The sequence below is a fragment of the Macaca thibetana genome, chromosome 9 (genome assembly GCF_024542745.1).
Source record: "Macaca thibetana thibetana isolate TM-01 chromosome 9, ASM2454274v1, whole genome shotgun sequence".
NCBI classification, from domain to species: Eukaryota; Metazoa; Chordata; class Mammalia; order Primates; family Cercopithecidae; genus Macaca; species Macaca thibetana.
In genome coordinates this window covers 112516401-112568979 of record NC_065586.1, presented here as the reverse complement: position 1 = coordinate 112568979, position 52579 = coordinate 112516401, and the positions used below count along the sequence as shown (strand labels likewise).

General features: G+C 38.6%; 1 protein-coding gene across 1 annotated transcript; it reads right to left on the bottom strand.

Moving 5' to 3' along the window:
• Nucleotides 1–670: 670 nt before the first annotated feature.
• Nucleotides 671–50649, bottom strand: PNLIPRP3 (pancreatic lipase related protein 3). The gene is made up of 12 exons (XM_050802973.1): nucleotides 50434–50649; nucleotides 41848–42002; nucleotides 35551–35670; nucleotides 34342–34473; nucleotides 22494–22602; nucleotides 17178–17297; nucleotides 16972–17094; nucleotides 12472–12590; nucleotides 9302–9434; nucleotides 6737–6848; nucleotides 1816–1983; nucleotides 671–1542 (listed from the first exon to the last, which is right to left on the bottom strand). Exons 1-12 carry the CDS (start codon nucleotides 50480–50482, stop codon nucleotides 1461–1463), a joined length of 1422 nt encoding a protein of 473 aa, XP_050658930.1. The 5' UTR covers nucleotides 50483–50649; the 3' UTR covers nucleotides 671–1460.
• Between the last annotated feature and the right edge of the window lie 1930 nt (nucleotides 50650–52579).

Genomic DNA, 52579 nt, shown 5'->3' with positions numbered 1-52579 from the left:
GGGTGAGGAGGCAGCTAGTACTCATGTTGCCTAATGCCACGGCCGGATCCATAACTCTTCCTCCACCTTGGGACCTGCGCAGGCTCGGGACAGCTGCTCTCAGAAAGACTTCTCTCCCCGAGGGCCTGTGCTGACTTCACCACCAGCTTGCTAATGAATGCTGGACTGTGACACAATTACTCAGAACGGCTCAGTCCCTTCTACTGAGCTTACTCATAGCCACTCTGCTCCTGGATTGGCCTAGGTGTGAATATGTGCAGCCCACGAGTGAGAGCAGTACACACCGCCGGATCATGCCAAATGTCCCTGAACCCATTTTCCTCCTTCTCCCCAGTAATCTTCCATCCCTTACTCGCAAAATGGGAGAGTATCCCACTTGCTTCTCTGCTTTCTGCCACAGCACAGATTTATTTATGTACATCCACGGGTCCTTCTGAAGGTTCAGCTGGCAATGAGCCGCCAAGGAGAATCGAGAAACCCTCTGCAGAGTTATCTGTCATCGTTTCTCTCCAACAATATTTATAGCACAGACCTATAGGCTAAACACTGAGCCTAGTGATAGAAAGCAGAGCAAATGAAAATACAAAATTTCTCCCTTTCGCTGGCTAAGGACAACTTACTTGGAAGAAATTGAAGCAACATAAAGAAAAAAAAAACCACAATGGACATATTTAAATATTGTAATATTGTTATTGCAAGAACAAAAGGTTATCCAAGTGCTTTACAAATGAAATGCTGCCTTGAGGCTAGATACAAATTCACCATAGAGCCTTCAAGACCCACGGAGAGGAGTAATTCTCCTGTGGCAGGGACTTTTGGAGGAAGGGGGCTATACCCCGGGTTGTTGAACTTCAGGTCCCATTGCTAACTGATGAACACACAAGAGATAAGCTCTAAAATCTCTCTTATGCACACCCTGAACACCAAGGAACACCTTGGAAATACTAGTGCAATCTCATTAGTTTTTATTATTACTAGATAGACACATCAACCCACAAGGTTATAATCTACTATATATCATGCACTATAGTCATAATTTGTCTCAGCAAGATTTAACAACATAACAAATAGTTTTATATAATTTTAGAACAATGATTATTTTATCTGAAAATGTACTTCAAAAACTCAGCAAACCAGAGGCTCACTTTTTTTCCAGTGAGTTTATACACTCACCGTACATTTGCATCACCTCTTCTTATTCAGGAAAATTCCAAAACAGCTCTATTTTGTCACTGACATCCAGATTCCTAGAGGCCACAGGAATTATCTTTTGTCCCAGGGTTCAGTGTGTTTTTAAGGTGCAATTAGATGAACATTCTACACAGAAAAAAACCAAACCTGTACTTGACTCTGAGTAGGACCCTTGCAAATGACTGGGAGTCATTTACAAGGGTTACATTTGGTCTGGATGCCAGGCGGAAGGAGACACTTTTCTTCACTGCTCCTACTAAAGAAATCCATCAAGACTGTATCTGAGGTTGGCATGGTTTCAGATTCTGGGGAATATTAGGTCCCATAATGTCTTGGCTACAGAAGGTAGATCTGAAAGTTTTTAAGGCAAAAAAAAAAAGGAATTTTAACCTGACGCCAGGGAAGAAAAAGACATTGGTAGATCCCCTGATTTAATGAGTCATTCTTATGTTTGAACACTTCTGCAAATAAAGCATTGGTTTCTTAAATTTTCCTTTTCTTTAATTGCAAAATTTCAAAGTCTATAAATTTTTATACTACCTGCACATTTCAAATTATCTATGGGCTTAAACACCATTTATAAAATGTAAAGTACTAAAATGAAAAGGAAAAAGCAATACTTACTTATATCCATATTTCCCAGATGTATTTATCACCATTTCTGCTCCCAACTTATTCTGAGAATCTTCAAACAAATGTTTTTTCCAGATGAACTGAACACTTGTAATGTTTCCAACGTTAACATCTGCATCGATTAATTTTGTGTAAGTCATGCCTGGCTCAAGTTTTCCACTATAAACAAAAATAAGACTCATAAGTTTGCACTGGCTGTTCACAGCACTGAATGAAAGAAAACACATCTGTGCATGCACTATGGAAGAGAAACTTGTATTTGCTAGCATTTGCTTGTAGGAGATTTATTCTTTCCATGTGTATTGATCAGCATCTCAGAATAGCATGGTTCTGAAGTTTGAAAGAAGGGTGAAGTAAATGGAAAGCTTGGCTAGGTGATTTTTAGAGAATACCTAGAGAGGCATTATTGTGATTTCTCCACAGTGAAAGATCTGGTCTTGGCTTTGTAGTATCAGAAACCAGATTATACTGACACCAGGAAATCAAGAAATTCTCAATAGTGGACTAAATTTACACGAGACTTATCTATAAACCAGAAGCCTGTTCACCAATTCACAGTGTGGAAATGCCTCCCTTTGATTAACCAGAAAGCTCCCGTGCCCTTTTTCTGGTACCTTGTTTAACCACATAAAAGGAATTGGGTAACCAAATTAGTGATCAAAAGACATTTTGTTGATCACAGCAATAGAGCAGAGAGAGGTGCCATATCTCGAGGCATAAGGTATGTTCCATCCAAGCCAAAGTGAAACCAATGACATGTTTCTTCCCTATCATGCAAAAATTCTCCACTGTGACCCAAATTGGTCGTGGCACCCAAACCAACATCTCTTACCTCCGGAAGAGCTTCCTGACTCCCATTTCCTATGGCTATTGCTAATATTCTCCTTCTGATGAAACAGTCCCTTTTTTGTTGTGTTGGCAACATAAATTAAACTATAGTTAGTAAATGATTAAGCTACAACCATAACTAAATTTGTCCCCATGTTGCTCCATACTGTATCACCTTTCCTTATTTCTTCATAACTTAAAACCATTCTTCTGTTAATGTATCATTTGTCTACCCAAACTGCAATATTAGCTCTGTGAAAGAAGGAACTGTGTCTGCATCCCCAGCAATTAGAACAGTTCCTGGCACAGTGTAGGCACCTACATATTTGCTGAATGAATTAACGAATGAATATTGCTGTTTCTAGGGTCTGTCTTATTATATTACTAGTGGAATTAATTGATTTAATTACCAGAGGAAACTGTTCTTCCAAATTCTTAAGGGTAATCTTTCTGTTATTCCAAGAACTATCTTCACTCAGTGCCCATACAATGCAGCCCTTTATGTCTTTAGAAGTCCAGTTAGCTAAGATATAACCTATGGTGAAGCTGGACTTTTTTTTTATTAACACTTAAGGTCAGGGGTACATGTGCAGGTACCTAGGTAAACATGTGTCATGGGGGTCTGTTGTACAGATTACTTCATCACCCACATATTAAGCCTAGTACCCATTAACTATTTTTCCTGATCCTCGCCCTCCTCCCACCCTTCACCCTCTGGTAGGTCCCAGTGTGTGTTGTTTCGTTGTACGTGTCTGTGTGTTCTCATCATTTAGCTCCCACTTATAAGTGAGAATATTCAGTATTTGGTTTCCTGTTCCTGCACTAGTTTGCTAAGGATAATGGCCTCCAGCTCCATCCATGTTCCTGCGAAGGACATGATCTCATTCTTTTTTATGGCTGCATAGTATTCCATGGTATATAGGTACCACATTTTCTTTATCTAGTCTGTCATTGATGGACATGTGGGTTGATTCCACGTCTTTGCTATTATGAATAGTGCTGCATTAACATAGGCATGCATGTGTCTTTACAATAGAACAATTTCTATTCCTTTGGGTATATAATCAGAAACGTGATTGCTGGGTCAAACGATATTTCTGTCTTTAGGTCCTTGAGGCCTTCCACAATGGTTGAACAAATTTACATTCCAACCAGCAGTGTGTAAGTGTTCCTTTTTCTCCAAAACCTCAGTATGTTATTTTTTGACTTTTAATAATAGCCATTCTGACTGATGTGAGATGGTATCTTATTATAATTTTGATTTGCATTTCTCTAATGATCAGTGATGTTGGGCTTTTTTTCATATGCTTGATGGTCATGTGTATGTCTTCTTTTGAAAAGTGTCTGTTGATGTCCTTTGCCCACTTGGTAATGTAGTTGTTTGTTTTTGCCTTGTAAATTTATTTAAGTTCCTTATAGATGTGGGATATTAGACATTTGTCAGATGGATAGGTTGCCAAAGTTTTCTCCCATTCTGTAGGTTGTCTGTTCACTCTGTTGATAGTTTCTTTTGCTGTGCAGAAGCTCTTTAGTTTAATTAGATTCCGTTTGTTAATTTTTGCTTTCATTGCAATTGCTTTCGCCATCTTCATCATGAAATCTTTGCCTGGGCCTATGTCCTCAGTGGTATTACCTAAGTTGTCTTCCAGAGTTTTTATAGTTCTGGGTTTTACATTTAAGTCTTTAATCTATCTTGAGTTAATTCTTGTAATATATGGTGTAAGCAAGAGGTCCAGTTTCAGTACCTTTGGCTTATGGCTAACCAGGTATCCCAGCACCATTTATTGAGTAGGAGATTCTTTCTCCATTGCTTGTTTTTGACAGATTTGTCAAAGATCAGATAACTATAGGTATGTGGCCTTATTTCTGGATTCTCTACTCTATTCAATTGGTCTATGTGTCTGTTTTTGTAGCAGTACCATGGCCCTGTAGTGTAGTTTGAAGTCAGGTAGCATGATGCCTCTAGCTTTGTTCTTTTTGCTTAGGATTGTCTTGGCTATTCGGGCTCTTTTTATTTATTTATTTTTTTTGGTTCCATATCAATTTTAAAATGGTTTTTTTTAGTTCTGTGAATAAACTCAATGGTGCATTGAATCTATAAATTGCTTTGGGCAGTAGATAGCCTATTAGAAATTTAGCAATTTGGCCAGGCGCAGTGGGCTCAGGCCTGTAATGCCAGTATTTTGGGAGGCTGAGGTGCTCAGATCACTTGAGGCTAGGAGTTTGAGATCAGCCTGGCAAACATAGTGAACCCTGTCTCTACTAAAAATACAAAAATTAGCCAGGCATGGTGGTGGGCACGAGTAATCCCAGTTACTCAGGAGGCTGAGGCAGGATAATCACTTGAACCCGGGAAGGGGAGGTTGCAATGAGGCAAGATCACACCACTACACTCCAACCTGGGTGACAGAGCAAGATTCTATCTCAAAAAAAAAAAGAAAAGACAAAGAAATTTAGCAATTTATATAACGGTCTTATTTATTTGTGAGTTGCACAAATAAAAATATATGCTCATATTTGTATAGTATTAAATGAATGGGATTAAAAATATACCTTATATGCTATCAATTTTTTTCCACTTGCTCGATTATCTAGATCTGTCTTTTCATGTTATTGATATTGTCATTTTAATGATATTGATTCTTCCTATCCATGAGCATGGAGAAGCTGGACTTATAAAACTTGTCTGAAGAATAGAACTAGACCAGCATACAAATTTAGCTAGCTGACTTCATTTCAAGATGAGAAATCTGCTGTGAACCTTCAATGCTTACTTTTTCTTAAAAGAGGATTGGGTAACTATGCAACAGCATTACAAACAGCTTCTTCGGCCGTTATCAAAAGAACAGAGATGTGGAAACGCTCTCACAAATCTTAAAAGAGGCAGAAACTGCATATTCATCGCCAGTTGCCCCAGGTTAGGTGCCTCTGTGAAGGGTACAAATCACACAGCTTTGATCCAGCATCCTGTGAGCCTCAAAACCACAGGCACATGATTGTGCTGAACTGCTCTCAGAGGGAGGCTTGATGGAGCCATGAAGAACAGGTAGAAACAAAATAGCAGACAGGAAAAAGTATCTGCAACAAAGGAACAGCATGGGTGAAGTCCTGAAGAAAGGTAAGGGTGAGATCTATTCAGTGCTGGGTAGTGCAAACAGTGTAGCCTCGCTGAACTGAAGGTGGAACAAAGCCAAATGGTGGGAGACATGGCTAGAAGAAGGGTGGGCTGGAGCCTGTGCACCAACCAGGATCCAGATCATCACTCACTGAGCTTATATTTACAGACAGTTGGACCAAGGCAAGATGACGTGCAGAAACTCTGCCAGTGATAAAACTGATGCATCTCTCAACTGACAAAATAACCAAAAAATCTCTGCCGTTCGTGCCTGTGCCCCGTGTTTGAGGATGATGGAAATCACAGAGATAAAACACCTAATCCATTCATCTGTTTGCAAAACAGGTTGCATCTAATTAGTATGTATAATGTTAATTCTGACATAAATTACAGAATAAAATAATGGACATGAACATAATACAAAAATGCTAAGGCTGAGTAAATAAAAGATTAAGCAAATTTCAAGATAAAAGGAGGCTTTAGCAAAAGATACAAAAGGAACATCTGAACTAGATTATTTTTAACCTCTGACTATTCTAACACATGTCCTGTATCTGTGGGTAATGCTTAGACAGCTTATTAGAAATTTAGCAATTTATATAAATGTCTCATGTGTTACTTACGCAAAGAAAACTATATGCTTATATTTGTATAATATTAAGTGAATGGGATTAAAAATATACCTTGAATACTGTCAGTTTTTTTCCACTTGCTCTATTATCTAGATCTGTATTTTCATGTTATCATTTCCTAACATTTTCTGTTTCTAGTTGGAACTGTAGAGAAAATACATATTATGATTTCTACTTTATATTTGGAAAACGTGAAGTAAAAAGAAGAATCAAAGATAACATGGTAGCCTGTGGAATTATAGGAAAAGAGAAGACTGAACAGCTTACTGAGCCAGTCTCACTGAGTGTTACTGAGCCCCCAGCACGGTGCAAAGCGTCAGTTTCTCACTGTGCCTACCTGGCAATGGCAACCTCCCCAGTTTTCCCAATTGTCCCGCCTACACGAAGAAAGACAGTCCCTTGAGTGACTTTGCTTCCTCTGAGTTTAACAGACAACCTGTGCCTCCAACCTAGATATAAGGAAACAAGAAAGAAAGGGAGAGAAAGGGTTAAAAACACATGGGAAGTATGACATCCTGGATCCTTTAATGGAAATACAATTTTCAGGGTTGTATTTGAACAGTGCTGCACATATTCATGCAAAAATACAACTTTAGTTTCAGTGAATTTGGTGAAAAACTACATTTAAAAATACACATTATGGGCCACATTTTAATTTTCCAGAAAAAAATAGTTTAATAATATTTTTAAAAGAACATTCTTTATTTTTCCAGGTATTGTTATCACTTTTAAAAAGGGAAGTCCTGTGTCTTCTTTTGTCTATTTCCTTTGTATTGTGTGGCATATATATAGCATGTATACTTTCTATAGCCAAATTTTTATTTGCCGTAGTGTGACAATTAATCCAGAAAAACCTAGGAAACCTATTGGGCAAGAAGACGTGTGCTTTTATAATCATTTAGAGGCAAAGCGAGTCATTCTTCTTCTCCTGCAGGGATATGTGCTAAGAATGCCCAGTACACATAGATACAGATCAATATAGTATCTGTCAGTAGGATCATTCCCTTGTAAATGGTCAAATGTAAATTTTTACATCTAGAGCTAAACAGATCTTTTTATTGAATTCTTAAATTACTGTATGCTTAACAACAAACTAAAACAATGCAATTCTTCATATGATTATTTGAAAAAGAATTGAAAAGGGAAAGAAACCTACCAGAGAGGAATTTCAATTCCTGAGTTAATCATTGTCAAAGAATTTTCTTTCTCTTCTCAGCCTATTCTACTGGAATCTGGGTCCCCCTGCTATCTTTCTACTGGAATCTGGGTCCCCCTGCTATCTCTCCACTGAAACCACCCTAGCCAAGCTCAGTAAGGGTTGAATTGTTTCTTCACCCAATGAGCCTCTGTGGGGCCCTGTCTCATTTGACCACAATACAAAGGAAATAGACAAAAGAAGACACAGGACTTCCATTCTTAGAAGTCATAAAAATATTTGTAGTGGGCCAGGAGCAGGGGATCACGCCTGTAATCCTAGCACTTTGGGAGGCCGAGACAGGCAGATCACGAGGTCGGGAGATCGAGACCATCCTGGCTAACATGGTGAAACCCCGTCTCTACTAAAAGTACAAAAAAATTAGCCACGCGTGGTGGCGTGCACCTGTAGTCCCAGCTACTCAGGAGGCTGAGGCAGGAGAATGGTCTGAACCAGAGAGGTGGAGCTTGCAGTGAACTGAGATCGCACCACTGCACTCCAGCCTGGGCAACAGAGGGAGACTCCGTCTCAAAAAAAAAAAAAAAACAATTTGCTGTGGCATATGTCTCCTCTCTTCCTCCTCATCTTTCTTTCTTTGGCTCTATTAACGATAACCTTCACTGGTCTTCCTTCTCTCTGCCCATTCTTCAGTCTCCTTTGCAGGGGCCTCTTTCTCTGCTCTCTTTCCTTCTCATCTGGCACATTCTTCTTGGGTAAGGACATCATCCACTTTCACCACACTGACTACAGGCTGAGTGACTCCCAAATCTCTGTAGAACACATGCATTTCCAGAGGCTGAGATCCCTATCTCTACCTGCCTCACGGGGCACACATACTCTCAAACTCTAAAGGCAGCTCCAAAGTAACATGTGAGAAACTAGCCCATCATCTTGCTCCACACTAGCCTTTCTTCCTGTGTCGTCAAGCTCAGAGAATGACACCTCATCCACAGCCAGAACTGTCCTTGACGCCTTACTTTTCTGCATTTTTAAATCCATTCACCTAGATCCATTTTGCTTCTACCTTCTAACTATCTTTGCAACCTCTCTACTTTTTTTTTTCTCCCTGAATTGTGGCAATAATTATCTAACAGGCACCCTGCTTCCATCTTGTGGCCTTCTAATCCATGCAGAAACTAAAGTGATTTTTCTAAAAATAAAAATAATCTGGTAATTCTTAATACCCTTCAATGGCTTTCCATTCACCCACAGACAAAGTCCAACCTCTCCACTTGGGACACAAGGCCCATCCCTCATTATCTGTACCAATTTGTCTCTCCCACTTCATCTCCTATCACTGTCCTCCCGGTCTCTACAATCCTGGCAGGGGCTTCTTTCAGTTTCTGCTCTCTCTGACTTCCAGGCATTTACAGATGTGGTCCCTTCTGCCTAGAATACTCCTACTTTCCTTCTCCCTCTTATTCATCCTACAGGAGTCAGCTTAGAAAGGCTCCCTGACCTTTATGCTCTGCACATATCTTGAATGTTTCCTAAGAGAAAGTTTATTACTCAGGATTGGAACTGAGATTTTACTTGCTGTCTTTCCCATTAGCCTAAACTCAGTTAAAGACCTCACTGTGTTGTTCTTCACTGAATTCCCAGTCTGGCCCAATGCCCAATTATTTAGTAGACACTCAATAAAAACTGTTGAATTTTTAAAGATAAGTACCTTAAAGCATTACAATAAAACTTAGCTATAATACTTACGGGCAAATGGGGAAAGAGACCCTGTGTTTAAAAAATAATATAATCCATTAGTCTTCATATTTTTGAGGTGAAATCTATCAGCAAAATGACCCATTGTTGGGCAACCTTCTTTGGGACAAAAGAAGCAATTTCCCTGATGACAGAAAATGAAAGGTGATTACTTACATAATTAGAAATGTTGCCCTTCAATAAAACGCATGATATATTATTAAATAATAATACATCTCAAGTATCTAAATAGATACGCATTTTAAAAGTGCCTAACAGGCCACCATGTCTGTTTTCAAAAATAAAACAAAAGCAACTGAGGGAAAAAGAGAAACTCCCTGTTAGAAAAATGGGTAGATGATATGAATAGACAATCCACAGAAGAGGAAACTCAAATAGTCAATAACTATATAAAAAAGATACTCAATCTTACTAGTTGTCAGGAATGTGTTAATTAAAACAAGGTATAATTTCATATTCAACAGATTTGCAAACATTAAAGCAATTGGCAACACTGAATATGTGTAATAGGGGAATTCTCCTTCGCTTTTGCTGGAAAGCTGTATTATTCTTCACTGCATTTCCAGTCTGGAATATAATTTTTAAAACGTCAAAAACATAATCAGATCAAATTTTTAAATTTTTAAAAGTTTGCTGTGCACACAAAAGAACAGTCCTTGAGCTGGGAGACTTCAAACTGAAAATGGTAAGAAGCCCCCGCTTACAGCAGTCACAGGATAGTTTATAAAGACGGAAGTATTTTGACCTTTTTATGTGATTGGCTATTCTACATTAACATTCTTCTCTAGGGCAAGTAGAGATATTTATGTTGATTTGTCTATAGCTGATTGGTTTAATTTCCCTGAATCATGCTGACAAGCTGGTAAAGCTCACGTTTTTTTGTTTCATTTATGATTAGAGCTGGTGTTTCTGGGAAATCAGCATGACTTGGTTTTGGCTATGTGGTTCTGGGTGGCCTTGGGTTATATCTAAATTGTGGCCTTCATTTGTATTTTTCTTTAGCAATCAACAGACATTTTAAACAGTGATTTGGTAATGTCTAATAAGGAAGGAAATATATGTATGCTTTGATAATTTCACTTCTGTTGTATGCCATGAAGGAATTCCACTCAAGCACATAAGGAGACATACAAAGATGGCAGAGTTGGTAGACATTGTTTTTAACAGCAAAAACTGGAAACAATCAAAACTCACATTAGTAGGGGAACGAATCAATAAATTACGACTGATTCCTATAAAATAAATACACCAGGTCTATGTACATCAATGTAGATTTCAAATTTTATATTTATGATATTTAATGAAAACAGCAAATCCAGAAATGTACTTCTAACATGATAGCATTTATTTGATATATATCAAATTCAACTCTGCCTTAGGGAAAGGAATGATGGGAATATAAGGTCCTTGGCTTCTTTAATTTTATTTGTATATTTTAAAAATCTAAAGGAAAAGGAATGGAATGTGAACATTTAAAAAACATGGGTAGCAGCTGGGCGCGGTGGCTCATGCCTGTAATCCCAGCACTTTGGGAGGCTGAGGCTAGTGGATCACGAGGTCAGGAGATTGAGACCACAGTGAAACCCCGTCTCTACTAAAAAATACCAAAAAAAAAAAAAAAAAAGAAAAAAAAAAAAACTTAGCCGGGCGTGGTGGTGCGTGCCTGTAGTCCCAGCTACTCAGGAGGCTGAGGCAGAAGAATGGTGTGAACCCAGGAGGCGGAGCTTGCAGTGAGCCGAGATCATGCCACTGTACTCCATCCTGGGTGAAAGAGCGAGACTCCGTCTCAAAAAACAAACAAACAAACAAAAAAAAACCATGGGTAGCAGTGATTGAATATTTGCTATTTTAGGCTTTGAACTTTTAATTTAATAAACCATGGACATTTAGGCTAGGATTACAGTAACATCCTATTTATTTATTTACTTACTTTTTGAGATAGGGTCTCAATTTGTCACCTAGGCTGGAATGCAGTTGTTATTCAGAGGCATGATCATAGCGCACTGTAGCCTTGAATGTCTGGGCTTAAGAGATCTCCTGCCTTAGCCTCCCAAGTAGCTGAGACTACAGGTGCATGCCACTGCTGGCTCTGACTTACTTTGATTGTATGACTGTTTGGGTACAGTACAATAAAATATGTTGAGGAAATTGATTCATTCTAACAGTTTGTAACCACATGTAGCATCCATGTGGCATGAGCTAGCTTCTAAGAGTTCTCCAATTTGGCAGATTAACTCTTATCTCCAAATATACAATGACTCCAAGGGCCTGCTTCCACTAGAAGTAAATGCTAGGATCCCTTGGGTGCTCAGAGCAGCAGCCACAGCAGGAAGAAGAGAGGGGAGAAGGAGGATACGTGGGAAATGCTAATGTTTGGCTGTCAAGCTTTCTGAGAATGGCAGGAAACTGAGAGCATGGCCTAAACTCATCCATCTGCCAAGTTCTGCAGCAAGAGGGAAATGCGTCATCATGTCACAACACAGCGCTTATTTGCAAAGTACTATTATTTACCATAAACTTCGGCTGAACACCCACATTTTCTACCATGATAAAACAGGGGATTAGGTCTCTAAAGCACAAGAATGAAGATCTTTTCCATTTCCCACTATAAAATAGATTTTCTTTCTTTTACTCAAGTAAAATCAGATTTGGTAGTGTGTCACATATTGATCTGTGTGAAACTCCTCTGAGCTATCTATGCCTTAGTTCTGCTCTGTATAAATAATTACATTTTAATAAAATAATATTCATATTCCAAGTAAATAGTAATATGTTTGGTTGTAGCTATTGATTAGTTCAGCCTTCTTAAGGCATCTTTGAAGATGACATTTAAAATATATATGCAGAAATATTTTTGCCCTAGACTTATGCCTGTTACACAGTAGCACCTAATTACTGCACAACAAATGGCCAAAAAAGCAAAATTGTATATAATCTTCAAAAGAGCTGAAACAACCATAATATAAACAGTTGGTTGAGTTATTTCAACCCTCCAGCAATCCCAGCTGCTGTTCAGTACTCAGCACAGAAACAATCCATTATTTCTCAAAATGGCAGGTGTATTTTTTTTGCTACCTACTCAAAACCCTAATGTTTAGCTGGATGATTGTGTTTCAAAAAATTACTTTATAATTAAATTCCAAGTAAGATGATTTACTTACTGTTTTAAAAGATGTGTAGGATCTACAAGGATAAGCAATAAATGCATCAGGATTAAGAATGCTTTCAGCATAAAATTGATGACTTCGGGCATGGTTACAGTCAAAGAAGGAAGCCATTTCTGTGAAAACAATTCCCAATTAACTGATAGCAATTAACTGATAACTGGTAGCATAAACCATTTCTTAGAGTAACTGTAAGTGGCAGTCTCTTGAGTTGCGAGGGCCAGACCTTTTGTCTAGGCTTGGATATTGTACAACATTTATCAAAGTTACATATAATTTTATTTGTACCAAAGAATTATGTGACTCAAAAGGGACATTCAAGAAGTGGAAATAAACACAAGCAAATGTGGATGACTTTGTGCTTTGACACTAATATACTGAGTCACTTCCTAGTGACAGTGGCAGGAGGCAGGCAATTTCCTAGGCAGATAGGAGGGTGTACCAGTGAAACCCACCCTTCAAGCTAAAAACAATGTGAAGCCTGAAAACCAAGCTGCCAGTTCTGGGTAAAGTCCCTGACCAGAGTGAGAACTTCTATTCCTGTTTGCCTGGTCTTTCTTGAACAACGTTTTTGGTTCTTCCTGAACAAGGATTTTTAACCAGTTAAATGTTGCTTTTTCCAAGGCTACCTACAGCCCACACCTCCCTCATTCTGAGTCTATAAAAAACCCAGACTAAGCCACACTTTGGGGACTACCTGCCTTTGGGTGGAAACTACCTGCCTTCAGGTAGGGGCTACCCACTTTGGGTTCCCCTCTCAGCCAAGAGCTGTTTTGTCACTGGATAAAACTGTTCTCTGCCTTGCTCACTCTTTATTTGTCTGTGTAACCTCATTCTTCCTGGATGTGGGACAAGAACCTGAGACCTACCAAATGGCAGGTGCCAAAGGAGCTGCTGAAACACTGTAGCCCTCCCACCCCATGCATCAGGAAGCAGTGGTGGGGCTGGGACAGCCCAAGAGCTGTGGGCTGGAGTATGGCAATGGGATCAAACAATCTGGGACACATCCCTGTTTGCTGAACTATGCAGAGGGTGGGAACAAATGAGCTGTAACACAAATGAGCCGTAATGTTTCCTGGGGGCTCAGACCTGAAGGCTCCCTAAGCCTCGGTAACATGCTGTATGTAACATCCCCTTTGGGGCTCCGTGGTTCCTGGCATCTCTGAGTTTTTTGGGCACCACCACATTTCCCTCATTCAGAAGTTGGCGTCCAAGGTGGAAGCTGCTTGCAGTATGCCTGGTCCAGTCACAGCCTCACGTGGAACCAGTGCCGTTACTGGCCTAAAGTCACCCACCCTACCACAGCAGCGGGCATGCCTGGCTCACCCTTGGCAGGTGTGAGATCCAGGTCAGCAGAGTGAGCTGAGCACAGGCTGCCAGGCCAAGTGGGTGAGACAAGTCCAGTGGTGAGCCCTGCAGGTGAAAGTGAAACTCAAGCAGAGGCACTGCAGGCTGTGGAGGTCTCTGGCTGGTGAAGCAGTATGGAAAAAATCCTGTATCACTAGGATCTCTGACACAGTATCCCTGTGCATACAGTATCTCCACTGTAGACCAATTAAGAGTCTGCCTCTCTGTTCTGCAAGAATAACTGAACTCCCTCCTATTCAACCACAAAATATTCAGCACTGTTAACCAGTGCTGAGTTAAAGATGTAACAGGTAGGGGGTTTTATAAAGAATGCTAAAGATGAATTAGTTTTGCCATTATCAAGCATGATATTATTGCCATCAATAGCTAAGATCCAAATACATCTGCATATTCTAAAATTTTCATAACATTGTAGTCATTTCTTCTTTCTTTTCTTTCTTCTTCTTCTTTTTTATTTTAGAGATGAGGCCTCACTATCTTGTTGGGCCCAGGCTGGTCTTGAACTCCTGGCCTCAAGTCTCAAGCGATCCTCCTGGCTCAGCCTCTTAAAGTGCTGGGATTACAGGTGTAAGCCACTGTGCCCAGCCATTTATGCTTTCTTTTATTTTACGTAACAATATTTTTACTGAATGGCATGGACTATTCTTTCAATGACCTACACAGCTTAGCCAATCTTTGAGAAACTAGATTTTGATTTTAGCATATGCAGTATAATTATTATGTAATAATTGCTTCCAACAAATGACTCCTTCCTAGGTCCTCACCCATTTGCAGTATTATGTAACCATTCCTTCTCTCAATATGGAGGCCATGTTTTCATACCCCTGCCCCATTACAGGCTGATCTTGTGACTTGCTTTGCCCACTAGCTAAGAACCAAGATCAGTTCTGTGGAGAAACTCACACTGGTTAAGTTCTAAGGCTTTAAAAGACCTTCCAGCAGCCACTCTTACTGTCTTGGAACCCAGTTGCAATATTATGAAATCCAGGCTACCTGGCTGGGGAGAGAGGTCCTGAAGGATGACAGACCACCTAACAGAGGAGAACAAGTCCCAGGGTTCCCGACATGGAGGGTGATCTCAGACCTCCTCATCCAGCTTAGCTCAGCTCAGCCCCCAACTGGATGCAGTCACCTGAGTTACTCCAGCCAACACCACACAAAGCAGAGTCTCAGCAGAACTCTGCCTGAATTCTGACCCTCAGAAAGCTGGCAATAACATAATTTTTCTTGTAATTGTTCACTGTGGTTTGTTACACAATAGAGAACTGAGACAGCATAGTTTCAGAAATAATGTAATATCGTCAGCACAAATTAATAATTGGCATCATCCATTTTTATTAAACAAAGACTTTTTTATATTAGGTCTCTGTATATCTATAGATTTATATTCACAATTAATTGTGGTTTAGACAAGACGGTTCATTAGAATATAGCAAACTATTAATTTTAAAAGTAATGGTTTCTTAGTAATAAATTTAAGTAAAATAGAACACCTTGAAGTCTTAAAACTCATCCAAAGGTTTAACGTGAATGATAAATGTTCTTTTAATCCAATAAAGTTATAGGAAATCTTAAAATGTCTCAAAATGATAGCTTATGATAAATGTATATTTTAGTTGAATTAATCTTTTATAGAATTTCATATGATCTATGTATAACAATTAATTATGTAATGAAGTCTTCAGATCTATATTTTGTCCTAATAGAAAGGATTCATAGTCATAATATAGAAAATAATGAGGAAAATCAATTTTATAATATGCCTTTTTTGTATGAATTTTGCTTATCTGAACTAGGTGAAATTGGCTTTATTTCTTATTTGTTGCCCCTGTAGATTAGACAGTTGTGTGGGTTTTTAAAATGTAGTCATTACAAATATATACTTCTGATCACATTTACTCTTTCAGAGCAAATATTATTTCTAGTGAAGTAGATACCTAAGTTACACTCAATACTATGATCTGTGTATCTTTCCTGCACAACAGCCAAATGAAAAAAGCAAGTAATTTCAAGCCCTTGATATCTTGACTACATGGAATTGGGCTGTGAGATATTTAGAATCATCCAGGTATCCATTATCATATCATCATACATATATATTATTATGTATTATTGCATATTATGGATAGTATATTTCATTATTTATATGATGAAATGTAGAGACAGGGAAGAATAAATTTCCCAAATAATAACCTTTTGGTGCCTTATAACTTAATGCCATATAGATATTACAATTATTATTATTGGAAACTACTATAAAAAGTTAAATACTACTTGTTTAATTTGTGATTACAGCATCCAGAGTGATTATTTTATAAGTAACTAAAACCACGTCTCTTCTCTGCTCAAAACCCACTCATGGCTCCTATCTCATTTGAGTGAAAGCTGAAGTCTTTTCTACCATCCACAAACTCCTGTGTTATTGCCCTCTGCCTGGTTCCCTCTCTAACCTTATGCCCTGCCTCTCTCCTTTTACCTAGTTTCAGCCACAACAGGCTCCTCACTGTCATGAACTTGCCAGGCTGATTCCTGTTTTCAGCCCTTACACTTGCTTCCCCCTGTTGGCCTGGAATGCCTCTTCCCCCGGTGTCTATAAGGCTTACTCCTTTAGGTCATCTCTTCAGTAAGGACTCCCTTACCATCCTATCAACAATTTTCTTCCTCTACTTTACCTTCTCTGTCATCAACACATCATATTCCTTTTCCATGCTTTATTTTGTCTCCGTAGCTCTTATACTATCTATTGGTTTCCTAACAAGTTAGAAAATTAACTCCATCAGGGAGAGACCTTTGTCTTTTGTATTCATTTCCATATTTGCTGTTCCTAGAATAATGCCTAGCACATAGTAAACACTCAATTTGCTGAGTGAATAACACACCTTCCTTGTTTATATTGAGTGACTGTAATATGCTAGACATTGATAAGGCACCAGGGATACAAAGTTAACTAAGACACAGTACCCGATCTTGCGGTTCTTACAACTGGTGGGAGAGCTTCTTATATGCAACTGTGTTTTGGGAGAAAATACATTTTATATGTATATTATACATAAAAGTATGTGGATCCTGTCTAAGGAGAGAGCTCAGTGAATATATATCAGCAGCATTCATAGTTTAGAAACTATTTACCTTTTTTGTAAGTATTGAAATTAAATTTCAGTAAAGGTGTAATTAAGTCTTCACATCCTGGCATGTGCTTCCCTCCATTTGGGTAAAAGTCAAGATGACCACAAGCATCAATGGTTCCAACACCTGAAATAAATAAAAACGGGGTAAATGCCTCTACAAATCTCCTCTACACTTCAATGAAGTTTCTGATTCTGTTAAAAACCTACCAAGCTCAAAGAGGATGCGAGCTGCATTTGTATGAATAACATCAACAAAGTTGGCATCTGAGGGGTCTAGCCTGACTTCCTTTGGAGTGTTGTGGAAAAATGGCCCAGCTGGGTCCAACCCTAGAGAAAGCACAACCAAGACATGTTGTGTGGAAGTGCACATTAATATTGTTGTCACTTTGGAAACATGTGCCCTTTCCTACATTATTTCTATCAATCAAAGATCACTCAGCAAAACGTACAGATACATAATCTAAATCTATAAATGTAGGGTCTCTATATATTGCAATGTCAAGTTTCTACAGATAAGTAATGCTATGTTGAGACAATGCCAAAACAGCTAATAAACTAAAAAAAAAAAATCACAGTGGCTATTCTAGAGTCTGTATATGGAGTACCATATATACAATAAGGTTATGAATTACAAACGTTCCTGAAAAGCAACATCTGTAGGCAAAAAATTAAATTAAATTAAAAAAAACACTCTTCAATATGTAAAGATGAATCTACAAAGCAACACAATTAAAACAGCAGAATCTTTGTCCTGAACTATGGCTCACTTTGTTCTACTTTTCATTAATAGTAATACAAATGAAAAACCGTAAGCCCAGGGAAGTGAAGTGACTGGACAAGATTATCATATGTTAGAGGCAAACTGGACTAAGAGGCCAGGTGTCCAGACTCTCATCCCATTGTGTCATGTTCAAATGTTTCATAAAATAAGGACAAGATAGCTGGATGTCTTTAAAACATTATGATCTTTCACATATATAATCATTTCTGTATTTGACAATTATTTGTCAAGAAACTGGTATGTGCCAGGAACTAAGTTCAGCATTCAGATATGAGGAATAAGACCTTGCTTTGTCCTCAAGGGATTTTCCATTTGGTGGGAAAGGCACCCCAATCAGTGTCCTCTGTGCAGAGGCAGTGGTGATCATAAGTGTTATCCAAGCACAGAGAAGCCGCATATAACCCAGTCTTGGGAAACTAGGACGTGCTTCTGCAAGAGATAAGAAACACGGCCTGGTATGGTGGCTCATACCTGTAATCCCAGCACCTTTGGAGGCCAAGGCGGGTGGATCACGAGGTCAGGAGTTCGACACCAGCCTGGCCAAGATGGTGAAACTCCATCTCTACTAAAAGTACAAAAATTAGCTAGGCACAGTGGTGGAACACACCTATAACCCTAGCTACTTGGGAGGCTGAGGCAGGAGAATCGCTTGAATCCGGGAGGTGGAGGTTGCAGTGAGCCGAGATTGTGCCACTGCACTCTAGCCTGGGTGACAGAGCAAGACTCCGTCTCAAAAAAAAAAAATAAAAAAGAAAAAGACAAAAGAAAAAGAAACGCTAGTAGAGATCTGAGGGACCAGAAGAATTGGCCAGGGCAAAGGTAAGGTGGCCAGCAACTCAGGGGAGGACAGAGAAGTACATGGCCTCCAGATGAAAGAGCAGCACATTTGGGAAACTGTAACTAGTTTGCTAAGGCTGGTGTGTACATTTCTAGGATTTGTTGGAAGATGAAGGCAGTATTGCTAGCAGGAGCCAGATGTCAGCTGAGCCATGTCAAGGAGCTTGGACATGACGTGGTCATCAACGGGAAGCTGTTGCAAGCTTGCAAGCAGGGGAGATCTATGATCAGAGTTACATTTTAGCAAAATCCCTTTGCTGTGATATAGTGGCTGGATCCCGGAGTGGGGAGGATGTAGAGCAGCACTGGCGTTGACCCCTCTGGGAATGTGGCATGAGCAAAGAAGGAATGTCTGTGTCACAGCTCTGGGGTATGTGCTCAGCACACTTAGCTTGTCATAGGATTTGTGTGTGTGTGTGTGTTTAATTTTTATCTTTCTGACTAATATAATCACTAAAAGAGCAATTATAGAAAAAGAGGAGGAGAGAAGAGGGGGTCTAGACTGGAACCTTGAAGAGCATCAACATATAGGCAAAGGCAAACGAAAAGAAACTCATGAAGTAGCCTGGAGAGAGGGAGTCAAAAAACAAAGACAACCAAGAAGAGTGGAATCACAGAAGCTAAGATGAGGGAGCACTTCAGCAAGGTGGGAGGGGCCCACTGGGACACATTCTGCAGAGGGGTCAAGTAAAACACAGAGTCAAAAGGTCTGGTAGAGTTCCACAAAAAGCCACTAGTGATCTGGTAACAGTGGTTTTGGGGAAAGAAGCTAGGTAGCAGTGGGTCAAGGAGAGAATGAACTAAGGAAATGCAATCACTCCACTTTCAACTTTTGTGGAGCTTGGGTCTAGAGGAATGCAACAGGCTAGGGCATCATTTAGAGGGAAATGGGAGGCCAGGAAGGAAGAGGTGAGTTTCAGTACAGCGCTTCTGTTGACAAGATGTGAGAAAAAGTAAACAAATGACTTAAGTCCACAAAGGCGGTGGAACTCAGAGCACAGGTGGAAAGATAATTAGACAAAGAGATCCATGAAGTAAAGCAACATGCATATGAATGAACCATTCGCGCTTAACAAAGAAAGAGGAAAAAGTATTTATCTCACAATTAATCTTCAACTCTTGGAAGAATTTTTATTTTACCAGTGTGACTTCACACAACTTTCTAATAAAGTCAGGATTCCTAGAGAGAAACATCCTAAGGTAGGTTGGAGGACAAGGCAATCAGATTTAAAAAAAAAAAAAAAAAAAAAAAAAGACAGTCTTTTCAAGACGTAGGGAAGAGGGAACATTGGATTTGTTGTTCTAGGATATCTCAGGAGAAAAATCTACAGAAGGGAAGAGAACTATTAGGTTCGACCTATTAATTAACCTTAGGGAGAGAGACATGACCTCTTACTATATGAGTGAGAACTAATCGTTTAAGATCTGAGTGTGTAGTATGTATGTGTATTTGGGTACGTGTGTGTGTCAGCATAATAAGGGTAATTTTTCCTCAAATAAGAAAAGCGTTGATACTGTTTATAAATAAAAATAAATAAAAGCAGAATCAGCTGAGTAACCCCCTAACAATAGTTATAATGAAAACTACTTATCACTTATACATAAATACCAAAGACATAGAAACTTACGTATGTCCTTAATGTGTTTATCATATTAATTTTGTTTTTAACTGGTTTATTATATAGCTAAAATCTGTTTTTGAGGTCTCAGTTCTTCTATTACTCAAGGAACATGATTACCCCAAAACTAGTTTCTCAGAGGAATACAGATTACAACATGCACATGATATTAATTCCTTGCACATTCAGAAAGCCTTTCAAAATCTCTTTTCTATTTACCCAGCAGGATAATTCATCTGATGGGAAAAACTAGAGTTAAACAGTATCTGATTTTTGAAAAAACTTACTAAAAACAAAGTCTCTTTGAATTGATCATAACCCAGTATGAATTGTAAATGCAGGTACGTGTTCTACTTCACTCGGGCCAGGTCATCTCACAGCCCGCATGAGGCTGTGAGGCCCCATGAGTTTCCATCTTCAAAAGAGGAACTCATTTTTTCTTTTTTTCTGGGCTTGAAAATTGACCACAAAGGGTCACATAATGACTTCAGCAAAAAAGTTCAATTTTTATTATTCTAAATAAGAATGGTGGTGGTGGTGGAGGTGAGTGAGGAGGAGTTAGGAGCAGAGAGCTAGGAGAAGAGAGATGACGTATAGCAGGAATAAGCCTGTTATAGCAACAGATTGCAGTGACAAAATACTTGAATCTCAATTTGGACTTCCTAGATATTTTTTTAAAACTCTGTTCTAAATTGAGATTTGAATTTAAAGTGTGCATGTATGTGTGTGCGTGTGTGTGTGTGAGAGAGAGAGCACATGTACACACACATGCACACAGAGCACAGTAGTTTAACAAAAAGAAAATATGCTACTGTGGCCAAGCCTGGAGTCAATGCAGTAAGGGAGGCTTTCCGTTAAAAATAACAGGCTCATCCATAGTTATAAGACCAGGTAATATAATATTTGTGTTTTCAAATACAAAAGAGGCACCCGTCCAAGGGTATGAGAAGCACAGAGAATTAATTCCTGCCTTAGGAGGAAACATTTGAGATGAATCTTGACAAGTGGACAGTGAACGCTCAGGAAGAGGGACAACAGCCTGTGCAAAGGCACAGAGCATGAAAAACTGTGATGAAACATGACAAGTTTATGTGACAAGCTAAGAGGCTTTAGGCAAGGAGACATCCTGAGAGGTTCGGAGCAGTGGAGTGGCATGGCCTGCATCTGGAAAGATAAGCCTGGTGGTACTTGTAGAAGACTAGGCTGGGACACCAGCAGGGACCAAGGCCAAAATGCAGGCAAGAGATGAGGGACTGAGCAAGGACAATGACCAGGGGATGGACAGGGAAAAGGCAGACGAAGGAGACGTGAGGCTTGCTTACTGGCTGTTGGTGGGGGATGCAGAGGGAGAGGCCAGCCCCGCCTGTCGGTAAAGGAGCTGATGCTTTGACCTTCATCCACCTCACACAGTTGGTTTGGAAAACAGAATGCGGGGAGGAGACATGATTAATTATTATACCCCCAAACCCAATGCATGCTATATACTTTACTCTGCAACTTATTTTTAGACTTAACAGTATATCCAGGGGTAATATTAGAAACGGTAACAACTGAGTAAGCTGCAGTTCAGGTGTGTCAGGAACGTCCAGGACAATCAGTGGGACTCAAACTCATTCTTTCTTAAAAATAACTTTTAAAAATTGATATATAATAGTTGTCCATACTTTGCGAGTACACGTGGTATTTTGAGACGTGTATATAATGTGTAATGAGCAAATCAGGGTAATTGGGATATCCATCGCCACCATCATTCATCTTTTCTCTGTGTTGGGAACATTACAGTCCTTCTCTTCTAGCTATTTTGAAACATGTAATAAATTATTGTTAACTATAATTTCTGTATCATATACTAGAATGTACTCCTTCTAGCTATGGATTTTTTGTAACCATTAACCAACTTCTCTTTAGCCTCCCCTCTCTTCTTCCCTTCCCCGCCTCTCATAACCACCCTTCTACTCTTTACCTCTACGTAAACCTCACACTTTGCATTACCAGTATGAAATCCCAACGGATGGAATGTGTTATAATTCATTCAACCATTCAGCTGCGGGCGAGGGATCACGTAGTTTCTCTTACTTTGTCACCAAAGACAATGCTGCGATGAACACCCTTGAAGTGAATCTGCACATTTTTGCTTTGAAAACACTTTCCTGTTTTATTTCATCGGAATCACATTTTGTAGTATCTTACATTTTCTTCTGCAGTATTACTTGGTGTTCAGATACTTGATACTGTGTGTAAATAATATTTAAACATACTCAAGGCCCAACTGCAGGGCATGCTTACCAGTTATTCTTCCAAGGCCTGGTATCCTTGACCCAGCTTCCCCAGCCAGGTGTGCTCCCAAGCTGTGGCCAATCAAGTGCACTTTAGAAGGGGAATATCCAAATTTTTTCTGAAAGTATTGTTTAACAGAATAAGTATTTTTAAAACAGCGGTGGAATAGCTTAAATATGCTTTAAAAATAGAAAAAAAAAAAGGATGAACATGGTTCTCCCTTTTGCACGTAAGATGGGGACTGGTAAAGTCACAAAGTGACACCTCTGCCTACATCCTTATCCAACTACAGGAGAACAGATGGGCTTGGAAGAATGCCTTCTGTAGGAGCTCTTCTGCCTGTGCTAAGGGGCTGGCCTGTGGTCCTTGGAAACAGGAGAACAGCCCCAGCAACTATATCTGTGGCTTCTAGCTCCATGCTGATCCTTCCTGAGGCCCAATCCTTTCAGCATGCTTACAACATGCATCAAAGGCAGCTCATTCCTACACTGTTATCCACCTTGCCTGTGTCTGTATCCTTCAGGTTAAGGCAACACTAGAAAATGTATGGGATAACTTTGGTTTTAAAACAGGAGCTTTTAAGAATATTCACAAACTCAAATAACGCAATATCAAGAAAGCAAATGATCCAATTGAAAATGGGCAAAAGATTCGAATAGTTCTCAAAAGAAGACATACAAATGGCCAACAGATTTATGAAAAAATGTTGAACATCCCTAATCATTAGGGAAATGCAAAACAGCATCACAATGAGATATCACCTCACATCTGTTAGAATGGCTATTATAAATAAAAGATAACAAGAGCTGTCAAAGATATGGAGAAAAGGGAAAACTTGTACACTGGTAGAGGGAATATAAATAGGTAGAGCCATTATGGAAAATAATATGGAGGTTCTTCGAAAAACTAAAAATAGAATTACTATATGATCTATCAATCTAACTTCTGGGAATACATGCAAAGATATCAAAATCATTATGCTGAAGAAGAGATATTTGCACTTCCATTTCATTGCAGCATTATACATAATAGCCAAAATATGGAATCAACCTGTGTCCATCAATGAATTAATGGATAAAGAAAATATGTTATACCTACATGATGAAAAAGGTAATTATGTCATTTGTGACAACATGGATGAACCGGGAAGACATGCTAAGTGAAAGAAGCCAGGCATAGAAGGACAAACACTGGACTGGACATGGTGGCTCACGCCTGAAAATCCCAGCACTTTGGGAGGCAGAGGAGGGTGGATCATGAGGTCAGGAGATTGAGACCATCCTGGCCAACACGGTGAAACCCCGTCTCTACTAAAAGAAAAATACAAAAAATTAGCCGGATGTGGTGGCAAGTGCCTGTAGTCCCAGCTACTTGGGAGGCTGGGGCAGGAGAATGTCATGAACCCTGGAGGCGGAGCTTGCAGTGAGCAGAGGTCGTGCCACTGCACTCCAGCCTGGGCGACAGAGCTAGACTCTGTCTCAAAAAAAAGAAAGACAAACACTGCATAACCTCACTTAATATGTGGAATTTTAAAAAGTCAAACTACGTAAGTAGAGGATAATAGTAGTTATCAGGGGCTGAGATTGGGGTGTTGGGAATAGGGAGATATTGATTAGTGGGTATAAAGCTTCAGTTACACAGGAGGAGTAAGTTTCTGAGATGTATTGCTTAGCATTAATAATAATGCATTATATATTTCAAAATTGCTAAGAGTAGATTTAAAACATTCTCATTATTAAAAAATGTTATGTCGGCCGGGTGCAGTGGCTCATGTCTGTAATCCCAGCACTTTGGGAGGTCAAGACAGGCGGATCATGAGGTCAGGAGTTCAAAAACAGCCTGACCAACATAGTGAAACCCCGTCTCTACTAAAAAAAATAGAAACATTAGCCAGGCGTGGTGGTATGTGCCTGTAATCCCAGCTACTCGGGAGGCTGAGGCAGGAGAATCGCTTGAACCCAGGAGGCGGAGGTTGCAGTGAGATGAGATAGCGCCCCTGCACTCCAGCCTGGGTGAAACAGTGAGACTCCATCTCAAAAAAAAAAAAAAAATGCTCTGTGAAGATGTGAAGTGACAGATATGTTTAGATTTATGTAATCATTCCACCATGTATACACGTATACATATATCAAACCATCACAATGTACCCCATAAGTATGTACAATTATTATTTGTCAATTAAAAACAAAATCTTAAATAAAAAAGAATATTCACAAAATAGATTATACATCTAGAGTTTAAACAAAAGTGTGATAGGGAACAAAGGAGCAAGCATTTAAAAATGTTTTTAAATATCAGACTAAATTTAATGTAGAATCTACCATCTTAACAAAATCTTAATTGTATGACCCAGTTTTGCTAATTACAGGCATGATGTTGTTCAGAAGATCTCTAGAATTTACTCATCTTGCATGATTGAAACTTTATACCCATTGAATAGCAACTCTATTTCTCTTTTCTTTTGCCCACCTCCTGGAAAGAAGCATTCCATTCTTTGCTGCTATGAGTTCGGCTATTTTAGATACCTTATGTAAGTGGAATCATACAATATTTGTCCTGCTGTGACGGGCTCATTTCACTTAGCATAAAGTCCTACAGGTTCATCTGTTTTGTTGCATATAACAGGATTTTCTTCTTTCCTAAAGTTGAATAATATTCCATTGTGTATATATACATTTTCTTCATCCATTCTTTTGTTCATGGACATGTATGTTGTTTCCATGTCTTGATTATTGTAAATAATGCTTCAATGGACATGGAAGTGGAGATACCTATTCTAGATCTTAATCTCAGTCTTTTGGATAAGTACCTAGAAGTGTGATTGCTGGATCATATGGTAGTTTTATTTTTAATTTTTTGAGGAATCTTCATAGTGTTTTACATAATGGCTGTACCATTTTACATTCCCACCAACAGTGTACAAGGGTTTCAATTTCTCCTAATTCTCAACACTTATAAGCTTTTTTTTTATAATAGCCATTCTAAAAGACGTAAGATGGTATCTCACCATGAATTTGATTTGCTTTTCCCTGATGATTAGTAATGTTCAATAGTTTTTCATAAACCGGTTGGTTATTTGTGTGTCTTCTTTTAAAAAATGACTATTTAGGTCGGGCACGGTGGCTCATGCCTGTAATCCCAGCACTTTGGGAGGCAGAGGTGGGCAGATCACAAGGTCAGGAGATTGAGACCATCCTAGCTAACACGGTGAAACCTCATCTCTACTAAAAATCCAAAAAAAAAAAAAAAATTAGCTGGGTGTGGTGGCAGTCGCCTGTAGTCCCAGCTACTCGGAAGGCTGAGGCAGGAGAACGGCATGAACCCAGGAGGCAGAGCTTGTAGTGAGCCAAGATCATGCCACTGCACTCCAGCCTGGGTGACTGTGCAAGACTCCGTCTCAAAAAAAAAAAAAAAAAAAAAAAAAAGACTATTTAAGTCCTTTGCCCATTTTAAAACCAGGTTATTTGTCTTTTTGTTATTAAGTTGTTGGAGTTCCTTATATATTTTGGATTTAAGCCCTTATCAGATATATGATAACATATATAGTTTGCAAATATTTTCTTCCATTCCATAGGTTGCCTTTTCACTGTGTTAATTGTTTCCTTTCCTGGGAAGAAGCTTTTTAGTTGGATGTAGTCCCCTGTGTTCATTCTTGCATTACTATAAGGAAATACCTAAGGCTGAGTAATTTATAGAAAGAGGTTTAATTGACTTATGGTTCCATAGGCTATATACATAGCACAGTGCTGGCATCTGCTTCTGGTGAGGCCTCAGGGAGCTTAGAATCATCAGGGAAGGCAAAGGAGGAGTTAGTGTATTGTAGAGTGAGAGCAGCAGTAAGAGGCAAGTGGGGAGGGACCATGCTCTTTACAATCAGATCTTGTGTGAACTGAGTGAGAACTCACTTATCAGCAAGGTGGTGGCACTAAACCATTCATGAGGGATTCATCCCCCTGAATTAATTAATACCTTCCACTAAACCCCATCTCCAAACTGGGGATGACATTTCAATATGAGATTTGGAGGTGACACACATCCAAACCATATCATTCCACCCCACCCCCCTACACCTCATGTCCTTTTCACATTGCAAAATACAATCATCCCTTCTTACTATTCCCCCAAAATGTTAATCATTCTAGCATCAACTCAAAGTTCAAAGTCAAAAGTCTCATCTGAGACTCAAGGCCAAGATATAATGGTGGTACAGGAATTGGGTAAACAGTTCAATTCCAAAAAAGAAAAATTGACCAAAAGAAAGAGGTAATAGGCCCCATGCAAATCTGAAACCCAGCAGGTCAGGCATTAAATCTTAAAGCTCCAACATAATCCTTGACTCCATGTCCCACATCCTGGTGTGAGGAGTGGGCTCCCAAGACCTTGGGCAGCCCTGCTCCTGTAGCTTCTCTGGGTGTGACCCACATACTGCTCTCTGGGGTTGGAGATGAGTGCCTGCCAGTTTTTATAATCATGGATCTTCCAGCGGATCTAACATTCTGGGGTCTGGAGGGCAGGAGCCCCTTCCCACAGATCCACTAGGCAGTTCCTCAGTGGAGACTCTGTGTAGGGGTTCAATCTCACATTTCTTCTTGGCATTTCCTTAGTAGAGTTTCTCTGTGGGAGCTCGGCCCCTGCAGCAGGCTTCTGCCTGGGCACACAGACTTATCTATACATCCTCTGAAATCTAGTTGGAAGCTGCCAAGCTTCCTTCACACTTGCATTCTGAGCATCTGCAGATTTAACACCATTTGAAAACTAACAAGGCTCATGGCTTGCACCCTCCAGAGCTGTGTTCTAAGCTGTACCTGGGACCCTTGGAGCTGAGGGTGGAGCCTGAGTAGCTGGGATGCAGGGAGCAGTGTTCTGAAGGCTGAGCAGGGCAGTGGCACCCTAGGCCTGGGTTCTGAAATCGTTCTTTCCTTTTAGGCATCTGGGCCTGCGATGGGAGGGGCTGCCTCAAAGATCTCTGAAATGCCTTTCAGGCCTTTTCCCCATTGTCTTGGATAGTAGCACCCGACTCCTTTTTAGTCATGCTAATCTCTCTAGCAAGTGGTTGCTCCACAGCCCACTTACATTCTTCTCCTGAAAAAGCTTTTTCTTTGTCTGCCACATGGCTAGGCCAGGCTGCAAATTTTCCAAACTTCAATGTTCTGCTTCCCTTTGAAATATAAGTTCCAACTTTAAGTCATTTATTTGCTCCCATATCTGATTGTAGATTGTTAGAAGCAGTCAGATCATATATTGAATGCTTTGCTGCTTAGAAACTTCTTCTGCTAGATACCTGAACTCATTACTCTTAAGTTCAACATACTGCAGATTCCCACGGTGTGGACACAATGCAGCTAAGCACTTCGGAAGGGTGTAACATGGGTGACCCTTACTCCAGTTCCCAATAACTTTGTCATTTCTGAGACCTCATCAGCCTGGATTTCACTATCCATATCTCTATCAACATTTTGGTCACAACCATTTAACAAGTCTCTAAGAAGTTTAAAATTTTCCCTCATCTTCCTGTATTATTCTGAGCCCCACAAACTCTCCCAACATCTGCTAATTTCCCAGCTCCAAAGTCACTTCCACATTCTGAAGTATCTTTACAGCAATGCCCTGCTCCTTTTTACTATACATTTTTTTGTGTGTGTGTTAGTTCATTCTTGTGTTGCTATGAAGAAATATCTAAGGTTGGGTAATTCATAAAGAAAAGAGGTTTAATTGGCTCATCGTTTTGTAGGCTATGCATAAGGCATAGTGCCAACATCTGCTTATGTCTGGAAGCTTATGATTATGGTGGAAGGCAAAGGTGGGGCTGGGCTATCACATGGCAAGAGCAGGAGCAAGAGAGTAAGCGGGGAGGTTCCACGCTCTTTTAAATAAACAGATAGTATGTGAACTAACTGAGCAAGAACTCACTCATCATCAAGAGGATGGCACTAAGCCATTCATGGGAGATCCACCGCTATGATTCAATACCTCCCACTATGCCCACCTCCAAATTTATGACCACATTTCAACATAAGATTTGGAGGGGACATGCATCCAAACCACATCTTCTTCCTTGTCTATTTTTGCTTTTGCTGCCTGTGATTTTGGTGAAATATCCAGGAAATCATTGTCAGGTCCAATGTCATAAAGCTTTTCTTCTATGTTTTCTTCTAGGAGTTTTATAGTTTTAGGTGTTATGATTGTCTTTAATCTATTTCAAATTGATTTTTTTGTGTGTGTGTATAGTGTAAGATAAAGGTCCAATTTAATTCCTTTTTATGTGGATATCCAGCTTTCCCAATGCCAGTTGTAGGAAGAGCCTATCCTTTCTTCATTGTATATTCTTGGCACTCCAGTGGAAGATCAGTTGACCATACATGCATGAGTTTCCTTCTGAGATTTCTATTCTGTCTTTATGCCAGTGCCACACTACTTTAATTACTGTAATTTCGTAATAAATTTTGAAAACAGGAACTGTGATGATTCCAGCTTAGTTCTTCTTTCTCAAGATTGTTTTGACTATTCAGGGTCCTTTGTGATTCCGTATACATTTCGCAATTGTTTTTACTATTTCCGTTAAAAAATGCCATTGGAATTTTGATAGGTATTACATTGAATCTGTAGATAGCTTTGGATAGTATGAACATTTTGATAATATTGACTCTTGATTCACGAACACAGGATGTCTTTCCATTGATTTGTGTCTTCTTTAATACAAGTCTGTTCATATTTTCTATTTCTTCATGATTCAACCTTGGTAGGCTGTATGTTTCTAGGAATTTATCTATTACTTCTAGGTTATCTTAAATCTTGTTGTGTAATTATTTATACTAGTCTCATGTTCCTTTTATTTCTGTGGCCTCAATAATCATGTCTCCTTTTTATTTCTTAGTTTTTCAAATGTTGGTCTTCTCAAGTTTTTTTTTAGTCTAGCTAAAGGTTTGTAAGTGTTGTTCATCTTTTCAACAAACGAACTTGCAGTTTTGTTCATTTCTTAACATTGTTTTTGTATTCACTATTTTGTTCATTTCTGCTGTAATTTTTATTATTTCCATTCTTCTGCTGACTTTAGAATAAGTTTATTCTCCTTTATCTAGTTCAGGGGTATCCAATTTTTTGGTTTCCCTATGCCACAGTGGAAGAAGAATTGTCGTGGGCCACACATAAAATAAATTAACACTAATGATATCTGATGAGTTTTAAAAAAAGGTCAATGCATAAATCTCATAATGTTTTCAGAAAGTTTACAAATTTGTGTTGGGCCACATTCAAAGCAGTTCTGGGTTGTGGGTTGGGTAAGCTTGATCTAGTTCTTTTATGTGTAAAGTTAGGTTGTTGAATGGAGACCTTTTGTCTCTTTAAATTTAGGTGTTTGTCACTATAAACTTCCTTCTTAGTCTGCTTTTGCTGAATCCCAAAAGTTTTGGTATGTTGTGTTTTTGTTTTCATCTGTCTCATGGTATTTTATAATTTCTCTTTTGATTCATTATTTGACCCATTGGTTGTTTAAAAGTTTTCTGTTTAATTTGCACATATTTGTGTATTTTCCAGTTTTCCTTTTGCTATCGAATTCTATTTTCATTCTACTGTGGTCAAGAAAGATACTTGGTACTATTGCAGTCTTCTTGAGTTGGCTAAGATTTTGTTCTAACCTAATTTGTGATCTATCTTGGAGAAGGTTCTGTGTGTACTTGAGAAGAAAGTGTATTCTGCTGTTGTTGGGGGAAATATTCTATGCCCATGTTTTAGGTCCATTTGGTCTATAGTGTTGTTCAAGTTGCTGTTCAAATAAGTTTTCTTCTTATTTGTTTTCCATCTGGGTGATATATCCATTATTGAAAAGCAGATAATGAAAACTACCATTATTTGACTGCTATGTATTTCTCCCTTCCATTCTGTTAATGTTTGCTTGTATATTTAGGTACTCTGGTGTTGGGTGCATATATATTTATAATTATTATATCTTCCTGGTGATTCAATTCTTTTATCATTATATAATGACCTTTGTCACTTGTGATACTTTCCGACTTAAAGTCTATTTTTTGTCAGATACAAGTACAGTCATTTGTTTTCTTATGGTTACCATTTGTGTTGATTATTCTTTTCCATCTCTTCACTTTAAACCTATGTGTGTCTCTAAAATATAAAATGAATCTCTTGTAGACAGCATGTAGTTAAATCTTTTCAAAACTATTTATTCAATCACTCTATATCTTTTGATTAGAGATGATTAGAGAGTTTAATACATGTTTAATGCAAGTTTAATACATGTTTGTCTATTTTTGCTTTTGCTGCCTGTGATTTTGGTGAAATATCCAGGAAATCATTGTCAAGTCCAATATCATAAAGCTTTTCTTCTATGTTTTCTTCTAGGAGTTTTATAGTTTTAGGTGTTGTGATTGTCTTTAATCTACTTCAAATTGATGGGTTTTTTTGTGTGTGTATAGTGCTGCTTACTCTGCTGCCTAGGCTGGAATGCAGTCTGTTACCTAGGCTGGAGTGCAGTGGCACCATCTCAGCTCATTGCAACCTCCACCTCCCAGGTCCAAGCGATTCTTGTGTCTTAGCCTCCCATGTAGCTGGGATTACAGGTGCGCCACCATGACCGGGTAATTTTTTGTATTTTTAGTAGAGATGCGGTTTCACCATGTTGGCCAGGTTTCTCTCGGCTTCCTGACGTCAAGTGATCTGCCTGCCTTGGCCTCCTAAAGTGCTGTGATTACAGGCACGGGTCACCACACCCGGCCTTCAATTATTATATTCTTTTGCTCCAAGATTTGTTTGGTACTTTTTATATTTGTTTAATCTTCTTGTTGAAATTGTCACTTTGTTCATGCAATATTCTCTTGACCTCATTTAACATTTTTATGATGGTTAGTTTGAATTCTCTGTCAGTTAAACATATATCTCTGTATCGTTAGGGTTTGTTTCTGCAGATGAATCTGTTTCTTTGGTATATATTGTTTCTTCATTTTCCTTGACTCTTTATGTTGGTATTTGCACATTAGAAAAAGCAACCACCTCTGCCAGGGTGTTCATGGATTGTTCTTTGTGGGAGAAGACTCTCACCAATCAGCCTAGCCAATAGTTCTGGGCACCTGTCAAACCTTTGTGCTGGTTCAAACCACTATCTTTATTCTTAGCAGCCTTCAGCATCTGGAGTAAGCTGAGTGCCATCAGCACTTCCAAGAGAGTCAAGACAGAAATCAGTCTCTCAGGCAGCCCGTGGAAAAGTTGGAACTTTTGATTTGCAGTCTAACTCTTTTCCTCCCAAGGAAAACATGGGATCGAGGGTATTCTACCCAATCACTTTGTCTGCACTGAGCTAGGGGAAGGGGCTATAGTGACTGCTTTAATGCCATCTTTCTTCCTATCTTTGTTCTCATTGGCCCCTAGGTACTAAAGTATTCTGGGTTCTATCAATGCTCCAAGACATGTGATATTGAAGTGATTACCCTGAGCAGCCCCCAGAAAAACTGAAACATTGGGTATGAAGTCCCACTTTTTCCATCCACAAGGTGAAGCGGGAAGCTAGGAGTTTCCTTCAGATCATATGGTGCTGGGTCAGGGGTAGAAGTTAAGACAAGAAGGTATCTCAAATTTTCCTCCTGCCTTCATTGTAGCTGGTTTTATATTTACCCAGGATGTAAGAGCCTTTCAACTAGTTTCTGAATTTCTCACGAAGAAAATTTGTCTGCGTGTTGTTGTTGAATCAGTGTGCTTGTTGGAGAAAGAAGGATCTAGATCTTCCTATTCTATTATCTTAATAATTTCACTCCTGAGAAAGCATATTTTAGTTTCACCTAAGTTTCAGGCTCTCATAATTATCACAAAAATCAAACAATTGATTTTACTTGCATACATTTTTCATTTGATCAAATGTTCCATTTTTTCCACCAGTTATGACAGTTTTATAAGTCACAGAATAAAGAATATTTTCTTTCTCATTTACATATGTGAATAACTGCCAATGAATGCTACATGGTCATTAGGACATCCCTTTCTCTACTGTTGCCACTATTTGTTTGTTTGTTTGTTTGTTTTTGAGACAGAGTCTCACACTCTCGCCCAGGCGGGAGTGCAGTGGCGCTGTCTCAGCTTACTGCAAGTTCCGCCTCCCCGGTTCACACCATTCTTCTGCCTCAGCCGCCCAAGTAGCTGGGACTACAGGCGCCTGCCACCACTCCCGGCTAATTTTTTGTATTTTCAGTAGAGATAGGTTTTCACCATGTTAGCCAGGATGGTCTCCATCTCCTGACCTTGTGATCCACCCACCTTGGCCTCCCAAAGTGCTGGGATTACAGGTGTGAGCCACCACGCCTGGCCGACTGTCGCCACTATTTTAAATGTCTATTTTCTTTCCTATCTCCTTATGTAGGTTGGTATTTGAGATCATTCTCAGCCCTTATCCCCTTCATTGTTCTCCTTCTTCCCCATCTTCCTACCCCATTCCCAGGCACCTGCTTGCCCCAGAACCAATCCAGGTGGTGAATTGTGGTGGCCTAGTAACTTGTGATGAGATGACAGAAAGAGAGGTGAAGAAGAGTGTCAGCTGTTCTTTTAGCTGCTCCTTCTTTAAACTTGAATCCTGAATTATCCCCAGAGGCCCCAGAGCCCACTCACCCTAAACCCTTTTCCCACTCCAAGGTGGCCTATTCAATTCAATCAACATTTAATTCCACAAACATTTTCCCCCTCAGTTCTGCAAACATCTCCTGTCAGCTTCCTATGAACCAATATTATTTATTTACTGGACATAGGAAAACCCACAGCTCAGGCCCTAAGATCAATGAAGAAATTCACAAAAGCTTTTTTTTTTTTTTTTTTCTAAAGAGAAGATGAAGATGAATCTGATTTCATCCTTTGTACACAAAGACTGTCTCTAAAGATCTTGTACCCTAGTCTTCCCTGACAGAGTGGGAAGAGAAGATAGAGAAGTGCCGGGGCATAAATGAGTCTTTGGATCCCTAATTTCTTCTTCAGGATGTTTACTGACAGTCGTGATGTTCAAATATCACCCAACCTGGTTGCTCATCCAATTTGTTTCTGCTCCTGCCACTTTCCATTCTACTGCCTTGCATTTTCTTCACCCACTACTTGTCACCAACTGACATTTTCTTGTTCATTGGTTTCTGTGTGTGCCTCCATTGCCTACTAGAGTGTACATTTTGTCAGAGCAGAAACGCTGTCTTACTTACAAGTCATATCTTCCATGCCCAGCCCACAGTAAGTGCAGAGTGAAATATATATTTGTTGAATGAATGAATGAACCCTCCTTAAAAATCTGAACGGATTATGCATCTTCAGATTTTACTACCCTGCATTTTAGGGTGGGAAATTACTTTTTGGAAAGCATTTGGAGATTCGTAAATGTCGCAGAGTATAGGCCTAATAAATAGCAAGATCTATTTTATTCTTTTAGAGAATATGTGGGTTAAATAGTTGTGTCTAAACTGGCTTACAGACCTAACTAATTCACAGGCACAGAGCCCTCTTTTTGTGTGAAAATACGTGTCATATTCTAAACAAAAAATATTTGTAAGATGGTAACAATTTATAATTTTAAGGATAGATTTACAATGTGATGAAACTGATTGAGATGGTCTAACATGCTGACCAGGGCACTGACCTTGCGGGGGTAGTTTTTAGTGATGAGCCTGTGTAGACACACTGCCACCTAGTGATGATTCAAATAACCACAGACTCTACTAGGAAGAAACTTTTCCTTTTCTGTCTACCATGTACAAATGCTTATTATTTCACGTGGTCAGTACTTGTCTAAGCTAATGAAAAAAGACATTCAATTGTCCCAACTTCTGAGTGTTAATATCCAAAACCAACTCAATATAATTTTTTAAAAATCAAGTCTTCTTACCACGAGAACATCAATAAAATAAGCCACCTCAGCACCAACAACACGGAGATTGTTTACAGCATGGATGTATTCCCGTGAACCGTTGATCCAATCTAAATTAATGCAGTTTATATCTTCCAGCTGTAGCAACACCTGGCACAAAGATTCACATAAATATTAAAGAAATAAGTGTTCAAGGAAACCGACGTGTCTTAACACTTGATTCCATAATAAGAAATTATACTAGTAGGTTGATGTGGTTAGGCTTTGCGTCCCCACCCAAATCTCATCTTGAATTGTAATCCCCATAATCGCCATAATCTCCACGTGTCAAAGGAGAGACCAGGTGGAGGTAATTGAATGATGGGGGCGATTTCCCCTATGCTGTGTTCCGGCTAGTGAGTTCTCATATGAGATCCGATGGTTTTATAAGGGACTCTTCCGCCTTCACTTGGCATTTCTCCTTCCTGCTGCCTTGTGAAGCAGTGCCTTCCGCCATGATTGTAAGTTCCCTGAGGGCCCCCCAGCCATGCTGAACTGTGAGTCAATTAAACCTCTTTCCTTTATAAATCACCCAGTCTAGTGCAGTTCTTTATAGCAGTATGAAAATGGACTAATACATAGGTATTAATAGAGAACCTACTACAGGCTAGGCTCTGTCCTAACCCATATATATATATATATATGTACACATACACACATATTAGTAATTAGCACTTATACATTAGTACCTATGTCATTGAGAATTAAATTTATATATATAAACACATATATTCAGTATATATAAAATACATACACATAAATTTAATTCTCACTCAGTGAGATAGGTACTAATGTTATCTTCACTATATGGCCTTATAAATATTTAATTGCTTATGATGTTAGCAGTCTATTAATCTTAAGTATAGCAGAGAAAGATTAATTTTGTCGAGTTAACTTGGAAATTGTTTTTCTTAAATTAATTGAGAAATTGATCATACCATTTAATCTTCTGTCAAGAGAAGAATTTATTCAAGAGTGATTATACAAATTTGCTCCCCTTGTAATCTGTGCAGTTTATAATAAAAATAAATGGGAAATGGATAACTCATTTGAGGCCCTGTAACACGGATAATTGTGGATAACTGAATGGAAGATCTCCATGAATATACATCAATACCTTGCAAAGTACATTCATGTTAAACATAAAGCTCACATGCTAGTGTAAAAAGGAGTTTATTCATGTCATACATTGCACATGTCTCTCTGCCATTTGCCATCTGTTTTCCATCCAGCTATGTTGATACGGGTGATCTTGTCTGTTCCAAAATATGAGGCTTGGATAGTTGAAGAATTAAGCGCACTGATCTCCTGTTTCAAGCAGAAAGAGATTAAGGAAAAATAGTAATTAAAAATTATTTAATAGTTAGTAGATCTATTCCAAAGCTGCTCAAAAGTGTTTCACTACATTTGATTTTTAACAACTTTCTTTAATATATTTTTACTAAATAGTTACTGCTACATACTATAAAAGTACCATAAATTATTTTTATTATTATTTAGAGACAAGGTCTCACTGTGTTGCCCAGGCTGAAGTGCAATGACTCCATCATAACTCACTGCAGTTGCAAACTCCTGGGCTCAAGCCATCTGACCTCCTCAGCCTCCTCAGTAGTTGGACTACAGACACATGCCACCACACATGGCTAATTATAAACATTTTTTTTTAGAGACTGGGTCTCACTATGTTGCCTAGGCTGATCTTGAACTCGTGGCCTCAAGTGATCTTCCTACCTCAGCCTCCTGAGTCGCTGGGATTATAGGCATGAGCCACCACATCTAGCTCAAAAAATTAATGCATCATACAATGCAGTATACAAATTCAACACAAGGAGAGAAAAAATCTTTGATTTTTAAAGTAATGTTTGCAAGACAATGTAGGGAAGTTTAAATCAGAATTTCAATAAATCTTACTTTTGTATAACATTTCTCAGTGATCAGTGTAATTCATGAGAATTAAAACATGCCTAGAAGCATGCCAAAAACATGGCAAAAATGGAGGCTGTCCACCCCACTTTATGAGTAAGGAATTGAGGTTAGAATCTCATCGCATGAAATATACCAGCATATTGAAGACAATTTTATATGACTATGTCAAATATTCTTTTGTATTGCTTGTATTTTGTTGGATTGCCTTAACAACAAAACTCTCAAAGACTTTAGGAGACTATACATTTAAGTGATTTTGTTATTTAAAACAATAAAAGGCACAAGTATAAGCGATTCTATTGGAAAAAATGAATACTTAAATCAGCAAATAGCAACTCTGACTGTGGTGAATCCTATAACCTGGAAGCAATACATTTAGATATTTATGAAATTCAAACAAAGAGCCTATTTCTGGCTACCTGTGTTTAATAGTAATGCAATTAATCATACAATTTGCTGGCTAGGTAAAGTGTCTCCAAGACTGTAAGCTAATGGTTATGAGAGTCATAAGCTGGCTTGCTCAGTAATTATAATAGCTAACACTCCTATCTGTCTATTTGCCAGGCATTGTTCTAAGCACTTTATGGAGTAGCTCATTTAACTCTCCCAACACTGTGAGGTAGCTACTAATTTTAAAAATTAGAAAAGGGGGCACTGAGGGGCCAAGTACTTGCCAAAAAGTACTGCAGCTAATGAATGCTGGAGCCAGGGTTCAAATCCACATGGCCTTTGAAGTTAGGTGCTTCACCACTGGGCTCTCAAGTCATGTTCTGATTATGGTTTTCTCTACTGATAGGGCCCAAACCAGATGTGGGATTTGCTGAAGTGGGCAATAAAATCAGTTGCCTTCTAGGAAGCATTTTTCTGCTAAATAATCCAATCCAAGTACAAAAACATGATTCCATCTATGTATCTAAGAGAATCCAGATGCTCACTCATTTCAACTCTCTTAGGCCCAGCTGGAGCGCCTCAAACACCTACTGTAGTCCCGTTTCTACATCAGAAAAACCTTTTGGAGGGAATTTAATCCGAAAAAAATTGTTTATTCTTTTCTCAACATGAGAATAGTTTGAATAGGTGAGACCTCAAGCAAATCTCCAAGTGGCATTCTAACAGGTATTGTGAGGTCTGAGTATCTGTTGTCATGCTAGTGTAAAGAGGAGCTCATTCACATCATGCATTGCACGTGTCTGTCTGCCATCTGCCATCTGGTTTCCATGCAGGTATGCTGATATGGGTGATCTTGTCTGAGATCGCTGAGGAGTTTCATCAAGTAGCATAGGTGGAGAAAACACTTTGGTTCATTTCACATTCACTCTGGCACAACCCTCTAAAGTAGCTTTTCAACATAAGCGTGGGAAACTCCATACAGCATCATGGGATCAAAAGAAGACAGCTTAGATTCTGCTGCCACAAGGATAGAAACCAGGAAATGATGCCAATATCGTACACAATAGGTTATCGAGAGGAAGAGTGAATTAAAGTATCAAGGTTTATCTGGGCCTTTTAGCATTCTTTGACTGAGTAGACATGAAGCATAATAGGTATGAGATCAATCTATTCTGAAGACTACATTTCCAGTGGTATCATCTCTAGCAAGTAAAAAATAGTTACCAGTTAGGTATGTTCTAACCCTGACTAAAGCTGCAGACACAGAAACTACTGGAAGTGTGCAACATGTCCATCACCACCAGTGACTGCATAAGTCACTATAGGTTAAGGTGTCATGGATTCATGGGTGAAGTAGGTTGGTTTTATTCTTACAGAAAGGTGAAAAGGTAACTGTAAAGACCTGTGACTTCCAGGACACCAAGTTTATTGTACCACACCACGTTTACCTTTGACAATTCCTCACTTGGAGAAGGGAGTATGTTAACTGTGTAGAGTTAATTTCTGATTTGTTTATAAATGAGTCCAATTCATATAACATATGAGTCAGGCCTGTGGAAATCCTTATTTTAATTACACACCTTGACTCATCCTATATCACAGTTGTTAGAAAAACACTTTAACAGCAAACAATAGGCTTCCATCCATTACAAAATTCAGATACATATCTGGTTTAATTACACAGGATTCTTTCCAAATGGAGGGAAGTAGGTAAGGTGTAAAGAACATTATTTAGGGAAGTATTTAGTTTTCCAATTTTCTTTTCATTGGCAAGAGGACCCAGCTTCACCTAAACACTGTCTTTATCACCTTCTGTTTTACTGACCATGCTCCACAGAATTCAAGTGCATGGCCACTTATATAAAAGGATAAAAGGAACCATGAGCCTGATTAACCCTAAGAGTGAAGATCAGGGAATAGAGTTAGTCCTAAGTGGATAAATATGCCCTGACCATCCTAAAAGGCAGAGAGGCTGCCCCAAAATACTTGTATTCAGCATAGATTCTCTTCACTTAAAAAAAAGCTAATCTTCTAGCGAACAATACAGTCAGGATGGCTGAAGGTGACCCCAAGAAACCAAAGGGCAAGATGTCTGTTTATGCCTTATTATATGTGCAGAGAAGAACATAAGAAGAAAAACCCAGAGGTCCCTGTCAATTTTGCAGAATTTTTCAAGAAGTGCTCTGAGAGGTGGAAGACAATGTCCAGGAAAGAGAAATCTAAATTTGATGAAATGGCAAAGGTGATTAAAGTGCACTATGATCGGGAAATGAAGGATTATAGACTAGTTAAGGGAGGCAAGAAGAAGGATCCTAATGCCCCCAAAAGGCCACCGTCTGGATTCTTCCTGTTCTATTCAGAATTCTGCGCCAAGATCAAATCCACAAACCCTGGTATCTCTATTGGAGACGTGGCAAAAAAGCTGGATGAGATGTGGAATAACTTAAATGACAGCAAAAAAGCAGCCTTGCATCACTAAGGCGGCAAAGCTGAAGGAGAAGTATGAGAAAGATGTTGCTAACTCTAAGTCGAAAGTAAAGTTTGATGGCACATAGTGTCCTGCTAAAGTTGCCCGGGAAAAGATGGAAGAGGAAGATGAAGAAGATGGAGAGGAAGAGGAGGAGGAGGGGGAGGAGGAATACAGAAACTGTTTATCTGTCTCCTTGTGAATACTTAGAGTAGGCGAGCTCTGTAACTGATACATTTCTTATTTGAGAAGTGTCTGTTGCCCTCATTAGGTTTAATTACAAAGTTTGATCATGATCATATTGTAGTCTCTGAAAGTGCTCTAGAAATAGTCAGTGGTTTACATGAAGTGGCCACAGGTGTCTGGAGCACCCTGAAACTGTATGAAAGTTGTACATATTTCCAAACATTTTAAAAATGAAAATGCAAAGAAAGTTAAGATATACATAGCATTAAAATCAACATTTTAACCATTTTAAAGGGTAAACTCAGTGGCATTAAGTCATTCATGTTGTCATGCAGCTATCACTACCATCTTTCTCCAGAACTGTTTCATCACCCCAAACTAAAATTCTGTACCCATTAAACAGGAACTCTCCATTACCTACTCTAGGTATCTCCTATAAATGAAACCATAGATTATTTGTCCTTTTGTGTCTCGCTTATTAGCAAAATGTTTTGAAGAGTCATCCATGTTATATTATGTATTAGCATTTCACTTCTTTTTAAAGCTAAGTAATATTCCTCTCTTTACTTCTTGATAATTATAAAACTCAAACTTTTGAGGAATATTTCTTTATAAGGTCTCTATACCCATAGTAAGAACTTTTTTTCCTTGTTCTAGAGAGAGCCACATCTACAGAATTGGTCAAATTCATATAGTATATGGGTCAGGCCTGGGGAAATCCTTGTTTTAACTACATAACTTGATTTATCCTATATCTTAGTTGTTGAAAAACACTTTAACAGCAAACAATCGGGCTTGTATCCATTACAAAATTCAGGTACAGATCTGGTTTAATTACACATGATTCTTTCCAAATGGAGGGAAGTGGAGAAGGTGTGAAGGACATTATTTAGGGAAATACTCATCTACAGATGGCAAATTTCAGTAAAGAGTAGTATGTACATATGTATGTGTGTCTGGTGAGTAGACAGCTACAAATCAGACCATATTTGTATGGTAGGAAGGCACAGGAGAAGGCTGTCTTGGCTGGCAAGGCCCAGCAGTTTGTGATGGGCCTGATGGAAAGTAAGCCCCAAGGTTACAGATTCAGGTAAAGACTGGAAATGATCTTCTCTGGTCCCCCTTTTACCCTGCTCCCTAAATATAGATCCTCCACCCACTCCTAGTCCTGCCCTCGTTTCTCTGCTTCTGAGATTTCATGTATTCTTTTGGTTTCAATTTTCAACTCCAGCCAGAAGACTTTTGAATCTTTTTCTCCAGTTCTGGGCTGCCTGCTTGGCTGTCAGACTAACATCTCCAATAGGTTGCTCAAGCCTCACCTGTCCAGAATCTAACTCCTCTTTTATCCTCAATTTTTTTGAGAAAAGGGTTATCATTTTCCCAATCATTTATGTGTGAAATCTCAGACTAGTTTATGATGTTTATCATGTTGATTTTCTATTATCATACTCACTTTCATTACTGCAGTTCAGGCTGTTTCCCATGTGTGATCCAAACTGCACTATAGCTTTCTATTTAACACTGTCAAATGGAACTTTCTGTGATGATGGAAATATTCTATATCTGTACTGTCCAGTATGGTAGCCACTAGCCACATGTGGCTATTGAGCACTTGAAATGTGGCTGGTGTGGCTGATGAACTGAGTTTTTAATTTGATTTAATTGTAATTTTAATAGTCACATGTGGCCAGTGGCTAGTGGTCTCATAGTCACCTCTGATCTCTTCCAGCTTCAGACAAGAGAGCAACTGCAGCCACAGTAAATGCCCTAAAGCAGCTCTGAAAAGCTCTCAGTGGGGCCTCATGACTTACAGGAGGAAGTACAAACTCCACAGGAAGGAACTATACAATTTGTTCCTCAACTACTTTTCTAACTAACCTTACTTTTGAAGACTCCTTCTGTGCCCCTAGACTAACCCAACACATCATCCATCAGATGCGCCTGTGGTTTCTCTTCTTTATGTTCATGCCACTTCCTTTGCCATTACCCTGCTTACCTCTGCTTGTGAGCATCTTGCCCACCCTGCAGGATACACCTCAAACACATGTCCTCCTCAAAATGTTACCTGGTTCCATCCCTGACCTCAACGTGAGCTCTTCTTCACTTTGTTCCCAGAGTCTTTCAGTTGCATCTTACATCACAGATCATAATTTGTGTTGCAAGAAAGGTATTTGTTTATATATGCCATTTCTTCCACTGTAATAAACTCAAGACTGTTCTGTTTATACAATTCAATCGATAATAGGCATTGTTGCTTATCCACAGTCTTACAGATGGAAGGTTCTCAGTACATTGACTGAACATAATGTCTTTTACCTCTTATGAAATAACAACATAAGAGCAATCTTCATATTTAAATCAGATATATCAAAACAGATAATATAGAACAGACAACATACAAAACAATCTGACTCATAATACTGAAAAGAAATGTTACTGTATCTATGTCTTCTGTATCTATAGGCAAATCTTATATTTTAGAATAATCCATGTGTGAAGGCTGCAAGTTAGCTTACCTGATAGACATTGGGATTGTGTATAGTGTAGAGCAGGAAACGAGTGTTTATCTTCTCTGGAGACCAGGGTAAACCTACCAACTCTGTTGAGAAAGTCCTGGTCCATGGTAAACCATCTTTGAAACACCCTAACCTTTCATAGCAAACTTCTTTTCCTGCAGCAGAAAGGCGGAGTGTCAGTAATAGAGGAACCAGGCTTACAGAGAGGCTGTGTTTCTCACTATGAGCTAAAGTAGGCTTTAATTTTGGAAATTAACCCCTTATTGGATTTATGGCTTGAAAATATTTTCTCTCATTCTACAGGGTTGCCTTTTCATTTTGTTGATTAGTTCCTTTACTGTGCAGAAGATTTTTGTTTAATGCAGTCCCACTCATTTATTTATTTTACTTTTGTTGTCTATGCTTTTGTTGTCATATTAAAAAAAAATTCATTGCTAAAGCCAGCAACAAGGAGATTTTTCCTATGTTTTCTCCTAGGAGTTATATAATTTCAAGTCTTACACTTAAGTCTTTATTCCAAGTTAATTTTGTATATGGCATAAGATAAGAGTTCAATTTCATTCTTTTGTGTGTGGATATCCAATGCTCCCAACACCATTTGTTGAACAAGCCTATCATTTCCTCATTGTATATCCTTGGCACCCTTGTCAAAGACTAGCTGACCATATACACATGGGTTTATAATTTTGTATATGGCATAAGGGTTCAATTTTATTCTTTTGTATGTGGATATCCAATTTTCCCAACATCATTTGGTGAAGAAGCCAATCATTTCCTCATTGTATATTCTTGGCACCCTTGTCAAAGACTAGTTGACCATATACACATGGGTGTATTTCTGGACCCTCTACTCTGTTCCTTTGTTTGTGTGTCTGTTTTTATGTCAGTATCACACTGTCTTGATTAATATAGTTTTGTAGTAAGTATAGTTTTGAATCAGGAAGTGTGCTGCTTCCAGCTTTGTTCTTCTTTCTTAAGATTGCTTTGTTATTTGGGGTCTTTTGTGGTTCCACGTTAATACCTCAGGAACTCACACAACTCAATAGCAAAAAATAAAATAACTAAATTTAAAAATAGGCAAGGACCTGAACAGACATTTTCCTTAAGAAGCACACAAATGGCCAACAGCCATATGAAAAGATGCTCAACATTGTGAATCATTATGAAAATGTAAATCAAAACCTTAATGAGATATCATCCCACACTTGTTAGGATGGTACTGGCCACATTCCAGCCCCAGCAAAGCTCAGCCAGAAGGGCAGGCTTGAAGCCAAGAGATAACAGCTCAATAACCCAGCACATGCCACTCTTCACTTTGTCTCACCTCTTCCTCCAACATGGTCAATAACACTGTTTTGTTTTTGTTTGTTTGTTTGTTTGCTCATTTATTGACTTCTATTATAAATGTAAATAGTAACGTTCTATTTTTTGATCCATACATCATATTTGTTAGAACTTGACTCCCAGTTTCCTAAGAGGAAGATTTTAGTGGTACTGCCTCTCCCTCTCCGCCTCCCTTCCAGCTTCCAAGGTCTGTTAACTTCGTAATGTTGCTTTCATGCTATCAAGATTGATAATATTCAGACTTTGCTCTATAAGCATAATTAATCCTTCCATGTTTTGTCTACAGGCTGACTCCAAAAAGTTGAGAATCAATGAACAGAATTTATATTATTATGACTAGATAAATATTTTTGCCTTCAGTCAACTCACATGCTATAATTACATTTCCTTTTCTGCACTTCCGTTGTTCAGACACTCATTCCCTTCAAAGGAGACAATGCAAATGAATTGTCTTTCCTAATATTTGAATTACTGAGGATCAGTGTCATTGTAGTTTACTCCATATTTGGATTATGCCTTTCTTGTACTGTTTGTGTTTTCCTGTATTCTCTGGTTGCCTTTTTTTCTCTTCCTGGAAGAATGAACATGTGCCTTCTTCAATATATTCCTATTATATTGCAGCTTCTTAATATTTCTCCTGCCTGGAATCTATTCTGATCCTTTTCTAATTTGAACCAGTGACTACATAGTTGGATCATGGCTTTCTAAAACAGCCTTCTGTCTTCCCTAGAATGCCCAGCTGCTTTTATTTTTTGCATTCTGTTGCTTTTTTTCTCCAGGTTCTCAACTACATTATTCAGTCTATGGATTTTAAAATGAAGATTTTTAAAACTAGTCCTTATTTTCTGTGTTTATCGCTTACCAGGGTTATCTGCCACTGTGCTCTTTTTTCCATAAGGAAATGCTCACAGAGAGTGTAAAGTTAAAGGCAAATAGATGTGATAAAGCAGACTGAGCGACATTATAAGGTATTAAAGCTACTTAAGAAAAAATTGAAAGATTAATAGTTCTGTAAAAATAATGTTTGCTCTAAAATTAATATATTGAAATTGGATCAATAACTTCAGTGGCCAATAATAAAGGATATAGTTTTAAAATTATGGTATTGAGGAATATTACACAGCCATTATAAACATTTATAGAGAATTTGTAATAATATCTGTAATGGAAAAAAACAAAATTAAAAGAAAGTGTACCAAAATATTAATGGTGAATCCCAGTGGTTTTTATTTTCTTATTTATACTTGTCTATGCTATAAAATTTTCAGTAATAAATATGAACTACCTTTATAATAATGAAAAAGTCACAAAAGGACAGAAAGAGTATTTCTTTACCAAATGATGCCCAGTCTGGTTTTTCCTTTTTGTCTTACTACTGCTAATAAAAAATACCAAAAACAGATTTAGCCTTATGTGTCATACATATGAAAAAATGACAAAATGAAGACTTAGAAAAAGTGATGATCTAAGTGAAATCTATTGCTATTTGTGGCAGGAAAATAACTGAACCCTTATGCCGGTTACTCTATCACTAAGTGGAACTGGGAGGTATAGCCTAGCTTTTGCTAGGTTATGTTGTGGTAATAAACAGCCCCCCACATCTCATTGGCTTACAAAAATTAAGGTTTATTTGTTGCTCATGTTATCCTCTGGCTGCAGTGGTCTTAGATTGGGCCTAGCTCTGATTATCCAATCTTCTGCATTGCAGGACCCAAGCTAAATGAGCAGGCTCTGTTTTGAGCATCTGTCTCTTGGGGTGGAGGGAAAGGATGCAACTGTGGAACCATGCAAAGGCTCTCAAAGGTGTCTAGACTTAGAATGCTCTCTTCTATGTCATGTGGCCAAAGGTGAATGTGTATAAGGGTCTTACAGGGATGGAGAGTCAATATGGGGAACAACAATACAATCTACATACTATGGAAGGGTATGTAGATTTCAGTTTCTGTAAGTACCACCAGTATGACAACCTCACATGTTCTACAAGAATGAAAACTTGTTGTTATTTTAATTTGCATTTATTTATCAGAAACTCTGAATATCCTTTTGTGCATTTCTGACAATTTGTACCTCTTCTGTGGATGAGATATTTGTGTACTATGCATATTTTTCTTTTTTCTTTTCTTTTATTTTTTGAGATGGAGTCTCGCTCTGTTGCCCAGGCTGGAGTGCAGTGGCACGATCTCGGCTCACTGCAAGCTCCACCTCCTGGGTTCACGCCATTCTCCTGCCTCAGCCTCCCGAGTAGCTGGGACTACAGGCGCCTGCCCCCACGCGCGGCTAATGTTTTGTATTTTTAGTAGGTTTCAATGTGTTAGCCAGGAAGGTCTCCATCTCCTGACCTCATGATCTGCCCACCTCGGCCCCCCCAGAGTGCTGGGATTATAGGCGTGAGCCACTACGCCTGGCATTTAATTTAATTTAATTTTATTTTTCTGAGACGGAGTCGCCCTCCATCGCCCAGGCTGGAGTGCAGCGGCGCCATCTCGGCTCACTGCAAGCTCCGCCTCCCGGGTTCACGCCATTCTCCTGCCTCAGCCTCCTGAGTAGCTGCGACTACAGGCACCCGCCACTGCGCCCGGCTAGTGTTTTGTATTTTTAGTAGAGACGGGGTTTCACTGTGTTAGCCAGGATGGTCTCGATCTTCTGATCTCGTGATCCGCGTGCCTCAGCCTCCCAAAGTGCTGGGATTACAGGCGTGAGCCACTGTGCCCGGCCTTTATTTTTATTTTTATTACTTAAATGCTTTCTTCACCTTTATTGATTTGTTTCCAGTTTCTTCAGTTCTTGAGTCCTTATATTTTAATATATTCTCTAGTTGAAATGCTTTATTTCCCCTTTGGCCTTATAATTCTTTAAAGAAACATTTGAAAAACAGCACATTACAAGAAGTTAGTGTTAACTGGTTAAGAAATCATGTAAATTGGCATATTAGTTCATATCTTCCTAATTTCCCCTTTCTAAAGGAGCCACTTCTCTGTCTTACTGTGAGGAGGCTTTTCCAAAGACGTAAAAAAGCTGGAAAGTAGGTTCAATAATTTCTATTCAAGAAATATTTGCTTGTTTGAGTGCCTCTTATTTGCCAGATGCTATTAGCACTGGAATTCAGCATTGGAAGACACAAGTCTAGCCCTCATTGAGTATATAGTCTAGTAGGGGATGTAGAGACAGACAGTAAATAAGAATAAGTTTTTAAAAAATGGCTACGTTAAAACAGTGACAGGTGCTGGGAGGAACCTAAAGCAGGGAAGGGATGAGGGTGTTTGTGTGTTTAGGTGAGGAGTGGTTTGCAGTTTAAATAGGGTGTCCAGGGTAGCATTTGCATCAAGACCTGAGGGGGAGAGGAGCAAACCACGTGCAGATATGCGGGACAGCATTCCAGACAGAGGGAAGGAAAGTACAAGACTCTGCAAGGAAGCAGAGAGCCTATTGTGATTGAGGAATTAGGAGGCACCCAGACTAGGACGCAGGGAATGGAGACAGGGAGAAGACACCGCTCCACAATGTCTTATTCTGCAATTTCAAAATCTAAAAATCTCTGGGGAAACATAGTTGCTTTTGGCTTTCTTTCTTTATTTGTTTTCTAGTTTGCAGTAACTAATTTGGCAGCAATAACAGACCTAAAGCTATTTATAGTCTTTATCCCATTTAATGTGAGATTAAATTATGTGGGATAATAGGCATGTATTTTACCACATAAATATTCATGTGATTAAATATGGGGTGCTGTCCTAGATTTTTCTGGAAATTATGTATTATATACAGTATGTTTACCATAGCATGTTTCTAAAATAATAATCAAAAAAGCTAACATTTGGAATGCATCTGGTCCCCTGGAGTTTGAAAAGGGTAGGTGGATGAGTAGCAGGGGACACTGCTAGGCGGTAACAGAGGGCTGAAGCATGTAGTACTTGGTAGGTCACTGGGAGGACTTTGGCTTTTACTCTGAAGTGAGATGGGAAGCCACTGGAGGACTCGGAGCAGAAAAGTGACATGGACTGACTTGAGTTAGCTTCTGTTCAGTGGATTCTGAGAAGAGATTGAAGCAGGGCAAGGGTAGAGGAAGAGGTCAGCTAGGAGATTATTATAACAAACTATCAGATAAGAGACAATGGTGGCTAAGACTAGGGTGGTAGCAGTGGAGGTGGTTACAAGTGGTCAGGTTCTGCATAGGTTTTGAAGGAGGATCCAAAGAGATGTGCTGACTAACTGGCGGTGAGGTATGACAGAAACGTCAAGGATGATGCGAGGTGTTTTGGCTAGAGCACCTGGAAGTCCATTAGTTGTGAAAACTTTGAGATGAACAGATTTGGGGGTAGATATTGAGAGTTCAGTTTTGGATATGTAGATTCGATATGAATTAGATACCTAAGTGGAGCTGTCTCAGAGGCAGTTGTGTATATGAGACTGGGATTCCAGGGAGAAGTTCAGCTGGAGATATTACACTTGGAAGTCATTAGCATAAATGGTAGGTACCAGAAGATTGACGGCAATGGACTCTGCTACAGATTTAACAGATGAGATATAGGTAATAATACAAATGAATGTAGACTCAATTGCTAAATTTATGGCAGCTGTGTAATAGATATGTGGTGTGTAGGAGAAATATATGTATTATCTAAATTTTACATAACTATGTGCTTTGTTAAAATAACTTCTTATTAGGCAGCGATTCCTCTCCTCAATTCCCTTCCTACCCAGTGTAAATCCTACAGTCAATTAAAACCACACTCCTGTACTCTCCTTGAACTTCTCTCCTGTTCTTGCTTCACTTGGCTTAACCACAACTCTGGTTAAGCCCAACACTTCACCTATTTCCTGCCTACACCTGTGCAGCTGAATATGCCTGGAGGAAATCACATACCGTACTGACTATCTCACTTTTAATTTGTGGTTATGAAATTAAAGCAGATCCTAAAGCTGCCCAGCCATCGTATCATATTTTCCTAGGCCCTTCGTTTTCCCAGGCTCCTGGGTTATTTCATTCTTCTCCCCTCTCAAACCTCTAACATTTTCATGCCCACCAACCCTCTTGGCTGATGACCCTGTTTCCTATTTCAATAGGAAACCAGAAACAAAGAGAAGGGACCTTTTACAAGCTCCCAGCATGTCTATCCAGCTACCTGCAGATACCTGCCCTTCTATTCTGCCTTCACTCTGTTCACAAGAGATGAACTGTCTTTGTCCCTCACAAAGGCAAACCTTCATCCTATTAGGACTCCATCTTCTCTCACCTACTGAGGGGTAAGGCTCAACATTACTCCCTTCTCTTTCTCCTGCTTTACCAACTTTCCTCCTCTCTACTGGATCATTCCTAGCCTCACACGAACATGCTGTTATTTCTTTCATCTTAAATTGACTTCTAAGAGGCTAACTCTCCTAGTTTTCTAACACTTCACTGAGTACTTCTTGGCAGTCTTCTTTGCTAGTTTGCCCTCATCTTCCTGATTTCTCAATGAGGAAGTGTCCTAGGACTCAGTAATTCCATCTTCCTTCTCTACCTGCAGTCACTCCCTTGATGATCTTGTCTGTATTCATGGCTTTAAACATCATCTCAGCAGATCAGGGTAAGCCGCCTATTGCTTAATTCTGCCTTCACCAGTCTAACTGCTTTCAACATTCAATTAGGACTGTCCTGGGGCAGGAGAATCATGCAAAATAGAATATAGTCCTTGAAATATGAAAACTAACGCTAGTCCTATCTCCTTCATTTTTTAGCCAATAGAGAAAAGCTGGAGGTCAGAGACTAAAAAACACTGAACTGAAAGTCAAGATTGGCCAATTCCACCAGCTAGCACCAAGATGTTACACAATGAATCTCTCTGTTTTGTTTTCTTCACCTGTGTAAATAAGAACGGACACTTATTGATTGCTCACTACTAATATGTCCCAAATCCCATGCCAAGCATTTTACATGAATTACAGGTTGAGTATCCCTTATCCAAAATGTTTGAGACCAGAAGTGTTTCAGATTTCAGGTTTTGGAATGTTTGCATATGCACAATAAGATATATTGGGGACAGGGCCCAAGTCTTAACACAAAATTCATTTCTGTTTCATATATACCTTATACACATAGGCTAAAGGTAATTTTATACAGTATTTTAATAATTTTGTGCATGAAACAAAGTTTGTGTTAAGTATTTATATGTGAAATATTCTACTTGTGGCATCATATTAGTGCTCAAAATGTTTCAGAGTTTGGAGAAGTTTAGATTTCAGATTTTTGGGTTAGAGATGGTCAACTTGCATCTTATTTAATTTGCACAACCCTATAATGTTATTTTGGTTACTGTCCTGTTTTTACAGATGAATCAACTGAGGCTTAGAAAGGTTAAGTATTTGTTTAAAGTTAAGTAACTGCCAAGCAGCAGAACGAGGACTAAAACCCAAGAAGATTCATAATTCAAACCGGTGGTTGAACTGAATGTTAGATGGGATGACTGTCTTCTTACCACCATACTATTTCAACCAACTACATGATACTTTACAACAAAGGGGTGGGTGTCATTCAACATTGAAATTATTTGATTCTAGTTTGGTTAAAATAAATCAACTAATTTTAGTGTTTGTTTATAGGCACAATATTAAACATGGATGGTAAAAGTAGCCCAAACCACTAACTCCTTACACAGTAATGTCTAAGGAGTCCATATATAAAGAGCAAACATGTCAATGAATATTGAGTTAATGTTTAAGAAATGTCCACAGACTAATATCCTTCCAGAAAACTGTGACTCAAGTGGAAAAAAAGAACATTCCAATTGACACTAATAATTAGTTAATTCATTCAATTATTGAGTATCTACTATGAGTCAGCTACTGAATTTGGAAATTTGTGTATATTTTCTCATTTATTGCTATGTACTCATCTTAGAAATGAAGAAATTGAGACTTTAATGTCTAAGCCCATAAGACTAGTAAGTGGCAGAGCTAGGAGCCCACTACAAGACTGTCCAGCAACTCTTTTATGTTGTTGGAAATAGATGCTTCTTTATGTTCATAAGACTTATTCAATATTAAGTGATGCACTTGTCCAATGATAAATTTTATGATAAATGAAAAAATGAATACATACGAAGAAATATAAACAGCCAATTTTTAAACATATTCATAAAAACAATAAACTATTTAGGAATGAAGTTAGCAATAGTGATTTCTAAATAATAAGTTCATGTCAATTACATTTCAGATGTAAGTATACTCATTATTTTTAAAGAACTTATTATAAATTATGAATCTTACCTCTTGATGTGCCAAAGAACAAGAATGCAACAATCCAAATTCCAAGCATCTAAGCTGATTTTTAAAATCACATAAGAATCTTCTTGAAGATCTTTACTTGTAAAGTCACCTCACTATAAAAATACTAAGTAGTTTTCTTCACAATGATGCAACTCAATGTTTAAACTCTACATTTAGAAGAACATGTTATTCCACCTTATGCTCTGCAAAGTAAATAAAATTATCGGGGTGTGCCTTACATCTTGTGATTGGTAATGGAAACTTCCAAGGTTTTGCTGTTTCATTATTAGTAATATTTTGGTTAAGCACAAACTGAGTCACTCTTGAAAGTTACTTTAAGGTTGTAAGACACTAGATAATAAGCATTTAGAAGTTAATATTTTTTTCTAAACCAGGATTAGACACTTTCAGAATTTTTTTTCCTAACACATTTCTGTGTGTAAGCATCCCACTTAATACAAACAGACCCTGCTACAAGGTGTTCCAAGTTCAATAACACACATAGCTAATCTTTTCCTCTTACCTGTGTGGCAGTATAATATGGAAGTTATCATTATTGTCTTCAGAGCCCGAATCCTGGGTCCAAATTCTGCCTCTGCCACTTATTAGCAGTGTGACCTTGGGCTAGTAAGCCTCACTATTCCTTTCCTTACCTGTAAAATGGGAATGATCATGGTTCCTAGCTCATATGCTAAACAAGATGATTGAATTATTTATTGTCTGAATAGCACCTGGTACATAATAAGTACTATATTACATGTTAATTTTTGGCACCATCATTGTTCAACTCTGTTAATGGGTATATGGGCAAATTGATGTTCACATACAGCTAAATCCACCCTTACATGATTGCACATAGGCTTCATGATATACTTTAATGTAATAGAAACTTGCCATTTTGGCTACTATGTTAACTTAAAGTGATGAGCAATTCAGTCTACAGATATTCTTAGTCAGTTTCTCAATTTTTAAATGCTCATAGAAAATAACTAACATATTTCTTAGTTTTTCCTAACTTTTTCTTTCTCACTGTAATAATATTAGAGTTTCAAAGATTTATGAGGCACAGTCTTTTCATACAAACTTTGTTACATTATGGAAGAATTAGACAAATAAAAGATTATGAACAAGAGTACCTCCAAGTCCTGGATGCTTTATTTGGTTGAAACATTTCCTGGTATTCATGGCAGCCAGTCCACACTGGCATGTGGACCTGCAGTAATTAGAGAATTAACTGTTCAACAGCACCAAGCAGTGTGCTGGGCACGCTGTGGGTGCCCATACCATGGAAAAATCACCCTCTAAAAGCTTCACTAGTTACAACTGGTTGTTTTTTTTTTTTTTCCAAGCAACACTTTAAGAATCAACTTTTTCAGCCATACCTGTAAGAGATAAGTATGAATAACATTTAATACATTCATGAGTAGGAGCTCTCAGAAGACTACATGTTATTTATATCTGCATCCCAAGTGACAAGCACAATGTCTGGGACTTAGTAGGTACTTAATAAGCATTTTTAAATTAAAAAGTACAAAGACCTACAATGATAATATAGGCTATTTTTTAAAAGCATGCCCTTTTTCTGTGTTTTTACAGCAATTTGTAATGAATCTCTTGTAACACTTAGGATATTTTATAGAATCGTTAGGTATTTACATTTTACTCTCCTCTCCCAGATCGAACTACTCTGAGACAAACTGGGTTTTGTTCATCTCTGGGCCACCAGCACATAGCAATAGGGCTATCGTAGCAGGCACTTGGTCAATACTTGTTGAAAGAAAAAAATAGCATTAGATTTCATTGATCTCATATCATCTAAGGAAATTCTTACCCTAGAGAGATTATCATTCTGGGAGATGAAGACCCATACTTTAACCATTGTATTTAACGAGGATCAGATACTAGTGAATCCATAAATGCTTGCTGCAATCATTGTAGTTCTGCCTGAAAAATGTCACATACAGGAGTTAACAATAGCTTTTAAAAGTTCATCACAAAATCCATTCTCTTTCCAAAGCTCCTAGCCCAGCATTGCCAATATCTTCCGGGCCTTTCAGATACTTTATCCAAAGCATAAAGTCATCATATCCAAATCTTAAGAAATGCTTTTCTCTCCAAAGAGCTTTTCTTCATGCCTTCCCTGTTC

Coding starts and splice junctions, on each gene's coding strand:
- PNLIPRP3 (XM_050802973.1), bottom strand. CDS start 50,482: ATGCTTGGAATTTGGATTGTTGCATTCTTGTTCTTTGGCACATCAAGA. Junction 12,591..16,971: donor TTTCAATACTTACAAAAAAG/GTAAATAGTTTC, acceptor TTGTTTTCACAG/AAATGGCTTCCTTCTTTGAC. Junction 1,543..1,815: donor TCTGGGAAATATGGATATAA/GTAAGTATTGCT, acceptor AAAAACTTTCAG/ATCTACCTTCTGTAGCCAAG.